Below are 72089 nucleotides of genomic sequence, written 5' to 3'. Positions count from 1 at the left end.
TAGCTAACTTATATTGTATAATACATATATTCTAATATATTATGTAATCTTGGGATACCATAGACACGTATACAAATGTTTTGATATATCATATCGACCCATGTATATATATTATTTGGAACAACCATAGACACTCTATATGCAGTAATGTTTGAGTTAGCTATACAGGGTTGACGTTGATTCTAAAAATATATATACTTTGAGTTGTGAATTAGCCTGAGACGTGTATACACTGGGTCGTGGATTGATTCAAGATAATATATATGTAAGACCCAAATATTTATTGTACATAATGTATTTATGGTGTACGATGCGTATACGAAGTGTACGAAGCAGGTACGTGTTGCTTGCTCGAACGTCGAAGAAAACTGGACGTTGTTTGAGGTACAAAGTGTGTACGTATCTTTTCAACCCCAAATAAAGTTTGAGTTGATGTTTCAAAGCCTTACCATTGGAAAGAATATCTTATTACGTTTCCAACGATATTTGGTTCATCGAAAACAGAGCTACGGTCAAAAAGTTATGGCCAAAACAAGTTTCTGAAATCTGACCTGCAGTGTGGAGCGGCGCGCGACCTTTTGGCGCGGCGCGCCGAATGGGTCTGATGCGTTTTTTTCAGCATTTTAAGTGTCTAAATGAAGGGTATTATGGTCCTTTCACTTGTGGACGGATTTGTGGCTTTTAGATCAGTTTTAGATCCACTTTTGGATCATTTTCAAGTCCACAAACACTCTCATCTTCAACCTCAAGTTCTAAAGTGAGAGTAGAGTGAATGTCGACATTGGGTATATTGGAATGTGTAATTTTATTGGCATTGTACGTATTCGTTTTTGGCATGTATTATTGTTGAGATCTCTATGCTAACGATGTTGACTTGTTGTACGTACGATTAATCGTTTATTTGTTATTGCGGTTTGCTAATGTTATTGTGTTGTTGTGTAGGTGTATGCAAGTAATTGGATTATGTATGTATGCGTATAAGTATTGCATTCACTAAGCATTAGCTTACCCTCTCGTTGTTTACATTTTTAGGTTCGAAGGCGGACGTGGCAAGGGTATGCTCGGGATTAGATGATTTTCCCATTTTGATGCTTACTTGGATTCGACCTAGGATTGGGTAGTTTATCCCCAACATCATGCTCGTAGTTTGTTGGAACTTAAACTCATTGGGTCGAAGTTGTATTTTGTATTAAAAGGGGTATTTTGGGAATATGTGGGCCCCGCGATGTAAAACTCGTTTTAATTAATTAATCATGTTAGTTTTACTTATATTAATGTGTTGTAAAAAGCGTTTCGTCTGAAAGTGTCGGGAACGAGTCTATCTTTTTCGCATTTAAAAAGCCCGGGGACAGGCCGTTTTGGCGCGGCGCGCCAGATAGGGGGCGCGGCGCGCGGGGTCACTGTACAGCAATTTTTTTTTTGTTTGTATTTTCACGGGGTTTGGTCGAGGGTTGGTTTGGGTTGTTACAATATATCGATTTATTTCTGTACATCTAACTGTGGACAACTAGTTGTAGGTTACTAACGAGGACAGCTGACTTAATAAACTCAAATCATCATAACGTAATAAAAAATGTTGTAAATATATTTTGAACATACTTTGATATATATTTACATATTTGTTATAGGTTCGTGAATCGACCAGTGGCCAAGTCTTACTTTCCGATGAAGTAAAAATCTGTGAAAGTGAGTTATAGTCCCACTTTTTAAATCTAACATTTTTGGGATGAGAATACATGCAGTTTTATAAATGTTTTACAAAATAGACACAAGTACGTGAAACTACATTCTTTGGTTAAATTATTAAACCGAATATGCCCCTTTATAGTATGGTAATCTAAGAATTAGGGAACAGACACCCTAATTGACGCGAATCCTAAAGATAGATCTATTGGGTTCAACAAACCCCATCCAAAGTAACGGATGCTTTAGTACTTTGAATTTATCATGTCCGAAGGGAGTCCCGGAATGATAGGGGATATGCTATATGCATCTTGTTAAGGTCGGTTACCAGGTGTTCACCATATGAATGATTTTTATCTCTATGTATGGGATGTATATTGAAATATGAAATCTTGTGGTCTATTATTACGATTTGATAAATATATAGGTTAAACCTATAACTCACCAACATTTTTTGTTGACGTTTAAAGCATGTTTATTCTTAGGTGATTATTAAGAGCTTCCGCTGTTGCATGCTAAAATATGGACAAGATTTGGTGTCAGCATGCTTGTATAATATTGTTTAAAACTGCATTCGAGATTTACTTTGTTGTAACATATTAATATTGTAAACCAATATGTATTGGTAGTGTGTAAGTGTGATATTTTTAGATTATCATTTCTGGATAATCTAAGTGGTGTCCTTTAAACCTTGTCGATAAAACAAAGGTTATGGTTTGTTTTAAAACGAAAGCGGTCTTTGAAAAACGTCTCATATAGAGGTCAAAACCTCGCAACGAAATCAATTAATATGGAACGTTTATAATCAATATGAACGGGACATTTCATTGATAACCTGGTGTATTCATTAAACAAAGTATTAAGACCTTGTTACAGTTCGAATCCCCAATTAGTTGGAATATTTGACTTCGGATATAAGGTTAATTTGACGAAGATCCGCGCACTTTATAATTATGACCGATGGACTATTATGGACAAAACTGTATGGACATATCGAATAATCCAGGACAAAGGACAATTAACCCATGGTAATAAATTAAAATTAACACGTCAAACATCATGATTACGGAAGTTTAAATAAGCATAATTCCTATATTTTATATCTCATCGTACTTTTAATTATCGCAATTTTATTTATCGTCATTTTATTTATCGCACTTTTAATTATCGCAATTTTATTATCGTCATTTACTTTACGCTTTAAATTAAGTTATATTTATTTTTAATATTTTACATTAGGTTTTAATTGTGACTTAAGACATAAAATCGACAAACCGGTCACTAAACGGTAAAAACCTCCCTTTTTATAATAATAATAATACTTATATATATATATATATATATATATATATATATATATATATATATATATATATATATATATATATATATATATATATATATATATATATATATATATATATATATATATATATATATTGTTTAAAAATATAGCGTTAAACTTGGCTAGCTCCCTGCGGAACGAACCGGACTTACTAAAAACTACACTACTCTACGATTAGGTACACTGCCTATAGTATTGTAGCAAGGTTTAGGTATATCCACTCTATAAATAAATAAATAACTTGTGTAAAATTGTATCGTATTTAATAGTATTTCGCAATAAAAATATAACTATTTCGTATACACCTCGCATAACATCAGTATCTATTTACAAATAGTTGTTCTTGAATCGTCGAGAACAGTCGAAAGGTAATTGCATATATGAAAATAGTTCAAAATTTTTGAGACTTAACCTTACAGACTTTGCTTATCGTGTCGATATCATATAAAGATTAAGTTTAGATTTGGTCAGAAATTTTCGGGTCGTCACAGCTTGTGTGTGTGAAACCTTAAATGGTCGATTCGGTGTGGGGTAGTAGACTCATATTTCTACTCTCACACATGAACATTTTTGTGATTGTAATAATTTGACATGGGCGTGTGTTAGCTATTCTTGTGGTTGTTTGTATGTTCTTGCTTGTTGTGATTTTTAGTGGCAGGATGCACTTTCTTTATGATTGATCTAATCCTGGCATTAAGTTCAGGCATCAAGCTCATCGACTTGCATTCATTTGGCGATTAAGTAATTCTAGAATGGTAACAACAAATATCGTTTGATCTTCGCCGGTTTTTATTTTCTTCCCTCTCATATTCTCTATTTCAAAATGTCCCTCATTTTCACTTATTCTATCGCTTTAATGCAATGAGGGCATTGCATACGCTAAATATAGGGGGAGAGTTAAAATTTTGGGCCATTTTTAAACTTTTTCGGGTAAGCTAGTCACATATACTCTCTAAAGATTAAAGCTTGCATTGTCGAACAATTTTTGGAACAAGTTTTTAACCATTACACTAAATCATATCATAAACATCTAAAAATGGTTGAAACTTGTAAAATTTTCAAACTTTTTGGGAAAAGTAAAGTCTTTTCCTTGATTTTCAAAACTTAAGAAAGTAAAGTCTTCCTTTTGTTTCATGCTTGTATTTCACCAAGTGAAAGTAAAGTCTTTCACTTTTCTTATGATTTTGCGCGAAAATGATAAAATTTTGAGAAAAATCAAATTTATGCTTAAAACTTAAAGTCTTTCATGCATGTGCACCAAAACCAAGTGTTTAAAGCTTTATGCTTTAACACTTCCGGATGAATCGAGTCCATCCATTGTAGGGAGTCAAGTCTCCCGAATTTTGTTCTACTTGGTGTGGGAGACTTCCTAATCCACACCATTTCATATTGACATTGGTTGTCTCATCATTTCACGATTTTTCAACCGATGTATCATACCGTGGGAAGAGGAGCCTTGAGCTTCACAAAGTGCTATCCTTTTTAGGAGCAATGGCTTCGTGCTAGAGTTGCTAGACAACACAACCCATAGCCAAAAGTTATGGCACCCTTGCGCTTGCAATTAACGGAAAGGTAGTAACTACTTCCTACCTTTTCTAAAAATAAGCATAAAAGCTTGTTATGTGGGAAGTAGATAAGCATCATCTTGTTTTGGAAGTAAAGTCTTCCAAACTTGGAAGTAAAGTCTTCCAAGTTATGTTTGTTCCAAGCTTGGAAGTAAAGTCTCCCAAGTCAAGCTCGATTGCTTGAAAGGAAGTTAAAGTCTTTCTAGTGTTTCAAAAAATTTGGAATTGGCAGACTCTCTTATTTAGCCACGTGGGGCCCTAATTCCACGAACCTCCGTCAATGATTTCGCCCTACTATGAGAGAAACCATAGAGTTGTGATAGAAAGCTTGATGAGTGCCGGTTACCCAGTGCCCGGGTAACCAAATAAAGGTGGGGTATCCAGTCCCTTACCTTTGGCACACCACCTTAACCCTATACTTGGAATTGACGATATATATATTTGGAATTGACGATCATTCTTGGAATTGACGATATATATATTTGGAATTGACGATCATTCTTGGAATTGACGAAAAATAGGTGTTTTGGGGGCATAGAGGTGGAAGAGGGATAGCCATTGCGGGTTGATGAGGTAATCATTCTTTTTGGAAGCATATTCTTTACACGATGCATTTCATGATTAGTGTTGATGTGTGCGATTTTCATGGCCCTTATTCATTTCGGAGTGCATTTTACATACTTTGGGTACACTTTGAGTTTGTTTGAGTAGGCTTGTATTTGATATGATAAATTTGTTTAATGAGTTTATGGCTATCCCGTGAATCCTACATATTTGGTCAAGGTCAAGGAGGCCAAGTTCGAGTTTGCAATGATTTTATACTATTATGATTGGTGTTTGATGACCTTCTCGTAGATGAAGCTGACTTTGACCGGGAGCATGATTGGTTCGGGTAGACTTAGGCTTGAATTATGTTTATGTTAGCATTTGAGGATTGAAGATTTGAAGAACTATTTGGAGCTTGAGTTAAGCTGTTGTTGGTAGAAAGAAGAGGATGATTGTGCTTGGTCATAGCAAGTGCAAGTTTTTGGAGAACGCTATTACCGCCTTGTGAATATTCATGAAAGGTATCATTTTGAGCTTAACCTTCTTGCGCTTTGGAAATGTTCACTTATTTGTTCTCTATCTCCAAAGCTTGTTTTGTCGATTGTTTGCTTGAGGACAAGAAAAGGTTCAAATGTAGGGGGTTTGATATCGCTCCGTTTATATATATTTTATTTCGCGATATCTACCTCACTTTGCTCGGTTTTTGACTATCTCGAAGCCTATTTAGTGTGTTATTGAGCTAATTGGTAAATTAAGGGCTAAGGAGTTGATTTGGTGTAAAATTGACCAAATCATGGGCAAAATTGGCTAAGAAAATGACAAGTGCAGGAAACAGCTCCAAAAGCGCCGCTCCTTTGTAGGAGCGCTGCTCCTGAAGGCCCAAAAGCGCCGTTCCATAATGAAAAGCGGCGCTATTATGCACGATTTGTCTCCATTTTTCTTCAGTGAGCAAAAGCGCCGTTCTAAATGTCAAAAGCGTCGCTCCTGATCAGCCAAAAGCGTCGCTCCTCAATAAAAGCGTCGCCCCTGTTCAGAGCTAAAAGCGGCGTTCTAAAGTCAAAAGCGCCGCTCCTCACCAAGCCAAAAGCGCCGCTCCTGAAGTAAAAGCGGCGCTCCTGATGCTGTTTCAGCCCAGATTTTCAGCATTATAAAAGGAACGAGATTAGGTCATTTTTCATATGCATCTTCTGGAGCAGCTGGTTAAGGTCCGAATTTCACACACTAAACCCTAATTTCATCATTCATTGGTGTTTAAGGGTGGATTCAAGGAAGCTAGCTCAATATTCATCATTGTTTAGCTTAGATCTTCATCTTATTTACATTTTGGGTTGTAATCTTCACTTTACTTTTCATATTTAGCATTGATTACTTGTAATAACTTGAAGATGATGATGATTTACATTTATGAGCTTATTATTAGTTTAATTTTAGCCATGATTGGCTAAATCTCTTGTGTTTTCTTATCTATGAATCTCTAATGCTAGTGTTTGCCCCAAATCAATTGATTATTGTTATTTGAATGAATTACATGATCATGTGTTGTTGAGTTGGCTAAAGATCTATTACTATGTGTTTGTTTTAGGCTTGACTTTGATTACATATGTTGTGTAGCTCTCTTAGTGATTTGAGAAGTGAATCAATATGTGCTTCAACACCATAGGTGATCTAGACAACTAGTTTAGGAATTACAAGTGATTGTGTTCTTGATCTACGTTGGTTTTCAATTGGACTCTAGTCAACATAGTAACGACGATTATCTTAAGTGATTTCGATAGTTGGATGTTTTAAGTGATTTTAACCTAAGCTCAATCTCAGTGACCAAATCATGCTTAACTCGATCTTAAGATATAAAGCTTATGTGAATTCATGAAGTATCATTTGATTTAAGGTTTAGTAGTGATGCTAAACATTTAATAGTTCAACAACTAATGAGATAGCAATATAAGCAAAATTGGGCAAGCCAAGCATAGAGAGGATTAGATAAGTGAACATGTCTTAGTTAATTTGTTTTAAGTCTTAATACTTCACTACTTGTTTCTTGTTACTAGTTTAAATGATAAATTTAGGTTTGTTTAATTTTGCAAGTTTTAGTTGTTAGTTGATATCAATCGAACCCAACCCCCCCCCCCCCCCCCACCAAATTAAACAAACCCTAGGACAATTGATAGTTTCAAATATCCGACTTACACCGTGTCTCTTGGGACAAACTTGATAAGAATACTTACATCAAAGTGCTATAATAACCGGGTTCTAAGTACTTGATAGTTGTGTGTGCTTGATTGTAGTGTTTAAATCAAATATAAATTTAGAGGGTAAAAGATGTATATGTCACGCACGCATCACTAGCTGTGACCAGATTCCGAGGACAGAATCTTCTTAAGGTGGTAGATTTGTAACAGCCTCGCTTTGGGCCTAGTAGTAATGACACATTTACCCTTGTGGGTTAGTATAGTGATTTTAATAATTATGTGTTTTATAATTATTGTGTATGAGATAATGTACGTTTTGTGATAAGGGTCACAGAATATATTTCCTTTTATTAATTGGACTTAAAATGAATAAGTTATTAGAGATTTTGGGTTTCAGATAACTGATATACCCGTGTATTGTGGGGTGTGGGGTTAAACCCTTTTAATATATCTGTGAATTATCTCATTTTGAGATATTTTTCCCAAAACACCAACTCGTTCTTTCTCCCTCAACTCTAACCCTAATTTCTTAAAGTTAACTTGAGCTCAAATCAATTATATAATCTTGTTCCTTTTGTTCTCCCAATCATTTAAAGGTAAACCATGACTGATTTCATGATCTAAATCTCTTGCAAATTGGGTTTTTGTGTGGTTTTGATAAATTGGGTTTTTGAATCAAATCTTGTATTTGAAGTGTTGTTTATATCAAATTGAAGTTAGTAAACGTTTGTATATGAGTTATGTATGTTTCTTACGTGATTTTTAGAGTCAAAACAGTGCAAAACGAGATTTGGAGCTCAAAATGACGAAAACGGAGACCTGGTGCTGATGAAAAACTCCCGTACAGTTGCAGGATGCATCCATACAGTTACGGGGTGTATTCGGGCCATTTTGGGTGCAACCTGGTGGTTGCAGGTGCTCCCGCGCGGTTGCAGTCTCTCAACTTTTTGGAAAACTTGTTTTGACCGTAACTTTCAAACTGTAACTCCATTTTTTGATGAATAAACTACCGTTGAAAACGTAATGAGGTCTACTTTCTAATGGTGAAGTTTTAAAACATTGAATCAAATTTTATTTTGGGTCAAAATGATAGAATAACGTTTATGCCTCGTTTTTTACGCGTGTAATAGTTGCAATTGAATGGGGAACCATGTAAACTTGTCATATATGAATATATAGAGTTATATCATGTTGTTTAGAGTATGTATTGATGATATTTTTCTATTAAATGTGAAGTGTGATTCAACACTTGAGCACTATACTAACTTTAGATATTTTGTGATGATTCTCATGTGACAAACGGAAATGTGAAGACTCAGTGATATAAGACAACTGAGTACTTGTGCTTTTAGGTGAGTGGAATTATCTTTATGGATGTGATTATACAGTGACAAGTATAGTGATCCGTGCCAGGCTTATAATTAGACTGTGTAATGAGTCTGTGACCAGTATTGTGACTATATGTGATTATGTGCTCACCAGTGACATCGATGGTGAATTCCGACGTAAGAGGTCAATGCTATTTACCTTGTGTATTTAGGGTGATAGTATTGGGTCCAAGTGTTACTGATTAGTGGTATAGTATGAATGACGAGTGTGTCACGTCTGGAAGACTATACCAGTGAGTCAGTAGTGTGGACTACCGGGATATTCTTGTTTGATCAGCTATGGGTTACCGGTCCTCTTGTGTATGGCTTTAAGTGATTAGTGACCAGTGCCTTTAAGCTATGCTTGATGCTTGTAGTGATGTCCACCTAGATATTGCCATTCACTTAGCGTTATGCTAATTCCCCACACTGTTTTGCCCTGCAGGTATAGATTAGCAGCTTTTGGTGGGTTTTGCAAGGCAAGTAAAGATGTTTGACACAGTGTATAACTCTGATGTTTTGTAATAAACAAATGGCTTGTATTAATAACGTAACACCTGTGATTTTGTATAATCATATGAGTATGTACTAATATATGATATGTAAATTAATAAGTTTTCCACTGTGAGTGTCTTTAAAAAAAATGTGTATGTAAAAAGTACGGTGTTACACAAATAATCATCATCAAGATCGGCGAAATCCGCATATGCTAGTTGTCGTATGGTGGATGTTAATTTTTGAACGATATTAAAACCTAATAATCCGGTAACATCACACTTTTGATGAAAATAACTAAAATACAGAGGAATCGGAGTTTGAGAAAAATTCAATATACCTTGATATATACCAAAAATAAAAACTTGCTCATATGATATCGCCTTCGGAAGTAATCCGGTGGAAACATACATGTGTCGAAAAAATAATCATTCCATAAATCCCTTGTGGTTCTTTCTCGATCTCTATATAGATATCTTCTAGGTGTTCTTGGTATGGATTCGACTTATTCAACATTGCTTAACTCATCCAAATTATCAAGTAAATCAAGTGCTTAATTATAATTTGAATTATTCGTGATTGTTAAGAGCACATTTACGTCGGATCCAAATTTAGCGTATTGCAATTCATAGTGTTGTTTTGAAAAAAAAAATATATATATATAAATTTGAGTGTTGTATTTGAAAGGGAAAAGTGGTAAAATGAGAGTGTATATGAATATGGAAAAATGGTAAAATGAGAGTGTAAATTTGAGTGTTGTGTTTTAAAAGAAATGAGGATACGGATATAGTGAAAATTAATTAAATAAGAAAAAAGGAAAAAGTAGCCGTTGCATTTTCAAAATTCATTTTTTTCAACGTTTACTTATTGACCAATCCATCCGTCCGGCATCGTGTGTGAGAAAGAAAAGAAAAAGGGCGACGACCGTTGAGATCTCTGGCAGGGCGGTTTGCTGCAATTGGTGCCCTGCTGGGCAAGTTCGAGGGTGGGTTCGAAGGAACGACCGTTGAGATCTCTCTGAGCGATCATTATAAATCGTATTAAAGTCTTTCATATATGAATAATAAATATGTACTTTTGTACTTTAGCAGAACTTTTCTTAAGAGCACTCACAACAGCACGCCGTTGGAGGCTGTCTTCGCAACCGTCTATATTGGGGTCGATATTAGCATCGTGACTTCACATCGCCCTTGTAGTTCCGTGCTGCATCTAGCCACTGTTCAGCAATATTGAAGACGGAGACATGTTTGAAAAGTAGCCGTTAACATGCAACTGACTTTTAAAATTTTTGTTTTTTGTTTTTGTTTTTAAACATACAATCTACCTATATATATATATATATATATATATATATATATATATATATATATATATATATATATATATATATATATATATATATATATATACACACACACCATACCTACTCCACATTCTTTACAACTCTCACACAAATTCTTTGCATCTTGCATATTTATATTTATTGTTTTAACGTAAAATGAATAATATCGATTACGATTTATAGGATATCGTACAAATAGCCAATGCATACGATCCGGAAAAACAACTCGAAAATCTTGATTTTTTATATGCTGATGATGAAGATAATCGAGTACCTATTTCGAGAGGTCCAGGAAGATTTTTTTATAGAGATCGGGCTGGAAGGCTTAAACTTTTGTGGGATGATTATTTTTCCGACACACCAACCTTTCCCAAAGATAAATTTCGAAGGCAATTTTAAATGAGCAAGCCATTGTATAACCGTATATACGCAAGTATACTCAATTATTCTCAACAACCTATTCCTTCATACTTTAGATTTTTTCATCAAAGACGGGATGCAACCGGTTTACTCGGATTTATTATTTATTAAAAAGTCACATCCGCTATACGACAATTAGCATACAGTGTTGGGTTTGGTAAAATTGTCCGGTCGCTTGAAAAGGTCAATACACATAGGGCAGTCATGGTCACCCAACAATAATGTTGGAACCGGTCACCTTGTATTATTTATGGATTTGGCACGCTTACTTTGGACCAGCTGGTTCAACCAATGATATCATTGTGTCAAACCATTTCGATTTATTTAAAGACTTACTTGAAAATATAGCTCCACCGTGTAACTTTATTGTCAATGGGAAACATTTTACAAAATGGTATTATTTAGCGGGTACAATTTATCCTGATTGGGTGACACTTGTGAAATCGTTCAAAAGTATGGTTGAACCAAAATCATCAAAATTTAAAAGGTACCGAGAATCAGCCAAAAAGGATATCGAATGAGCTTTTGGTATACTTCAAGGTCGTTTTGCAATCATTAAAATTTCTGCAAGGCAATTCTATATCGAGAAAATCCAAAGCATTATGTATACTTGCGCAATTTTACACAACATGATAATCGAAGATAACGGTCGAGCTTTTTGTGGGTATAGGAGGATTACCGCCCAGTTGGTACGAGAAAGGGTAAAAAAACATATTAGAATGGAGAAAGAACTACACAGTTCTACCGTACGATTCTACCATTCATCGTTTTCTCCGAGGCATGCTTATCAAAAACATTTGGAGTCTACCACCTAATGCACATATTATATATAACCCACAAGCAAGACCTTTGGCAATTCCCGAGCATGTCAATGACGATGACGAAGACGAAGCGGAAGACGGACACGAAGATTAAGATGAAGACGAAGATGAAGAGAAAGACGAAGACGAGTGCGAGGATTAGTTTAATTTGTTTTTATGTTTTTATGTAATGTCGCTCATAGATTAATTACTAGTTTTATTTAATGTAATGTTATTTTTAATTAAGGAAAAATGTATGTTTTAAATAATTGTTTGATTATAAAATGCGGGTGGGCCATGTCATGGGAATGAAGTGCGTCATGGATGTTAGTAGTTAATCTTGGGTTAGTGATGAAAAGGAAGTGCTGATGTAGCACTAGTGTGACAGTCAGTCTTGAAAAGAAGCTACGTCATGGTTATGAATGGTTTAATATCACATTTTTCTACAATTTTTACTTGTAACTTTTAAAAACTTTATCATCAAACGTCAGCCAATCACATATCATACATTTTCGTTAATTTTTCCATCAAATGATGATATATATATATATATATATATATATATATATATATATATATATAGAACGAACAAAATCATTACCGCACGTTGCTGCTGGAAATTTTTTAGAACAATACGCGATTTTTACATATATGTTAAACATTATATTAATTTATTATATTATATTATATTATATTATATTATATTATACTTATATACTAAACCTCTTCCCAAATTTGGTCGTTTCAGTTTTACCGCGTTCTCGTTTTGAATTTGCGTTCACACTACAAATGGTCCTCCAACTTTCGCACAACTTACACAACAACCCCTCAACTTTACACTTTTTCAGGGGTAAAAAACGTAAATTTATAATTTAATTAAAATAAAAAAACCTTACTCCACCCGAATTTATAACGGGTCCTATCTTCTCGCTCGGTGCGAGTTAAATTTTTCCGAGGCCACCGTTCAACTCGAAAAAATCTCACGAACCCAACGGGACTAACTATATGCAAAACGGACATCGTTAAAAAAACACTAAATAACGGGCCCTATATTCACGCTCGGTGCGAGTTAAATTTTTCCGAGACCACCGTTCAACTCGAAATAATTTTACGAACACAACGCGACTAACTCTACGCGAAACGGACATCGTTAAAAAAATAAATATTTCGGGTTATATTACATACATATATATACATATACAACACGACTAACTATACGCGAAACGGACATCGTATATCCAAATTGGACCGCGCGTCGAATACAACCGCAGCAACGCGCGGTCGGATTTTTTCTAGTTACTAATAGTTTACAATTACGATACGAATATCAACGGTTGTCACAAAATTTTGTTTTACTTTGCCCTTGAACTAGTCTTGAAAGTAATGAAAAAAACAGTATTCATTTTGAGCGTTAGTATATATAACCTAATAATTTATATTACATGCCAAGTAAAAAAGAATAATAAAATACTTTACAAAAGTTTAAGCTCGTCACGTAGGAAAATCATTTGCAATAATCGATGCTCACTGTATGAATTAAACATTGTTTGAGTAGTTTATAATTAAACGAGATCGGTGATTGAAACGAACCTTTTATTAGATGAAAAGCTTAAAAATGAATAAAGAAATTTACTTTACAAAAGGTTAATAAAATTACTTTATAAAAAGAGTTTCAATAAGGAAAAATATCCATTTTATAACCATGTGAAAAAAAAAGAAGTTAAAATCACAAAAAAACCCATGCGATTAAAGGTGCCTAGCGGTACTTGTTAACCCTTAAAATGACATCTAAGTGGGTGTCTTTGGTTGTTAAGAGAAATGATTTCACTTTACATCATACCTTATATTATTTTAGCAGTAGAAATGACACGCACATTGCAATAAGAAATTCTTTGCATCAATAAATGTTTCCGCGATATTAATTTAAATTTGGGTCGGTAGTTTATAATTACATCATGCATATCGAGAGTCTGGTATAATTTTTTTTATCAAATGAAAAAGTAAAAAAAATAATAAATTTAGTCTAAATAAGAAATGAAATAAAAAGTTTCATAGATCAATAGAAAAGTGTATCCATGAAATTATGATGTGATGCTCTCTCCCTACACATGTTTGATCAAACGGGTGAGCTAGTTAATAATAATCAAACAAACCGTACGTCACTGTTTAAGTAAATACCGTATCTTTTAATATGCTAAACGAAAACGATAATATGTCTCGTTTCTAATTTTTTTTTTTTTTTTGGAACAACTCAGTTTATTAAAAACAGAATCCTCCTTAGGAAAGGCCAAGCAATTACAATGGCTTAATGAGCCACTCGTTCCAGTTTACAGACTTTTTACCTCTACTACTATACCAAATAAAAGATGTAAAACAAATTGAATCAAAAAGTAAATTTTTCTTCATCAGGGGTTGGAATACCACGCTGTTTCTATACCTCCAAATGTGCCAAACCACCGCTGCAACAATTGTGTACATCTTGTCTTTCATGTAACATCCCGCCTTTTTCCGTTTACTTTCCGTTTAACTATTTAAAGTCCGTTATATGATTATAACATCTTCCGTTAATACGCGTTTTAAAATATCTCGTTTAGGTAATTCGCGCACCCGCTTTTAAACTTGAGGGACTAAACTTGCCAAAGTGCCAAAGAGGTGACTAGGTCAAAGAGTCAACACTCTTCATCATCCATTCATTATTCTCTTTTTCTTTTTCCTTTTTCTAAATACTTTCACTAAATTCTCTCAAACACAAATCCAAATATTCATCATCTAAATCAAATCGAGCAAGCAACAATCCAAACAAATTACATATTCGGAATCCTTGCAACTTCCTCTTCGATTCCATACCGATTCCATTACATTTGAGTAACTTTCTAAAATCACTAGATTTTGTGTTCTTGATGTTTTTAACTCATAAAGTTGTTAATTAGTGTCTATAGCTCAAGTCTAACATGAATATATGATTTATATGCTTGATCTTGTTGTTTAAATGTAACTAGCATGAAGTTGAAAAGTGTGTGTTTGATTTTGAGTTTTGGATGATTTAATGTTGTTGTTATGATAAAGTGCAAGTATTAAATGTGTTCCTAGCATCATTAGTTTCAATTTGATGTGTAGGTTGATTAAGAAAACTTCACTAATATGATTATTGATTTTGACGTTCTTGAGTTAGGGTTTGATTGAAGTAAAACGAACTTTTGATGCATTAAATGCTTGGAAATGTTATTAGTTAGTGATTAGTTGTATTGTATGTTTCATTACCTTCAAAACGGCATATCATATGTGTAAATTGGATTCCCGAGTCAAGAAATGCGGTTTGTGAACTTGAAACTTTGATTTTGAACGTTTAATGATCAGTTGATGAGGTTTTCATTGTTGTTAATGATGGATTTGATTCATGAAATGTGGCTAGATGTATTCCTTGTTAAATTACCTTTCCAACGATATAAGATACGTGTTTTGAATGTTTACGGTTCACAAGTTATGATTGTTTGAAGTTAGATTCGTGCTTGAGTGTGAAAACTGCCAGACTTGCTGAATAGTTAAATGGAGCGGCGCGCCATTTTGGACTGTCCCAAATTCTTTTGATTTTCACGTTTTCACCCCCGCTTACTCGTAACTCCGATTAACATGAAACTTGGCCGACATGCTTATATATACTTTCTCATCATGGAAAAATTGTCGGATACCCGACCCGACCCCGTTGACTTTGACTTTGACTTTGACCAAATTTGACTTTTAGTCCAACTTAACCAAACGTTTATGCGATCGTTCTAACATGCTTTAATAATTGTATCTTGCATGAAACTTGACAATTTGACTCACATGCTACATAATCGAGTCGTAACGAGCCATAGGACTAATTGAACATCTTTGGCCAATCGTGTTTACCGTTATTGATACAACCTACTTGTCTAGGTCAAGACTATCATTCGTCCTTGCACACGTTTACTTGTGAAGTACTTAATTTACTCGTGCAATCAAGGTGAGATCATAGTCCCACCTTTTCAACAACTTTTACGCTTTAAACTATGGGATGAGAAACATATACGTATCATACTATTATACTTTGAACACAAGTACGAAAACAAACATTCCACGTGCGAGTTTGAACAAAAAGCCTCAATTCAATTATCATTAGTTACACTTGCAGGGTGTAAACGAGAACTTATATTATGTGATCACATGGGCTTGACGAGCCTCATTCGGACGGTTCGCTACCGTTAGCGGATGAAATATATTTTCGAGTATAGTGTATGTTCTAACACTACGTAACAGGGTACAAAACAGTTAAGTTTGATAATTGGGTGCTCGCGATACAAACAACAACTTTGGAATGCAAACGATTTAGATAATCAACTTATATTAAATCTTGTGGTTCAAATACAACGTTTACTAAAACACCTATGATTTCACCAACGTTTTCGTTGACAGTTTTCTATATGTTTTCTCAGGTCCTTGAACGCTACGTGTTACATGCTTCCGCACGCTTTTTGATACTTGCTTGGATGTCGAGTATATATGCATATTTGGAGCGTCTTTTGGCTACTTTAAATTGTGTCGCATAGATTTCATTTGTACGTTAAACATTGTAATGTAATTAGTCGTTGAACTAGTTTTGTAAACTTGAAACATCCTTTTACATTTGAAATGAATGCGACATATTTTGGTCAAACGTCATTTTAAAGACTTATGACCACGTAACGGGACCTAAGTAGACGGCGCCATCAATGACGATTTTGTCGGGTCGCTACAGATGGTATCAGAGCGTTGGTTGTAGGGATTTAGAGTTCATTGGTGTCAACCCCGAGTCATAGGGTACATTAGTAAGTCTAGACTACAACCGGCATATAGACTTGAAGTAGGAATTACTTGACTACTTGTGCATTATACTCGAACTCTCTTATCATATCTAACTCTTATTTCATCTTAATCGCACGTTGTTAAATTTGATTGTCACGCCACCTTGACTTTATGAAATAATGTCGAATGCACATATGAATTAGGGTAATATAATTGCCGGGATTATATTACGGTGACTCATATGAACATTCCGACATTATGACATAAAGAATTTAAGGCGAGTCAAGGAAAATTCTCTCTATCCTTATTCCATATCACGGTTAGTATTATTAAGAATACTAATCAACGATATTCTTGTGTTTTGGAGGAACAATGCCTCCTCGCCGTGTGCCACGCAACAAAACACCCGCACAAGCTCTTCAACGGATGGTAGCCACCGCCGTAGAGGCGGCCATGGCCGGTCACTCTTCCAACAACAACAATAACAACAACTACAACAACAATCAAGGAGCCGGTAACTCAAGCGAAGGGTGCTCCTACAAATCCTTCATGGGGTGCAAACCTCACACTTTTGATGGAACCGGGGGACTGGTTGTGCTCACTCGATGGTTCGAACAAACGGAAGCCGTTTTTAGCATAAGCGGTTTCCGGGACCAAGATAAGGTCAAATACTCCACTCACACTTTCACCGGTGTCGCTCTCACATGGTGGAATACATATGTGCAATCGGTGGGTACCGATGAAGCTCACGCCCTCTCTTGGGCCGACTTAAGGGAAAAGATGATCGTCGAATATTTCCCTCGTGAAGAAATCTGAAAGCTCGAACAAGAGCTAAGAACTTTAAAGGCAGTCGGAAACGATCTCAAGGCCTATAATCAACGATTCACCGAACTATCCTTGATGTGTCCAAACCTCGTGAACCCCGAATCTCAAAGCGTTGAACTCTATATGGATGGTCTTCTAAAGAGCATCAAACAAGGAGTGATGTCATCCAAACCCACTAACCTACAACAAGCCTTAAATATGGCCCGCCAATTGATAGAAACGGTGGATGAAATCGTAGTTCCGGCACCTAAGGCCGAGGATAAATCGGGTGGCAACAAAAGAAAATGGGTAGCCCCCCAATCAAGAAACAACTACAACAATAACCCCGCCAAGAAGCCTTTCACCTCCGACGGCAAGAAAAGTTATGTTGGAAATAAACCTTTTTGCAACAAATGTCACAAACATCACTATGGTGAATGTGACAAATCATTTTTCCACCGATGCCAAAGGAGTGGTCATGTGGCCAACGATTGTAGAAGCGCTGCCCCCGTAGCTCAAAAGGGGCCCAATGCACCAAAACCAGGTGCTTGTTTTGAATGTGGCCAAACGGGTCATTTTAGAAATGCGTGCCCAAAGAAGAAAGCAAACCCCAACACACGCGGCCGAGCTTTCAACATCACCACCGAGGAAGCCCGGGACGACAATGAACTAGTCACGGGTACGTTTCTTCTCAACAACTCTTATGTTACTTGCTTGTTCGATTCGGGTGCCGATAAATGCTTTGTATCCAAGACTTTGGCTCATACACTTCGAACTCCACCACTACCCCTAGATACTACGTATGCCATTGAGGTGGCCAACGGGAACTTATTGAATGCCGACATATATTACCTGGGGTGTACGTTAAACATTTTGGGTAATGAGTTTGAAATTGACTTGATACCTATGGAACTAGGAAGTTTCGATGTAATAATCGGTATGAATTGGATGGTTAAAACGAAATCTCACATCCTTTGCAATCTTCACACAATCCGAATTCCTATCGAGAATGGTGAACCTTTGATCGTTTATGGCGATAAGAGTTGCGCCGGACTCAACCTCGTTTCGTGCCTTAAAGTTAGAAAACTACTCCGTAAGGGTTATTTTGCGATCCTTGCTCATGTTAAGAAAGTCGAGTCCGATGAGAGGCACATCGTTGATGTGCCAATTGTTAGTGACTTTTCCGATGTATTTCCCGACGAATTGCCGAGTCTTCCACTTCATCGACCGGTTAAATTCCAAATTGATCTTATTCCGGGAGCCACACCCATAGCACGTGCACCATATAGACTTGCTCCATCCGAAATGCAAGAATTGCAAAGTCAAATCCAAGAACTACTTGACCGTGGTTTCATCCAACCTAGCCATTCACCATGGGGCGCTCCGATTTTATTCGTTAAGAAGAAAGACGGATCCCTACGAATGTGCATTGATTATCGTGAACTAAACAAATTGACGGTTAAGAACCGATATCCTCTTCCGCGCATCGATGACCTCTTTGATCAATTACAAGGATCACGTGTATATTCAAAAATCGACCTCCGTTCGGGTTATCATCAACTAAGGGTTAAGGAAGAATATGTCTCCAAAACCGCTTTCCGGACTCGTTATGGTAGTTATGAATTCCTTGTCATGCCATTTGGTCTCACTAATGCACCGGCGATGTTCATGGATCTTATGAATCGCGTGTGCAAACCGTACCTCGATAAATTCGTTATCGTGTTCATCGATGATATTTTGGTCTATTCAAAAAGTAAAGAAGAACACGAGGAACATCTCAGACTTGTGCTTGAACTTTTAAGACAAGAACGACTCTATGCCAAATTCTCCAAGTGCGAATTTTGGTTGAAGGAAGTTCAATTTCTTGGTCACGTTGTAAGTGATCAAGGTATTAAAGTCGATCCATCAAAAATCGAAGCCATTAGTAAATGGGAGACTCCTACTAGTCCTACTCACATTCGTTAATTCTTGGGTCTAGCCGGATACTATCGTAGATTCATCAAAGATTTCTCTTTGGTCGCTCGTCCTCTAACCCCGTTAACTCATAAGGGAAGAAAATTCGTTTGGGCAACCGAACATGAATTCGCATTTCAAATCTTAAAAACAAAGCTAACCACTGCTCCTATCTTGTCACTCCCCGAAGGCAATGATGATTTTGTTGTGTATTGCGATGCCTCGAAATATGGTTTTGGGTGTGTATTAATGCAACGAAAGAAAGTCATTGCTTATGCCTCGCGACAACTAAAAGTTCACGAACGGAATTATACGACACACGATCTCGAACTCGGAGCCATTGTCTTTGCACTTAAAATGTGGAGACACTATCTTTATGGAACCAAGAGTACTATCTTCACCGATCACAAAAGCCTCCAACACATCTTCGACCAGAAGCAACTAAACATGAGACAACGAAGGTGGATTGAAACTTTGAACGATTACGATTGTGAGCTTCGTTACCATCCCGGAAAGGCAAACGTAGTAGCCGATGTCTTAAGTCGAAAAGAAAGAGCGGTGCCTCTTCGTGTCCGAGCTTTAAACATCACCATCCACACCAACCTTATTAGCCAAATTCATGTAGCCCAAGATGAGGCTCTCAAGGATGAAAACATTTCACACAAGCTCTTGAACATTCTAGTCTCTCGATTCGAAGTTAAGGAGACCGGACTCCGATATTTCACCGGGAGGTTTTGGGTGCCTAGTTATGGGGACCTACGAAGCCTTATTTTAGATGAAGCCCATAAGTCACGATACTCGATTCACCCTGGTGCCAATAAGATGTACCACGACCTTAAAGAACAATATTGGTGGCCGAACATTAAAAGGGACGTTGCTAACTATGTTGCAAGGTGTTTGACTTATTCTAAAGTCAAAGCCGAACACCAAAGGCCATCCGGATTACTTCAACAACCCGAAATCCCGCAATGGAAGTGGGAGAGAATAACGATGGACTTCATCACCAAACTACCAAAAATGACGAGCGGTTATGATACCATTTGAGTTATTGTTGACCGTCTCACCAAATCCGCCCACTTTCTAGCCATGAAGGAAACCGACAAAATGGAGAAACTTGCACAACTTTACATTAAGGAGATCGTAGCCTGACACGGTGTACCTTTATCGATTATCTCCGATCGAGATGGCCGTTTTGTTTCTAGATTTTGGCGTACCTTACAAGAAGCGTTGGGAACGCGATTGGACATGAGCACCGCATATCATCCACAAACCGATGGACAAATCGAACGTACAATTCAAACCTTGGAAGATATTTTACGAGCTTGCGTTGTCGATTTTGGAAAAGCTTGGGACAAGCATTTGCCATTAGCCGAGTTCTCTTACAACAATAGTTATCACACGAGTATTAAAGCCGCACCTTTTGAAGCGTTATATGGCTGCAAATGTCGTTCTCCAATTTATTGGGCCGAAGTAGGCGACACACAACTCACCGGACCCGAACTCATTCACGAAACCACCGAGAAGATCGTTCAAATCCGAGATAGGCTCCAGACGGCCCGTAGTCATCAAAAGAGCTATACCGATAAAAGACGCAACGACCTCGAATTTCAAGTCGGTGACCGCGTAATGTTAAAAGTCGCATCTTGGAAAGGTGTAATCCGTTTCGGGAAACGCGGGAAGCTAAATCCGCGGTATATTGGTCCTTTCGAAATCTTAGAACGTGTTGGAACCGTTACTTATCGTTTAGATCTTCCACCTCAATTGAGCTCCGTTCATCCTACATTCCATGTATCCAACTTGAAGAAATGTCTTGCCGAACCCGATGTCGTCATCCCTGTCGATGAGCTTACTATTGATGATAAACTTCATTTTATAGAGGAACAGGTTGAAATCGTGGACACATCCGTCAAGACGCTAAAACAAAGCCGAATCCCAATTGTCAAGGTCCGTTGGAACGCCAAAAGGGGACCCGAGTTTACTTGGGAAAGACAAGATCAAATGCAACGAAAATACCCTCACTTATTCCCGGATCCGGAAACACAAGATTCCGAGGAAGAAACAACGACTACTACGCCTACTTAAATTTCGGGACGAAATTTCTTTTAAGGAGTAGGTAATGTAACATCCCGCCTTTTTCTGTTTACTTTCCGTTTAACTATTTAAAGTCCGTTATATGATTATAACATCTTCCGTTAATACGCGTTTTAAAATATCTCGTTTAGGTAATTCACGCACCCGCTTTTAAACTTGAGGGACTAAACTTGGCAAAGTGCCAAAGAGGTGACTAGGTCAAAGAGTCAACACTCTTCCTCATCCATTCATTATTCTCTTTTTCTTTTTCCTTTTTCTAAATACTTTCACTAAATTCTCTCAAACATAAATCCAAAGATTCATCATCTAAATCAAATCGAGCAAGCAACAATCCAAACAAATTACATATTCGGAATCCTTGCAACTTCCTCTTCGATTCCATACCGATTTCATTACATTTGGGTAACTTTCTAAAATCACTAGATTTTGTGTTCTTGATGTTTTTAACTCATAAAGTTGTTAATTAGTGTCTATGGCTCAAGTCTAACATGAATATATGATTTATATGCTTGATCTTGTTGTTTAAATGTAACTAGCTTGAACTTGAAAAGTGTGTATTTGATTTTGAGTTTTGGATGATTTAATGTTGTTGTTATGATAAAGTGCAAGTATTAAATGTGTTCCTAGCATCATTAGTTTCAATTTGATGTGTAGGTTGATTAAGATAACTTCACTAATATGATTATTGATTTTGTGGTTCTTGAGTTAGGGTTTGATTGAAGTAAAACGAAATTTTGATGCATTAAATGCTTGGAAATGTTATTAGTTAGTGATTAGTTGTATTGTATGTTTCATTACCTTCAAAACGGCATATCATATGTGTAAATTGGATTCCCGAGTCAAGAAATGCGGTTTGTGAACTTGAAACTTTGATTTTGAACGTTTAATGATCATTTGATAAGGTTTTCATTATTGTTAATGATGGATTTGATTCATGAAATGTGGCTAGATGTATTCCTTGTTAAATTACCTTTCCAACGATATAAGATACGTGTTTTGAATGTTTACGGTTCACAAGTTATGATTGTTTGAAGTTAGATTCGTGCTTGAGTGTGAAAACTGCCAGACTTGCTGAATAGTTAAATGGAAAGGCGCGCCATAAATGGAGCGGCGCGCCATTTTGGACTGTCCCAAATTCTTTTGATTTTCACGTTTTCACCCCCGCTTACTCGTAACTCCGATTAACATAAAACTTGGCCGACATGCTTATATATACTTTCTCATCATGGAAAAATTGTCGGATACCCGACCTGTGATGACCCGGGAATTTCCGACCAAATTTAAACCTTAATCTTCATATATTTCTGACACAATAAGCAAAAATCTGTAACGTTGAATCTCGAAAGTTTTAGAATTATATTCATGTAATCAATTACCCTTTGACTATGCCCGATGATTCACGAACAATTGTGTGTAACTAAAAATGTAAATATATATGAGTTCTATACATAGGTTATTATTACTTCCATTAAAATACATATACATATTAATATAAATGTTATTATTATCACTAATAATATTAATGTTATCACTTCATTATTATTATTAATCCTATTATATTAGTTACTAAAAATTTATATAATTAATGTTATTATAATAAAATTTATCACTTCTCATAATTATTTTTACTATTATCTATTATCAATAAAATTATTAACATTATAATTCTTATTAAAATTACTCATAGAATTATATTGATAACTAATCTTATAGAAATTTAATAAATAAATATATACATAAATAGATATATATATATATATATATATATATATATATATATATATATATATATATATATATATATATACATATATATATATATACATACATATATGTATACAATTATATAAACTACAACTATATAAATAAATATCTAATCAGATTTAAAAGAAAATTTTTTTATATTTAGTAAAGATATTTTTTTTATGAAGATATATATAATTATATAATATAGATATATACAAGTGATATTCCTTGGATTCTGTTCTCTATTATTTTCTGTCTTTCTGTTTACCTTGTGAACTCTGGTCGAACTTCCTTCATCTATATCTTTCGATCACAAGTATAGTTGGTAAAACAAATTCCTTCCATTTTTATTATCTGTATTAATCGTAATTACCTTTTAATCTCTGTTTGAATTAAATTAAAATGTTATAAAACCTGTCTGTGTTATCTGTTCGAGTTCAGGAGAATCATTGTGTCAATTTTGATCATGTTTTAAAAATCTAAAAGTGCAGATAGATTAGATATCAGCTAATCAATCTTTCTGTAAAGTTTCGCGTTTCAATTCTTCGAACCATAGATAAATTTCGAAGTCAAACTTTTATTTTTAAAAAGTCAAACATTGTTCTTCAATTAAATTCACGATTTCTGTTATGTTTCAAATCAAATTGAGGATTCAGTTAGTTTCTAATGTTGATTTTCAACAAAATTCATGTTGTGATCTTAGCCTAAAACATTAGCAATTGCATAATCAATTATTTTTTTTTAAAACCCACGACACAGCAGTCGCTGTTGTATCTGTATTTATTTTTTTTTTCTTTGCGTTTGATTAATTTAAAATTACACTATGGTTGTTAGTCTAATTCGTTGTAAATCCTAAATCCAATTCAAAAACCATTTATGAAAACTCATTACAACCTGTCTCTGGTCGACCTAGTCTGGAAAGAAGATATATGGGATGATAGAATCAAGGGTTAAATATAAATCAAATAAGAAAAATACCAGATAAATTGAAATGGATGTGTAATGACCCGAAATTTTCCGACCAAATTATACTTATGAGATTAATATTTACATAAATTAAACCATACCAACATGATAAGCAATCCAAATTGTTGAGACTTTTGTTTTTGAAAGGAGTTTTACGCAACGTTTGACCGTCCAATATGACCGATGATATCATGAACTATATAACATACGATAATTATACGTTTGTGTATATATATGTATATATATATATATATATATATATATATATATATATATATATATATATTTAACATGATTTAAGGATGGTTTAACATCTCATTGTGTACTAATGACAATGAGTTATAAGTATATTTTGAAACTACTAACTTAAGTTTTCAAAACGATGACTATACGTAACATTCTTTGATATATATACTTATAATCTATAATGCTTATACATGTATCGTATATATAATGTATTTAATCACTTTTTAAGGACTTAAATACATAAAAAAATATAAGTATATTCACAAAAGATAGCTATATTTGAATTCTCGTTTCGTTTCCTCAAGATTTCTATACGTATATCTAGGGTATATGTACCCGTATCATATCCAGCTTCTATACGTATTTACTATTGGTATATACACATAAAATTAACATCCTAATCAACATTATTACTGCCCTAGATATGAGGTAACTAGGATTTGTCAAGTAGTATGAATTATTAGTAAGAAAACAAAATTAGGAATCGTTTTCTTTCTTTATAAACTAAAAACGTTTTTATAAATGAACACCATTTCTTCACTCCATTTTCTCATATCTACACCCTCATTTATCTCTCAAAATACTCCTAACTTCATACTTGATCATCTCCAAGCATTTTCCCCATCATTTAGCTTCAATTACAAGCCTTAAACACCATAAGAAAACTCTTTCAAGAACATATCAAAATAACCACCCATTTGAAGAAGTTTACTTCCAACCTTTTGATATAACTCCACCACTCTTTGATTCCAAGATTATTTCTTATCTTTTTCAGTAACTTTGTCCAAGTAACTTGAGGTAGTAACCTTGTTCATAATCTTATTCAATTCATATTCATATAGCTATCTTATTTTCTGGTATAAAATTTTAACAACAAGAACATAGTTTGAATGATTTCAAACTTGTTCGAAAACTAAATAGATCCTTCTAACTTGACTTTTAAAACACTTCAAGACCTGTAATATATCATAATGATATGCTAACCTAACAAGATATAACTTGGTTTTACAAAGAACATCTTAAAAACTGAATCTACGTCGTCAAAGTGCAACCGGGGGCTGTTTTGGGTTGGATAATTAAAAACCATCTTGAACTTTGAATTGGAAGTTTATGTTCTGGAAAAATGATATTTCTTATGAATATGTTAACACATAAAAATTTCATGGTTTAACTCAAAGTGTAAGTATTTTTAGAAAAATGATCATTAAATGTTGTTTTTATGATGGAAAATGATCACTTTCATAAGTTTCACCAAAGTTTGACCTATAACCTATGATTTTGAATACAAACTAAGGTATTTTCAATTCATATTCTTAAAATTTGACTCGATCCAAGGAAGTGGCAAGTTGAACCAACAAAAACGGAGTTGTAATGAAGAAACTACGACTAAAACAAGATTGGGTATCCGAAGCTAGTTTAGCTACGAAAATATTTGGAGAAAAAGTAAATTAATCATATCTTTTCTAATGAATATGATATTTTATATATAATTACTTATGATTTCATTTTATATATTTCAGGACCACCCATAAACAACACGAGAAGATTAATCATAAGACCTCATGATTGTACGCAACACGTCATTTGACAACACGGTACTTTATGTACGCAACACGTCATTTGACAACATGGTACCATGGGTCGAGATTAATTCTGATCAATACGAATACGATGGGGTCTTTATTTATTTTATTTAAGCAACTAATTATGGACCACTAACATCGGACTGCTAACTACGGACTAAGAAAATATTAAAAGTATTAAAAGTATATATATATATATAAATATATATATATATATATATATATATATACATATATATATATATATATATATATATATACATATATATATATATATATATATATATATATATATATATATATATATATATATATATATATATATATATATATATATATATATATATATATATATATGTAACGATTACTTAAAAAGAAAATATGTTGATATATTATATATATGGTTAGGTTCGTGATATCTATCGGAGACCAAGTCGAATTAAATACCTTCAAGGCAAAAGTGAGTTTCATTTGCTCCCTTTTTAATTGCTTTTGCAATATATATTTTTGGGCTGAGAATACATGCGCTGCTTTTATAAATGTTTACAAAATAGACACAAGTACTTAAAAATATATTCTACGTTGAGTTGTACCACTGGCATATTTCCCTGTAGCTTGGTAACTACTATTTACATGGGTATTGTAAACGCGAATCCTGTTGATAGATCTATCGAGCCTGACAACCCCAACCGTACTGGACGACCAGTATTCAACGGTTGCACAGTACTTTGTATTAGTGACTACACTTGGTACGGTGTAGTGAGATTTCATAATAAAGGGAATATGCGACGTTGATTAAATGTTAAGTATGGTTACCAAGTGCTCAACCACTTAAAATGCTTTACATACACTTGCGAGTGTATTATGTTTATGATTATGAAATCTTGTGGTCTATTAACATATTGAAATGATTGTTATGATAAACCTATGAACTCACCAACCTTTTGGTTGACACTTTAAAGCATGTTTATTCTCAGGTACGAATTAAGTCTTCCGTTGTGCATTTGCTCAATATAAGGACATTACTTGGAGCCGATCATCGCAATGGGACCAAATGTTGATGACTTCATCTAGGTGGATTCAGACGGGTCCTTTCAGTTGGTATCAGAGCGGTGGTCGTAGCGAACCAGGTCTTGCATTAGTGTGTCTAACTAGTAGTTGTTAGGATGCATTAATGAGTCTGGACTTCGACCGTGTCTACATGTCAAAAGTTTTGCTTATCATTTCTAGTCGGAAATCATCTGCTTATCATCCTTAGGAAATTACCTGCTTATCATTCATAAGTCTAGACACGTTTTACTGCATTTACTACATTAATAGTGTATAGACGAATTCTTATCTTAGCATATCTGTTATTGCAAACTTTGACTGATATCTTTTCAAAGATTCTCCGTAATTTAGGATTTTGGTATTATATATACATATGTAAATTATGTATTGAAGAGTACGAAATCTAACTCCTATAATCTATTCCATACCAAAAATTCATTTTCCCCATTATACAAGATGGATTCCGCAACTAGTTCGAATTCTTCAGATTCCGACAGTTATGCCGATATGAATTTCCATTCGGGTTCCGAAAGCAGCGTCATCGGAATGGATCAACCAATTTCCCATCATCTATTCTGGATGAATTGGGGATGGGTTCATAATATACTAAATCACTGGAGACAAGAAGAAGGTGATCCATTCCATCCACTAAATTGCCCTCTTGGCGATGAACCTGAAGCACTTACCGGCGAACCTATTCGAAACACCATTTTCTCTCTCATTTCTAGAGTATCTCGTCACGATTATATACTATCCCATATTACAAATCTTGTTCATTCGCTAACTCCAACCGCCAATCATCCCGGTGTACTAACAGAAGTTAACGAACTTCGCGCTCGCGTAACGGCTTTGGAGAACATGGTGCGAAGGTTGCAAACACCAGCAGCAGCACTAGCAGCATAATCAGCACCACCATCAATAACATCAACAATACCATCATCACCACTAACAAACAACATCCGCATCACACGTCTCGACATCATAATCTGTCCCACAAACATCAACATCATACGCACCATTGATACCAAGGAGTACCAACAATAATGAACGATGAAGTATTGATCCATAACTTCATTGATATTCTGCGAAGAATATGTGGTTTCAAAAAGTTTTAGAGATTTCTTATTCTAGCTCAAACCGAAAAGCAAATGAGATTAATATCATATTAACTCATTAAATTCATGATTTCATCTGAAGAAAATATATATGTATATATGTTTTCATAAAGATTGTAATTAAAAGTTCTTTTGTACAAAATATTAATGGTGAATTTTTTTTTTTAAACGGGTAGGTAATACCCGAGGAATAATTAGATTTCATCTTAATAAGTTACATTGTACATTCGTCGAAGCTGATTCAACAGTCATTTACTATCCTACTTACAACCACCGATATACGTATCCGTTCACTGCAGAATAACTATTTTCATTCAATTTCATATTTGGATTTTGACTTCCCAGAATCTAACAAGTGGCATATGAAGAAAACATATGACAAAATAAAATCTGTTAGAAACAAACAAATTAACTATGAAAAATTTTGTTAATAATCCACGCTAACTGTTCCAGCTAACTGTTCCTAGCTAACTGATTACATTTTATTTATCGCAGTTTATTTATCGTAATTTAATTATCGCACTTTTATTTATCGTCATTTAATTTCTGTAATTATTTTACGCACTTTAAATATCGGGACACGTATACAATGTTTTGACATATCATATCGACGCATCTATATATATTATTTGGAATCACCATAGACACTCTATATGCAGTAATGATCGAGTTCTCTATACAGGGTTGAGGTTGATTCTACAATAATATATATAGTTTGAGTTGTGATCGAGTCTGAGACGTATACGGGTCACGACACGTATTAATTAATTCGTATATTATATATTAAACTATATATGAATTATTGGACTGTTACTGTGGACTATCGACTGTGGACTAATGACATTGGACAATTAAAATGAATTAAAATATTGATTATAACATATGAAACTAAACATTTCTTCAAGATTGCCACTTGATTTCATCTTAAACTTCATTGTATCTCGACGATTACAATCAGCGTTCAAATCTATCATGATTCTTAAAAATAACTCAATCGAGAGGATAAACCAACCGCACTTCATCTACGGAAGAAAAGATTGATGCATATAGTTATGCACCTAAAAAAACCCTCGGAAACTGAGTAAACGTTTGACACGTATCTGTTCTAGTTCCTTTGACATTGTTATTACCGAAGATCGTTTTGCAATCCCTTTCCAAAGTAGCTAATTTTATCACAGCTCCAGTAAGTCAACTCCGACTTTTCATCCGAAACAACTTTATTACAACCGCGATATATATGCGTACTCTTTATTGTTACTGGGGAACCTTTTATATTCCACAATATTACCATCAGCGATGAATCATTCTAAAAACACAATTCTCCTGAAACTACCTCGGTTTGATAACCGATAACCCAGATCAGTTAACTTTGAAAATGCTGACGAAGCGGCATGTTGTAGATGATCTTAATGGCCAAAAGTTTGATGATAAAGAAAGGAGTGTTAGGAACGCTCGATAGAAAATTTAGTACCGAAAAGCGGATTATGCGAAACTATGAAGAAAGCTGTGGACAAATCATAAAGAATAAGTTTGCCTTCAAAGAATCCAAATGATTCCGTGCCTGCTGAAATCGTTAGCAAACATCTTATTTCTCATTCTAAACCTTCACAGACAAATCTTCTTCATCATCCATTGATATTAGAAATTCTAAGATATTCTCGTATGTTCTATTATAAATATCCTCCATATTGCTGGCGATATTTTCACAACTATTCTTATCTGAAATCATTTATCTCTCTGTAATATCTGCAACATAAAAGAAACTGTGTTAGTTTCTAAATTCTGAAACCTTCGAGTATAAAATATGAATATTTTGAAGTAGTGTTGGGAACTGAAGCATGGATTAGTATAATATAATGACACTTGATCAACGTCATTATATTACAGTAAGTCATGCTGAGTTTCTAATGAAGCACGATGATTCACAGGACCATCATCATGTGCCATTTACACGACTCTTACATTCTATCTAATCTCTAAACATATCAAGAGAATATTTTTCTGGATGACTCGGTCATCTCCAGGGTATTCTGGTAATTTAACAAATCAAAATCGTTCTATTACCATTTTCTTCTTAGAGCATTAGCTATGTTCATTCTGAATTTCATATCTACGAATTCCGGACCATTACTCGCTTGACTCGAAGTCGGGAAGAGAAAACGAAAGCATGAAGCTCTGAAAAATAATGAAGAATATATACTCCGATAATAACCCCGAAATTACAAACCGTGTATATCGATGCAGATAGCAATATAGAGACACGGGAGAATTAGAAACACTATAAACACAAGAGTATAGTAGAAGTAAATAGATTCTTCTGGTGGTAGATGAAAAAGAAGAATGACAGATATAAAAGTTAGGAGTATATCAAGAATCAGGACTGGATGGAGCATATTGATGAATGCTTTAAAGTAAGAATCAAGGGAGAAAGAATAGAAGGTGTGAGTCGTGGAAAATAAAGAAACGAATGGGTGAAGTTATAGTGAAATATCCGACAGAGCAATCGAAACAGATTATTGCATATAATCAAAGAAGATCCTGATTTCCTTAATCACCAAAGAACCAAATCTTATTACGTAAGATTCCCTTTAAATTCCTTAAATCCCGGAAATCAATCATAACTACGTCATCGGTTAAGACGAATATATTTTACTCATCTCACTCTTTTATGATAGTCTCATTTATATTCTTCGCATAATCGAATCGTTTTATCTACATTACTCAATGATGATAAAACTCCATTATCACCTTATATTTGTCATGAAAACCTTCTTATTGTTATCCATAACAACCTCTATCAAATTTCGGAGACGAAATTTCTTTAACGGGTAGGTACTGTAATGACCCGGAATTTTCCGACCAAATTATACTTATGAGATTAATATTTACATAAATTAAACCATACCAACATGATAAGCAATCCAAATTGTTGAGACTTTTGTTTTTGAAAGGAGTTTTACTCAACGTTTGACCGTCCAATATGACCGATGATATCATGAACTATATAACATACGATAATTATACGTTTGTGTATATATATGTATATATATATATATATATATATACATTTAACATGATTTAAGGATGGTTTAACATCTCATTGTGTACTAATGACAATGAGTTATAAGTATATTTTAAAACTACTAACTTAAGTTTTCAAAACGATAACTATACGTAACATTCTTTGATATATATACTTATAATCTATAATGCTTATACATGTATCGTATATATAATGTATTTAATCACTTTTTAAGGACTTAAATACATAAAAAAATATAAGTATATTCACAAAAGATAGCTATATTTGAATTCTCGTTTCGTTTCCTCAAGATTTCTATACGTATATCTAGGGTATATGTACCCGTATCATATCCAGCTTCTATACGTATTTACTATTGGTATATACACATCAAATTAACATCCTAATCAACATTATTACTGCCCTAGATATGAGGTAACTAGGATTTGTCAAGTAGTATGAATTATTAGTAAGAAAACAAAATTAGGAATCCTTTTCTTTCTTTATAAACTAAAAACGTTTTTGTAAATGAACACCATTTCTTCACTCCATTTTCTCATATCTACACCCTCATTTATCTCTCAAAATACTCCTAACTTCATACTTGATCATCTCCAAGCATTTTCCCCATCATTTAACTTCAATTACAAGCCTTAAACACCATAAGAAAACTCTTTCAAGAACATATCAAAATAACCACCCATTTGAAGAAGTTTACTTCCAACCTTTTGATATAACTCCACCACTCTTTGATTCCACGATTATTTCTTATCTTTTTCAGTAACTTTATCCAAGTAACTTGAGGTAGTAACCTTGTTCATAATCTTATTCAATTCATATTCATATAGCTATCTTATTTTGTGGTATAAAATTTTAACAACAAGAACATAGTTTGAATGATTTCAAACTTGTTCGCAAACTAAATAGATCCTTTTAACGTGACTTTTAAAACACTTCAAGACCTGTAATATATCATAATGATATGCTAACCTAACAAGAAATAACTTGGTTTTACAAAGAACATCTTAAAAACTGAATCTACGTCGTCAAAGTGCAACCGGGGGCTGTTTTGGGTTGGATAATTAAAAACCATCTTGAACTTTGAATTGGAAGTTTATGTTCTGGAAAAATGATATTTCTTATGAATATGTTAACACATAAAAATTTCATGGTTTAACTCAAAGTGTAAGTATTTTTAGAAAAATGATCATTAAATGTTATTTTTATGATGGAAAATGATCACTTTCATAAGTTTCACCAAAGTTTGACCTATAACCTATGATTTTGAATACAAACTAAGGTATTTTCAATTCATATTCTTAAAATTTGACTCGATCCAAGGAAGTGGCAAGTTGAACCAACAAAAACGGAGTTGTAATGAAGAAACTACGACTAAAACAAGATTGGGTATCCGAAGCTAGTTTAGCTACGAAAATATTTGGAGAAAAAGTAAATTAATCATATCTTTTCTAATGAATATGATATTTTATATATAATTACTTATGATTTGATTTTATATATTTCAGGACCACCCGTAAACAACACGAGAAGATTAATCATAAGACCTCATGATTGTACGCAACACGTCATTTGACAACACGGTACTTTATGTACGCAACACGTCATTTGACAACATGGTACCATGGGTCGAGATTAATTCTGATCAATACGAATACGATGGGGTCTTTATTTATTTTATTTAAGCAACTAATTATGGACCACTAACATCGGACTGCTAACTACGGACTAAGAAAATATTAAAAGTATTAAAAGTATATATATATATATATATATATATGTAACGATTACTTAAAAATAAAATATGTTGATATATTATATATATGGTTAGGTTCGTGATATCTATCGGAGACCAAGTCGAATTAAATACCTTCAAGGCAAAAGTGAGTTTCATTTGCTCCCTTTTTAATTGCTTTTGCAATATATATTTTTGGGCTGAGAATACATGCGCTGCTTTTATAAATGTTTACAAAATAGACACAAGTACTTAAAAATATATTCTACGTTGAGTTGTACCACTGGCATATTTCCCTGTAGCTTGGTAACTACTATTTACATGGGTATTGTAAACGCGAATCCTGTTGATAGATCTATCGGGCCTGACAACCGCAACCGGACTGGACGACCAGTATTCAACGGTTGCACAGTACTTTGTATTGGTGACTACACTTGGTACGGTGTAGTGAGATTTCATAATAAAGGGAATATGCGACGTTGATTAAATGTTAAGTATGGTTACCAAGTGCTCAACCACTTAAATTGCTTTACATACACTTGCGAGTGTATTATGTTTATGATTATGAAATCTTGTGGTCTATTAACATATTGAAATGATTGTTATGATAAACCTATGAACTCACCAACCTTTTGGTTGACACTTTAAAGCATGTTTATTCTCAGGTACGAATTAAGTCTTCCGCTGTGCATTTGCTCAATATAAGGACATTACTTAGAGCCGATCATCGCAATGGGACCAAATGTTGATGACTTCGTCTAGGTGGATTCAGACGGGTCCTTTCAGGATGGATGGTTTAATGGGTTATCGGTTTAGCGAGTGGTCTCGGGTTCGATTCCGGCCTGGGACAATTTTCTTTGTAGAGCTCTTTTTATAAGGTAGTCCTCTTTATAATTATTATTAACATTATTGATATTATTATTATTTCTATTATTATCATTTTCATTATTGTTATTATTATTATTAGTATTATTATTGTCATTACTATTAAGTATTAGTATTATTGTTATTATTAAATATTAGAAATATTATTGTTATTATTATTACTATGACAATTATTGTTACTCCTAAAATGTTAGAAGTATTATTATTATTAATTACATTAAGAATTATTATTACTGTAATTATTAATATAAGTATTATAGTTACAATTACAATTAGATTTTTTTTATTTATTATTTAATATTGTTATCACTAATATTTTTATCCTTACTAGTGTTATCATTAAGTAGTATTATATTAACATTAATAATAAAAAGATTTTTGTATTAAAACTATCCTTAACAGAAAAGATTAATATTTTATAGTACCATCACATCTTTTAATAAGATTATTAACATTATTATTTTTAGTAATATTAAGTATTATCATTTTACCATTTCAAATATCATTTTAGTATTATTATAATTACTAGTTTGTTAACAAACAAAATGATATATATATTTAATACAAATAACACAACAAAATTTATATTTTATTTATCTAATATATATAGAGAAGTATATAAGAGATTGATATAAAAATTATATCACTAATAATAATATATATGCTTGTTCGATTACGATTATATGTTTTAATATATATATACAAATGATATAGGTTAGTGAATCCGAGGCCAACCCTACATTTATTCAATGATGTTATATGTATTTTTGCTACAAAATACAGTACGGTGAGTTTCATTTGCTCCCTTTTACTCTTTACATTTTTGGGCTGAGAATACATGCGAATGCTTTATTAATTGTTTTACTATATTTATATGCGCGAGTTTCATTTGCTCCCTTTTTAAATGCTTTTGCAATATATATTTTTGGGACTGAGAATACATGCGCTGCTTTTATAAATGTTTTACGAAATAGACACAAGTAATCGAAACTACATTCTATGGTTGGATTATAGAATCGAATATCATCCTTTTATTAAGTCTGGTAATCTAAGAATTAGGGAACAGACACCCTAATTGGCGCGAATCCTAAAGATTGATCTATTGGGCCCAACAAGCCCCATCCAAAGTACCGGATGCTTTAGTACTTCGAAATTTATATCATGTCCGAAGGAGGATCCCGAAATGATGGGGATATTCTGATATGCATATTGTTAATGTCGGTTACCAGGTGTTCAATCCATATGAATGATATTTTTGTCTCTATGCATGGGACGTATGTTTATGAGAAATGGAAATATGAAATATTGTGGTCTATTAAAATTATGAAATGATTATTTATGTTAAACTAATGAACTCACTAACCTTTTGGTTGACACTTTAAAGCATGTTTATTCTCAGGTACGAAAGAAATCTTCCGCTGTGCATTTGCTCATCTTAGAGATATTACTTGGAGTCATTCATGACATATTTCAAAAGACGTTGCATTCGAGTCGTTGAGTTCATCAAGATTATTATTAAGTCAATTATAGTTGGATATATTATGAAATGGTATGCATGTCTGTCAACTTCAGATGTAATGAAAGATTGTCTTTTCAAAACGAATGCAATTTTTGTAAAATGTATCATATAGAGGTCAAGTACCTCGCGATGTAATCAACTGTTGGGAATCGTTTATAATCAATATGGACTTCGTCTGGATGGATTAGGACGGGTCCTTTCAGTTGGTATCAAAACGGTGGTCTTAGCGAACCAGGTCTTGCATTAGTATGTCTAACTGATAGTTGTTAGGATGCATGAGTGAGTCTGGACTTCGATCGTGTCTGCATGTCAAAATTTTTGCTTATCTTTTTTGTCGAAAATCATCTGCTTATCATCCTTAGGAAATCACTTACTCATTATTCTTAGTCTAGACACGTTTTACTGCATTGACTGCATGAATAGTGTATAGACAAAATTCATACCTTAGCGTATCGGACAATTCATATCTTAGCGTATCTGTTACTGTAGACCTTGCCTGATATCTCTCGTAAATTTCTCCTTAATTTAAGGGATCCTGGTGCTATATATATATCTATGCAAATTATGCATCGAGAATGCCATCCAACCATCAATTGCTGTCACTAAACTCTTCACGCCAAAAATCTTTCCTGAGATCGCGTAAGATGGCCTCTACGAATCGACCAAGTTCCTATGACTCCGAAGACAGCGTGACAGGAGCACACCAACCAATTAACTACCGTGATTACTGGAGAAAATGGGGGTGGGTTCGCGACATACTCACCCTATGGAAAAGGGAAGAAGGTACCCCATATCATGAACCGAATCTACCACCTAACCTTAGAGTACTCGACCCGCTTACCGGCGAACCTGTTCGCAACAATGTTTATACCCTTTTGCCAGAATTTTTCATCTTGAGACTACCATTAATGGAACTAGAGAAGATATCTGATCTCTACCTCACACTGATAACCAACCAGGGTTAGTAGAAGAAGTTAAAGAACTCCGAGCTCGAGTGTTAACTTTAGAGAGCACGGTACACAATTTGCAAGCACTAGCAGTATCACCAACACCAGTAACATCACCAACCTTAGCATCAACAACATTAGTACCACCAACAACAACATCTGCATCACCAGCTTCGACATCTCATTCTGTACCTCGAGTATAATCATCGTTCTACGTATCGTTCTATCTATTTTATTTTCGTTCGACATGGCGATTATGTAATCTCTAATGTTTTAGAGATTATATATTCTTGTTCTAATGGTAAATCAAATGAGATTAATATCACATTAACTCATTAAATTCATGATTATATCTGAAGAAAATATATATGTATATATATATTTTCATAAAGAATGTAATTAAAAATTCTTTCGTACAAACTGTTAATGATGAAAATATTTTTAACGGGTAGGTAATACCCGAGGAATACTTAGATTTCACATTAATAAGTTACATTGTACATTCTTCGAATCTGATTCAACAATCATTTACTACCCTACTTAAATTCACGGATACACGTATCCGTTCACCGCAGAATAACCATTTTTCATTCAATTTCATATTTGGATTTTGTCTTATCAGAATCCAACAAGTGGCATAATGAAAAAAAAAATGGACACAATAAAAATTGATTAGAAACAGACTAATTAACAATATGAAATTTTGTTAAGAATCCACGCTAACAAAATCCTAGCTAACTGTTTCTAGCTAACTGTTAATTACGTATTACATTTTAATTATCGCAATTTAATTATCGCAATTTATTTTATCGCAATTTAATTCTCGCAATTTTATTTATCGTTATTTAATTTCTGTTATTTACTTTACGCACTTTATTTATCGTTATTTAATTTCTGTTATTTATTTTACGCACTTTAAATATCGGGACACGTATACAAGGTTTTGACATATCATATCGACGCATCTATATATATTATTTGGAATCACCATAGACACTCTATATGCAGTAATGATCGATTTCTCTATACAGGGTTGAGGTTGATTCTACAATAATATATATAGTTTGAGTTGTGATCGAGTCTGAGACGTATATGGGTCACGACATGTATTAATTAATTCGAATATTATATATTGCTAACTGTGGACTATCAATTGAGGACCACCAGCATTGGACAATTAAAATGAATTAAAATATTGATTATAACATATGAAACTAAACAATTCTTCAAGTTTGCCACTTGATTTCATCTTAAACTTCATTTGTATCTTGACGATTACAATCAACGTTCAAACCTTTCATGATTCTTGAAAACATCTCAATCGAGAGTATGAACCAACCGCACTTCATCTACGGAAGAAAAGATTGATACATATAGTTATACACCTGAAAACACTCGGAACCTGAGTAAACGTTTAACACGTATCTGTGCTAGCTCTTTTGGCGTTGTAATTTGTGACAACCCGGAAATTTCCAATCAAATTTAAACTTTATCTTTATATTATTCCGACACGATAAGCAAAGTTTGTTAAGTTAAATCTCAAGAATTTTAAACTGTGTTCATACATTCATTATAACCTCGACCAAATTCCGACGATTCATGAACCGTTATATATAAATAGATATGTATATATATTTATATATATATATATATATATATTATAACTTGAGAATATTAATAAAGTATTAAACGTATATTACTTTACACGAACGCATTTGTTTCAATATGTTTATCGATGGAATTAGAAGATAATATCAAATGATTGATTTATCAGATACATTGTGATATGATTACGGGTCTATGTTATGAGGTCCACTGTGATTTAAGAAATCTATTCTTTTTGACAACATTCGGAAAATGGTAAAGTGATTTATAAGTAAGAACGTGGAGTGTAAATAACTTAGATGTTGGATATCGACAAGTTAAGTAACTCGACATTTTTCATACGTTTATTTAACCTTTGGACTTTATCTCATGCTTCACCAACAGACCGTAATTTAAAAACTTGAAACCTATTATGAATATATATGATTCTACTTTTCTAAAACGTTTTATGATATAACGATTTTCATTATTTTAACCTTTTAACAAAATGATTCTTAAATATATTTAGTTTTAGAAAACAAAATTATCATATTTATTTGATTTATTTTCAAACGTACAAAAACGTTTTTAGTTTAAAAAGAACTTTATTATTAAAACGTATATAACTTTTATAAATATCTAGAACCACTTTTGACAACTCATTACTTAACCAGTATGATAAAGATAACGATATTTATATTTTATTTTATCAAATATAAATAATGATTTAAATTAATTTTATATATATTTATACTCGTATTATACGTACATAGTTTTATACTTTTACTATACTTTAACTTTACCTTTACTTTACTTTTACTTTACTTTAACTTTAATAATTCACTTTAATAATTCATACTTTAATAATTCACTTTAATAATTCATACTTTAATAATTCACTTTAATAATTCATACTTTAATAATTCACTTTAATAATTCAAAAATCTATTATAAATAGAATTCAATAGGTTTCATTATTTCATAGAAACTTGAAAATATATTTCTCTAAACTCTCTCAATCGAATTACATATATATATATATTTACTTAGTACTATTTCAAGATATTATTAGTATACATAAAATACTACGACGGAGTTATATTCAGACGATTTCAAAATAAGTTTTCAAATGGGATATAGCTAAGGAAATTATGGGTTATAGCTATGAAGGTTATGGGTATTGATCGAGGGTATTGCTCGTGAGGTCAACCTAACGTTTATCATTTTCGTTGCGTCTACGTACTTTCCTGCAATATTGAATCACAATATTGATACGTGAGCATTCATATCTTATCTTTTATATATTAATAGTGTATCCCTGACTAGTGCTCGAGTATATATGATTATGCATGTTTGTATGCTTAGTTTCGTCGTTAAATAGTTTATGATAAATCACGAATTTGATACATATGCTACTGAGATAAGTTATATGATATGCATGTCGTTGAAAAGCTGAAGAAAAAAATTAATAACTTTTCATTTAGAAATCGTGTGGTTTCGATGAACGGATTAAAAGATATGGTCAACTGAATTATCATTAATTTTAATATTATTATTAAAACGATTATTATAACTGTTATCAGTTGATGTTATTACTAAAATTATCTTTATTACTAAAAATTAATATTTTTATTGAAACTATCATTTTATTATTTTTATCATTATTATTATTATCAATATTATTTTATCAAATAAATATGCGTACAAAGATATTTTTACCACACGTAATGTAATTACATTAATAATACATACCACTATATTTTTATGATATTAAGTGAATTTTATAAATTTTATTACTTGAGATATATAAAAGTATATTTTTATCATATATGAATTTTAATATAAATTTTTATTTATTAATAAATGACATGTATTATTTAGTATAATAAGATCTGATAAATATATTTAAATATATAAAACTACTATATATAAGTTATATAATAAACATGTATAGATTTTGAAAGTCATTTTGGGTCAAGTTGACTTTTGTTGACTTTTGCATGTCGGTCTCGAGCATTAGGATTGTGATACACTACGACTTGACCTAAATTGTTAGACAGATATTGACCAACATATAAATATATATACTTAATATAGGTTCGTGAATCCGAGACAAACCCTGCACTTGTTCAGTGCCGTCATATACATAATTGCTACAAAATACAGTATTGTGAGTTTCATTTGCTCCCTTTTTATATATATTTTTGGGCTGAGAATACATGCGCTGATTTATAAATGTTTTACGAAATAGGCACAAGTACTAAAACTAATTCTATGTGGGTTTAAACCAGAAATATACCCTTAGCTTGGTAACATTAAACTACTTGTCTATGTACGGTAGGCGCGAATCCTAAAGATAGATCTATTGGGTCTGACAAACCCCATCCTGACTATGGGATGCTTTAGTACTTCGAGGTTATTTTGAACACACCTGATCAGGTGTACTTCAGAGGGTAAAACATGAACGTTAAGGCTTGTTACCGGGTGCCTACAACTTATAGAATACTTTTATACACTTGCGAGTGTACGGATATTTATAGAAACTGAAATCTTGTGGTCTATTACTATTACGGAAATGATGGATTATGATAAACTAATGAACTCACCAACCTTTTGGTTGACACTTTAAAGCATGTTTATTCTCAGGTATAAAAGAAATCTTCCGCTGTGCATTTGCTTGTTTTAAAGATATTACTTGGAGTATTTCATGGCATATTTCGAAGAACGTTGCATTCGAGTCATTGAGTTCATCAAAGATTACTATTAAGTTAATTTATAATTGGATAGTGGATATTATGAAATGGTATGCATGCCTGTCAATTTTCGATGTAAAGAAAGTTTGTGTTTTAAAAACGAATGCAATGTTTGTAATATGTATCATATAGAGGTCAAATACCTCGTGATGTAATCAACTATTGTGAATCATTTATAATGTATATGAACGGGTCCTTTCATAATTACCGAAAATAACTTTGCAATATTAGTCAATTTTGTCACAACTCCAGCAAGTCAACTTCGATTTTCATTCGGATTAACCTTATTATAATCTTGATATATATGCGTGCTCTTTTGTTGTTACCGGGGAACCTTTTATATCCCACCATATTATCAGTAGACGTACCAACAACCTCGTTGCTCCTTGGCTTAAATCTCTCAGACAAATCACTATATTTATCTATTGAATCCTTATCATATACTCATCCGCATCTTGTAACGAGAACTGCCATACCAATTATCGGGAATCAGCAATCAGTACTTTGAAAACTCACAGCATATCTACATCAATAGTTATATGTATGACATTTATCTCTTAGAATTATGATCTCTCCTTCTGGAATTCTGAAAAGCACTCAGTCACAAATCAATACTCTGAATGTTGAAAAAGCTGAATGAAGCAGCAGAAATCATAGACAACCGTAAACTACCATAGTCATCGAAAGTTTGATGATAAAGAATAGTATGTTGGAAAAGCTCAAAAAAGTTAGAACTAGAAAACGGATTGAGCTAACCACGAAGGAGACCAAGGAAAAATACAAGGACCATACCATATATTCAAAGAACCCAGGTAATTCTGGATCCGATGAAACCTTCAATGAATATCTTGCTCTGTACTCATGTTAAAATCTTGCGAAAAATCTTCCTCATCAACCATCGAACTTAGAAATTCCAAAATATCATCATCAATATCTTCGATATTTCTGAGGATATTTTCATAAATATTTTCGTCCGAAATTATATACCTCTTCGTGCTTCCTGTGTATCATTATGTTGGAAACATCCAATGGAAAATTTAGTACCGAAAAGCGGATTATGCGAAACTATGAAGGAAGCCATGAACAAATCACAAAGAATAAGTTTGACTTCAAAGAATCCAAATGATTCCATTTCTGATGAAACCTTTAGCGAATACCTTGCTTTCGAATCTAAACCCTTACGGATAAATCTTCTTCATCATCCATCGATATTAGAAATTCCAAGATATCATCGTATCTTTCATTATAAATATCCTCTATATTTCTGAAGATATTTTCATAACTATTCTTATCTGAAATCAATAATCTATTCGTGCTATCAATGTTACATCATATAGAAACTGTTAGTTTCTATATTCTGTAAACTTTCGAGCTTAAAATATGAATGTTTTTGAAGTAGTGTTGGGAACTGATGCATTAGTTAGTATAATATAATGACACTTGATCAACGTGATTATATTACAGTAAGTCATGCTGAGTTTCTAATGAAACCTGATGATGGTTCAGAGTAGATTATACCATCATCATGTGTCATGTTACATAACTCTTTCATTCTACATAACCTCCGAACATATCAAGAAGAATATATTCTTGATAGTTCTATCGTCTGTATTTTTGATAAATTTGAAAAATCAAATTGTGCTATCACGTTCCACCCTGCTTAGAACATTATAATCATTTAGAACTCTATATCTACAAATTCTGGACCATTATTCGCTGGACTTGGAGTCGGGAAGAAAAAACAAGAGCATGGAGCTCCGAAAAATAAAAAAAATAAAAATATAAAGCCGATCACAAACATAGGAATTACAAACCGTGTATATCAATGTTTATCGCCACATAAAGACACGGGAGAATCAAAAACACTATAACCCCAAGGGCGAAGTAAAAGAAAACAGATTCCTCCGGTGAAAGTTGGAAAAGGAGAATGATTGTGGCAATAGTCATGATAAGGACAAGGATCAGAACTGGATTAAGCATTTTCACAATCTTTTGGATGTATAAATAAGAAAGAAAGTATAGGAATGGTGAGAATAATGGAACGGAAGAGCTTAATTTATAGTGGAAATATTATACAGAGTAATCGAGACAGATCACCGTATTTAATTATAGAGATCTTAATTTCCTTACTCGCCGAAGAATCAAATCTTTTAGATTTCGAAGATTTTCTTTAAATCCCTTAAATTCCGGAATTCAACCCTCTACGTCAAAAGCTATTACGCACCATATATTCTAAATTCAACCATGACTAGTCAGAAGTTATGATGAAACTTATCTTTCTCATTTCACTATTTTATGATAACTTCATTCGTACGCTTTACATAATCAAATCGTTTTATTCATATTAATCAATAATGATAAAACTCTATTTATCAGCTCATATTCGTCAGGAAAACATATTTATTGTTAGCCATGACGACCTCGCTCAAATTTCGAGACGAAATTTCTTTAACGGGTAGGTACTGTGATGACCCGGGAATTTCCGACCAAATGTAAACCTTAATCTTCATATATTTCCGACACGATAAGCAAAAATCTGTAACGTTGAATCTCGAAAGTTTTGGAATTATATTCATGTAATCAATTACCCTTTGACTATGCCCGATGATTCACGAACAATTGTGTGTAACTAAAAATGTAAATATATATGAGTTCTATACATAGGTTATTATTACTTCCATTAAAATACATATACATATTAATATAAATGTTATTATTATCACTAATAATATTAATGTTATCACTTCATTATTATTATTAATCCTATTATATTAGTTACTAAAAATTTATATAATTAATGTTATTATAATAAAATTTATCACTTCTTATAATTATTTTTACTATTATCTATTATCAATAAAATTATTAACATTATAATTCTTATTAAAATTACTCATAGAATTATATTGATAACTAATCTTATAGAAATTTAATAAATAAATATATACATAAATAGATATATATATATATATATATATATATATATATATATATATATATACATATATGTATACAATTATATAAACTACAACTATATAAATAAATATCTAATCAGATTTAAAAGAAAATTTTTTTATATTTAGTAAAGATATTTTTTTATGCAGATATATTTAATTATATAATATAGATATATACAAGTGATATTCCTTGGAATCTGTTCTCTATTATTTTCTGTCTTTCTGTTTACCTTGTGAACTCTGGTCGAACTTCCTTCATCTATATCTTTCGATCACAAGTATAGTTGGTAAAACAAATTCCTTCCATTTTCATTATCTGTATTAATCGTAATTACCTTTTAATCTCTGTTTGAATTAAATTAAAATGTTATAAAACCTGTCTGTGTTATCTGTTCGAGTTCAGGAGAATCATTGTGTCAATTTTGATCGTGTTTTAAAAATCTAAAAGTGCAGATAGATTAGATATCAGCTAATCAATCTTTCTGTAAAGTCTCGCGTTTTAATTCTTCGAACCATAGATAAATTTCGAAGTCAAACTTTTATTTTTAAAAAGTCAAACATTGTTCTTCAATTAAATTCACGATTTCTGTTATGTTTCAAATCAAATTGAGGATTCAGTTAGTTTCTAATGTTGATTTTCAACAAAATTCATGTTGTGATCTTAGCCTAAAACATTAGCAATTGCATAATCAATTATTTTTTTTTAAAAACCCACGACACAGCAGTCGCTGTTGTATCTGTATTTATTTTTTTTCTTCGCGTTTGATTAATTTAAAAATACACTATGGTTGTTAGTCTAATTCGTTGTAAATCCTAAATCCAATTCAAAAACCGTTTATGAAAACTCATTACAACCTGTCTCTGGTCGACCTAGTCTGGAAAGAAGAAGATATATGGGATGACAGAATCAAGGGTTAAATATAAATCAAATAAGAAAAATACCAGATAAATTGAAATGGATGGATGGTTTAATGGGTTATCGGTTTAGCGAGTGGTCTCGGGTTCGATTCCGGCCTGGGAAAATTTTCTTTGTAGAGCTCTTTTTATAAGGTAGTCCTCTTTATAATTATTATTAACATTATTGATATTATTATTATTTCTATTATTATCATTTTCATTATTGTTATTATTATTATTAGTATTATTATTGTCATTACTATTAAGTATTAGTATTATTGTTATTATTAAATATTAGAAATATTATTGTTATTATTATTACTATGACAATTATTGTTACTCCTAAAATGTTAGAAGTATTATTATTATTAATTACATTAAGAATTATTATTACTGTAATTATTAATATAAGTATTATAGTTACAATTACAATTAGATTGTTTTTATTTATTATTTAATATTGTTATCACTAATATTTTTATCCTTACTAGTGTTATCATTAAGTAGTATTATATTAACATTAATAATAAAAAGATTTTTGTATTAAAACTATCCTTAACAGAAAAGATTAATATTTTATAGTACCATCACATCTTTTAATAAGATTATTAACATTATTATTTTTAGTAATATTAAGTATTATCATTTTACCATTTCAAATATCATTTTAGTATTATTATAATTACTAGTTTGTTAACAAACAAAATGATATATATATTTAATACAAATAACACAACAAAATTTATATTTTATTTATCTAATATATATAGAGAAGTATATAAGAGATTGATATAAAAATTATATCACTAATAATAATATATATGCTTGTTCGATTACGATTATATGTTTTAATATATATATACAAATGATATAGGTTAGTGAATCCGAGGCCAACCCTACATTTATTCAATGATGTTATATGTATTTTTACTACAAAATACAGTACGGTGAGTTTCATTTGCTCCCTTTTACTCTTTACATTTTTGGGCTGAGAATACATGCGAATGCTTTATTAATTGTTTTACTATATTTATATGCGCGAGTTTCATTTGCTCCCTTTTTAAATGCTTTTGCAATATATATTTTTGGGACTGAGAATACATGCGCTGCTTTTATAAATGTTTTACGAAATAGACACAAGTAATCGAAACTACATTCTATGGTTGGATTATAGAATCGAATATCATCCTTTTATTAAGTCTGGTAATCTAAGAATTAGGGAACAGACACCCTAATTGACGCGAATCCTAAAGATAGATCTATTGGGCCCAACAAGCCCCATCCAAAGTACTGGATGCTTTAGTACTTCGAAATTTATATCATGTCCGAAGGAGGATCCCGGAATGATGGGGATATTCTGATATGCATATTGTTAATGTCGGTTACCAGGTGTTCAATCCATATGAATGATATTTTTGTCTCTATGCATGGGACGTATGTTTATGAGAAATGGAAATATGAAATCTTGTAGTCTATTAAAATTATAAAATGATTATTTATGTTAAACTAATGAACTCACCAACCTTTTGGTTGACACTTTAAAGCATGTTTATTCTCAGGTACGAAAGAAATCTTCCGCTGTGCATTTGCTCATCTTAGAGATATTACTTGGAGTCATTCATGACATATTTCAAAAGACGTTGCATTCGAGTCGTTGAGTTCATCAAGATTATTATTAAGTCAATTATAGTTGGATATATTATGAAATTGTATGCATGTCTGTCAACTTCAGATGTAATGAAAGATTGTCTTTTCAAAACGAATGCAATGTTTGTAAAATGTATCATATAGAGGTCAAGTACCTCGCGATGTAATCAACTGTTGGGAATCATTTATAATCAATATGGACTTCGTCTGGATGGATTAGGACGGGTCCTTTCACGACCCAACCCCGTTGACTTTGACTTTGACCAAGTTTGACTTTTAGTCAAACTTAACCAAACGTTTATGCGATCGTTCTAACATGCTTTAATAATTGTATCTTGCATGAAACTTGACAATTTGACTCACATGCTACATAATCGAGTCGTAACGAGCCATAGGACTAATTGAACATCTTTGGCCAATCGTGTTTACCGTTATTGATACAACCTACTTGTCTAGGTCAAGACTAGCATTCGTCCTTGCACACGTTTACTTGTGAAGTACTTAATTTACTCGTGCAATCAAGGTGAGATCATAGTCCCACCTTTTCAACAACTTTTACGCTTTAAACTATGGGATGAGAAACATATACGTATCATACTATTATACTTTGAACACAAGTACGAAAACAAACATTCCATGTGCGAGTTTGAACAAAAAGCCTCAATTCAATTATCATTAGTTACCATTGCAGGGTGTAAATGAGAACTTATATTATGTGATCACATGGGCTTGATGAGCCTCATTCGGACAGTTCGCTACCGTTAGCGGATGAAATATATTTTTGAGTATAGTGTATGTTCTAACACTACTTAACAGGGTACAAAACAGTTAAGTTTGATAATTGGGTGCTCGCGATACAAACAACAACTTTGGAATGCAAACGATTTAGACAATCAACTTATATTAAATCTTGTGGTTCAAATACAACGTTTACTAAAACACCTATGATTTCACCAACATTTTCGTTGACAGTTTTCTATATGTTTTTTTCAAGTCCTTGAACGCTACGTGTTACATGCTTCCGCACTCTTTTTGATACTTGCTTGGATGTCGAGTATATATGCATAGTTGGAGCGTCTTTTGGCTACTTTAAATTGTGTCGCATAGGTTTCATTTGTACGTTAAACATTGTAATGTAATTAGTCGTTGAACTACTTTTGTAAACTTGAAACATCCTTTTACATTTGAAATGAATAAGACATATTTTGGTCAAACGTCATTTTAAAGACTTATGACCACCTAACGGGACCTAAGTAGACGGCGCCGTCAATGACGATTTTGTCGGGTCGCAACATTTCTCATCCTCTCTTTCCCGCCAATTATCAAACCAAGTTAACCAATCCTCCCACTGAGTAAAAACGGGAACAACCACATCTATCCAAATGTGTATCCTACTCTAAAGAGCGTTAGCTATGGTTCATTCGAACATCACGTGGTTAATGGTTTCAACAAAACAATTACAAGAGACACAACTGATATCTTGGATATCAACACAACGATGAGATAGATTAATACGAGTCAGTAACCTGTCCATTGCTAAACGCCAAAGGAGAATGTTTACTTTTCGCGGAATGCATTTGAACCACCGAGTATAAGAGTCAGCCGAAGGTAATTGAACGTCATCTATGTGATTTCGCGTACAAACAACAGAGAATTCGTTAGTAACTCCAATCGTCCAGCACCATGAGTCTTTGGATTGAGAAAAATTAATATCTCCTAACTTGATCAGTCATTGAGTAAAATTTTGTTTCTATCACCGATATTCATCATGGTCCAGGACCAAGTCCACGAATCGTTTACCATACGATCAGCGATTTTACAATCCTTCTCCGTCTTGAGGTGATATAAGCGACGGTATTTGTCTTTCAGTATACCGTCCCCCTGCCAATTATCTAACCAAAAACATAAATTTTTTCCATCGCCGATCTTAGCACGAATAACATTTGCTGGAACCAGACCTTTTTGTTTTGCCTTATAAAAGGAAGCTATTATGTTTGACCAAATTCCTTTATAAGTTAAAGTTGACCAGTCAATTCCTGCTAGCTCGCCATGGATTGCTTTCACTACATTAGCCCATATAGAATTCGAAAACATCAAATAACGCCACAACCATTTAAACAGAAGAGCCAAGTTAAACGCTCGAAGGCTCCCGATATCAAGACCTCCCTTTTCATGAGATGCCAAAACTTGATCTCATTCCATCCAATGTATTTTTCGATTACTATCTGAACCACCCAAAAAAAATCGAGCACGAAGCATTTCTATTTTATGAATCACCAACTCTGGGCATCTAAAAAGAGATAGGTAATAAATACCCATACTCCCCAATACCGACTTAGTTAATGTTAACCGCCCCCCGAATGATAGGAGGTTAGCTTTCCAACCCGATAATTTTTTAACAAACCGATTCTCGAAATCCTTCCAACTCGAAACCAAACTCATATTAACGCCGATTGGTAGCCCCAAGTAGGAAAAAGGAAACTTTCCTTATGAGCAACCAAACTCGTTAACACAAGTGTCTAACATCTCATCAGGAACACCAATACCATACAATTGGGACTTAGCGACATTTATTTTCAACCCCGAAAGTCGATAAAAATCATTAAGAGCAAGTAATGTATTCGATAAACTTTCCTTGTTCCATTCTGATAAGATAATCGCATCGTCCGCGTAGAACAAATGAGATATATTAACGAATGGTTCCCCAATCTTCACGCCACTAATGTCACATGACTCAACTTTGTTTTGAATACACAAATGTAAACCTTCCATTATAATTAAAAATAAAAAGGGACTGAGTGGAACACCTTGTTGCAGCCCACGATGAAGACGAAACTCCTCCGTTGGACTCCCGTTAAGAAGAACAGATGTACGAGCATTTACAAGACACATCCGGATCCACGCCCTCCAACAATCTCCAAAACCAAGAATCGAGAGCATGTATTCAAGAAACTCCCAACTAACTGTATCATAAGCTTTTTCAAAGTCCACCTTGAACAACATTAATTTTTTCTTCTTTTTCTTACACCAGCCCATTAGTTCGCTTAGTATCATCGGCCCATCAAGAATTTGCCTACCTTTTATGTACGCGGATTGCACATTACTAATAATCTTGTCAATAACCGATGCCATTCTATTGGACAAAATTTTAGTAATTATTTTATATTGAACACCGATCAACGATATTGGGCGGTAATCCTTTATAGTCGATGGATTTGATACTTTCGAAAAAAGAGTAATAAAGGCAGAAGCAGCCACCTTCGGTAAACTACAGTTTTGGAATGCATACACGATCGATTTTAGTAAGTCATCCTTTAGAATATCCCAATACTTTTTCACGAATCCAAAAGTGAACTCATCCGGTCCCGGAGATTTATCATTACTGCACTCCCATACCGTACAACGAATTTCTTCTTCCGTTACCTCTCTTTGAATGGATTCATTATCAACATCAGACAATATAACATGTGGAGTAAAGTTAGCTGTTTGATTGCAATTGTTATCTCTAGAGAACTTCAATGAATAAAACTCTTTGAAAGCATTTTTTTACTAAACGTAGGTCCGTTACCCAAACTCCATTCAACGATTATGCCTTTAATTGTTTGCTTATTTCTTCGATGTTTTATCAACCCATGGAAAAACTTCGCGTTCTCTTCCCCCTCCAGCGGCGGAACTTGAACTGGGATACAGGTGGGGCGGGTGTAAAAAATTCTTAAATCTTTCATAATCAGCAGGGACGAACATTAAAAAAAACCTTAATTTTTAGTAATTTTTTTTTTTAGTGTAAAAATTTTTGTTCCGTAAAATTCAGGGTGGGCGGACACCACCTTTGGGATACACAAAGAACCGCCACTGTCCCCCTCGATATTCCACATTTCCACTTTACTTAGCCTTTTGTAACATGTCTTGTTCATCCATGTTTTGAATTCCATGAAGTTCATTAATCAGCACCTTACGTTCCTCTAACTCATCAACCGTGGCACTAGAATTTTCTGTTTTGACCTCGATATCATTCACCTTTTCTGATATAATCGTTTCTCTCAATTTGTTTATCTCCCGCTGATTACTAACCCATGGTTTAATTTTAGATTTCAGTACTTTAAACTTGTCGTTAAAGTCCACATTATCAACATACTCTTGCCCTTCCACAGCTTCTTTAACTAACTTATCAAAACCCGACATCGAAAACCAAGAATGGAAACATTTAAAAGGGATCGGCCCGTAATCCAACTTGCTATTATGTAACAAAATTGGAACGTGATCCGAATACCCTCTTGGGAGCGCCTCCAGTCTCAGATCCGGGAATATATCCATCACATTTCGAGTTACCAACACTCTATTTAACCGGCTCATTTTAGTTGCAGCTTTATTTATCCATGTGTACTTACGACCGCCCAATGGAATATCTACCAATCCTGCATTATTAATAAACGGATTGAAATACCCCCCTCGTCCCTGTTAAATGTCTCGCTTCTAATTTTATACGCACAAACATAAATAGAATTTTTTAGCCATACTCCGTATTATTTAAAAAGAATTTTAATTTAACTAGAAAAGTTTGTCATGATGAACTTGGTCTTTGTAAAATAGTGGCCCACCAACAATGATATCGGAATCATAACTTAAAAGTAAAAATCTATAACAATACCAATTCTGGTAGGAAGATTTTCGAATTGAAATTTTAAATACGTACCATCACATGTCACACTCATCATATCATAATTCAGTTCGTTCATATTTCATATTCATGCTTATTTCATAAAAACAAAACCTAGTCCCTACAATTATAAGAATAGAACAAATGTACTGGACCTAAATGATAAAACATGAGAAGGTGGTGGGTTATAATGTAAATAGTGTCGCTCCAAGTATCCAACACTACACTCTTAATTTACATTACACCCTCAAGTTATACATTTTTTAACCATTCATACCCCTCATACCCACATTCTTATATATACACCCTTCACATCCACATTACTATCACTTCTACCAAATATAACTATAACTATATATTTATTATTAGTACTCCTAATAATTTTAATCTCCCAATCAATACAAATATGACGAATGATGTGGCGGAGCAAGGGTCGTTGGCGGAGAAGGACTACCACGACCCTCCACCGAAGGCGTTCTTCGGCGGCAAAGAGTTGACCAAGTGGTCATTTTACCGAGCTGTCATTGCTGAGTTTATTGCTACACTTTTATTTTTGTATGTAACTGTTTTAACAGTTATTGGTTACAAGAGCCAGGTTGACCTGGGTTCTGATTCTTGTGATGGTGTTGGTGTTTTGGGTATTGCTTGGGCTTTTGGTGGCATGATATTTGTTCTTGTTTATTGCACTGCTGGTATCTCAGGTGAGTTTACTATTTGACATATTTTTCTTACTTTTCTGATACTTATAACATGTGCTCCTGTTGTTGTACATATGATAGGAAGTAGTAGATACTCGTATTAAAGATTTTTGTCTTTTTTTCTATCTAGGTTCACATTTTGTAATACCTACATGAATTATTTGTGTAACTTATGAAATGCTAATTGTTTACAAGATACTACTATTTCAATCATTATTATTGTTATCATCATATATATTTATTTATGATTTATGATATGATGAAGAAAATATTTCCCAGGAGGTAAATAGTCCGTTGAGTGCAGCTAGTTAATTATGGAGGTTTGAGGATTAGGGATTGAACTTTATGTCTGGATATTGTGAATAACTCCTCTTAAGCCTAATTAGGGATTTACAGTGAAATGTGTTTTACCTGACATCGGGGTGACGCATGGGTTCCCAATGTACGAGGTTTACCTTGTTATGGGGAGCCAATGTTCGTTCATAGGATAAAAGGGTTCCTCGTTACCAGAAAAAAAAGATATCGTGAATAACTCGGATTGAGATGATGATCTCAATGGGGTGCTTAAATGTTGTGCCCATGGTCGAATGTCAAAATCATGTGATGATCCCGGGAAAATATCCAACCCAAAGGTAAAATATCGATCGTGTAGACGATCGTAGAGGGCAGATCGTATAGACTATAACATAGGGAAATTCGTACGAGACGCATGTGGTGACTTTGATAGCCTATATTTATATTTATAGGATATAAATTAGGGTTTTGGATTGCTCGGAGATCATGGGCAATGTGCAAAACCTAATAAATCCATAAATAATCAATTCAATAATCTTTATATGTCTGTATTCAATTCAAATTTTAAACATTAATATTAGCACAATTTATTTAATGTAGATGGAAATTGAAATGCAATGTGGTTTTGTGGTCCAATTGTATTGGGGTCGACCTATTAAATAACAAGAACAATAATTAATTGATTTGTGTGAATGTGTAGGTGGACACATTAACCCAGCCGTAACATTTGGTTTATTTTTGGCTCGTAAGGTGTCACTACCACGAGCCATCATGTACATGGTGGCTCAATGCTTAGGGGCCATTTGTGGTGTGGGTTTAGTCAAGGCTTTAAATAAGACTTACTATAATACTTATGGAGGTGGTGCTAACGAGCTCGCCCATGGCTACAGTAAAGGCATTGGGTTGGGTGCAGAGATCATTGGCACTTTCGTTCTTGTCTACACCGTTTTCTCAGCCACCGATCCCAAGAGGGGCGCTCGAGACTCTCATGTTCCCGTACGAAAAAAATCCTTTTTTCTACATATATAACTGCAAACAAATGTATAACTATATATGTTAGTTCTAATGATAATTTGACCAACGGGTTTATTTTTCACATAGGTGTTGGCACCACTGCCCATCGGGTTCGTTGTGTTCTTTGTTCACCTAGCCACGATCCCCATCACTGGAACCGGTATCAACCCGGCTAGGAGCTTTGGGGCCGCTGTAATTTACAACAAGGAAAAAGCTTGGGATGATCAAGTAAGTTATAACAATGTTTACTGGTTGTTACATGTTTTTTTAACCGGTTTAATTACTTTATAATCTTTTCGAATCGGTTTTGCAGTGGATATTTTGGGTCGGACCCTTTGTTGGTGCAGCCATTGCAGCCTTCTACCATGAGTTCATCTTGAGAGCAGGTGCTGTCAATGCCTATGAATCATTCATAAGCAGTACTCATACTTAATTTAAGGTTTCAATGAGAAGTTGTATTTCATTCACCAAAAAAATGAAAAACAAATAAGATGTATTTGATGTGAATGAATGTTATGTGTTTTTTTTGGATGTTAGGGTCTCACTTTTTGTTCAATTTTCAATTGGGGATCATGAAAATGCTATGTATGTAAATGCATTATAATTTATAGGGGTGTCCCTCATTAAAAACTTTGTATCAATGCAACTCTTCCTATATGTTTTCTAATGTACGTTACAATAACGTTTCTATACTCGCGGAAAGGTAGTCTTTTTACTCTGATAAATATGTATGGTCTAACTGTCATATATGATTTCGGTCCTCGATTCCATAGACGAACTTGATGATGATTCTGATGTTTTGGCTCCTGCTTCTGCGTCGAAAGTAGCGTATGTGAATGAAGATGTTAATCGGTATTGTTAGGGATTTTGTTGGTGACACAGATTCTGGGCCTGAGTTAGCGGGCTGCCGGGCTCTTCTTCTGCTGGGCAGAGTCAAGCCAAAATGAACGGATCAATGGTTGATTTGGTTAAGGGTCCAAGTAGTGGACAATATGGAAGGCGTTCAAATGGGTTGTTGTTAACTCTAGCGATCCACCTCCCGAATCGGTGATTGTTAAAAAATCGAGAGTCGAAAGAAAAAAGAAATTTACTCATGTTGACGAGTTGGAGGTGTTCGGTGAATTTATTAAAGAGTCTTAGGTGTTGTGATTAGGTTTACTGTATCGGATGCCGAGGGCTTCTTTTTTGTTGTTTGACGAATATGAATCTTAATATACCGGTTTCCGGTTAGATTGGTACTCATTTTCTTCGTTTTAGTGGTATGTCGTAGGCCTTTAGATTTCTTTGTTAGTTTAGCGAGCTTTGTATAGGTTTGTTTAGTTTATGCTCGGGTTTCTCAGTTATAAGTTTGACGGGGGTTTCATTAATGATGAACCTTCTTTCGTGTTATAAAAGTTCATCCGTTTTTATCGCCAAAAAAAAAAAAAAAAAAAAAAAAAGAAGAAGAAGAGAACAGCCTTATCTTCTGATTGTTTCCGACCTTTTTTCTTAGCCACCCCAATATATGTTGCTAATGATGATTGAACCTATACTTCTTGTGAGAATATCAGTAACCTAACCAGCCACAAGGTTATATTTGAATATTTTCCAATGTTGTATTTTAATTTGATTATATTCCCGTATGCACAAAAAAATATTGTTATACGATGTAACACCCCGTTTTTCTAAACATGACGCTTGGGGCGTCATGCGGAGTCCAAGGATAGGTGTTTGAGTCGTTAGGACGCGTTTACTTAATCACATCTGACTTTGGATATTTTTAAAAGTGAAATTTGGTTTGATCAGGTCATCTATCGCGTTTCAAGGGGGTATGTCGCGTCCCATCACGTCGCGTATGGCAACAAAGTTAACCAGAACGCGACAAGCTGAAAAAACCCCATTCCTGTACGATCTGTGGCGTCTGAGTGATCCTGTCGCGTTTGTGGAGGTCGCGTATCGCGATGCCTTGTCGCGGAACGCGATACGTTGACAGTTCTGGTATCAAACTCGAATTTAAAAGGAATATTCGAGGGTGTTTCGGTCTTTTAGCATTTTGGACAGTTTGAGGGCCACATATCTGGCCAAAATCTTATCCCCATCTCATTCTCCTCATTTTCTTTCCATTCCACTCACACGCTAAAACCTTGAGAGAGAGTAAAAGGTTTAGAGAGAGAAAGCTCGAATCGGGGAAGAAGAAGAGTGTTTCGGGTGAAAGCTCGAGTGTTAAAGTTGTTCATCTCGTTCTTGACTACGTTTTGGTAATATTGGTAAGCTCTAACTCTGAATTTCTTTGTTTGATTCTTGTTCAAACCCCACTAGTTGCAAGATTTGGGGGTTTTGGGAGTTGTTAGGGTGTATGGACCTAATTAATGTGGGTTTAAGGTTAGATGACGAAATTGGAAGTATTTGTCATGGTTTGGGTGTTTAATCGCTAGAATATAAGTGTGTTGATGATTTGGGAAGTTCATAAGGACTTGTTTACTAGTCAAAATGAGTATTGACTTTAATTGTTGTCAAATTATGTTTTGGGTCAAGATTTGATGAATCGAGTGTTTAAATGTTTGAATCAAATGTTAATTGGTGTTTTGGAAAGTTGATCACTAGCCGTTAGTGATTAAAGACATTTTTGGGACTTATGTCAAAATGGGTTGATTTTGAATTGGGTCAAAATTGGTAATGACACTAATCTTGGATTAAATGGATGTTAAACACTTTTATTAAGTGTTAAATGACGTTTTTGAATGAAGGTAATCATGAGAAGCGATTTTGGGTTAAATTGGTATTTTAACATAAGTCAAACGTGGTCAACCGCAATATGGGTCAATATTGCACGTGTTGTGGTTTTGGTATAAATGACGTTCGAAATGATTACTACCTAAATAGTAATTTAGTGTTAAGGCCTAGGTTGGTCTAATTGGTGTCAAGTATAATTTGGGTTAAGTTATGCTTGTTTGAATGGGTCAGAATTACCACCCGTAGTGGTAATTGGTGAAGTCCACTTTAGGTGTCTAAATGGGCGGATTGTGGAGGTAGGTATAAACCCTTGGTTAAGAGCGTTTGTGTCAAATTCTCTTGAAGGGAATGTATGTTGATTATGTGTATACCTATATGTATATTATAGGTAAAAGGTTTGCTCTGTTGCGTTTGGAGGCGATTTACATACATGACTTGTGCATGCATTTCGAGGTGAGTGGAATATTTATGTATGTATGTATATGATTTATTTGCCCATATTAATTGTGCACAAATCCGTTTTGTGCGCATGGTTGTGAGTAATAGTCGTTATTAAGTGATGCCATAGCCGTTTTGGAACACTTTGGGGGAATACCATAGCCGTTTTGGGATACCTCGGGGTTAGCATACCATAGCATTTTGGGCGCTAACCGAATAGCCGGTTCTTACTCACACATGATCAAGTGATGCCATAGCCATTTTGGAACACTTGGGGGTGATGCCATAGCCGTTTTTGGAACACCTCGGGGGTTAGCATACCATAGCCGTTTTTGGGCGCTAACGGTTGTTATGAACACCGATGACTTGTTCGCGAGGTCATTCCCTTGCGATTATTGGTTAACCATGGTTTATACTTGTTGTTGTTTAGCATTTCATTATTATTATGATTATTATGCTAACAATGTTGCTAGTTGTACGATTTGACGATACTAGCTTTTGTTATGAGATAATATGCGATTATATGCATTATATGATGTCGTGGATGCGAGTAGGTAAATTGTATATGCACGTATATATTTATTGCATTCACTAAGCTTTAGCTTACCCCTCTCGTTGTTTACCTTTTTACAGGTATTAGTGATGATGAAGCTTGCTAGATGTTAGACTAGAGGCTTAGGAGTGCTTGGGCTCGACGGGGTAGCTATTGGATATTAGACGTGGATTGGGGATTTGGTAGATCCTCGGGATTATGCTCTTGGTATCGGGTTGGGCTATTGTGTCTTAACCGTGGTGTTGAGTAAATGTTTCGAGGTCGTATCGTTTGGTTGTGTCGAGTCAAACTTTGTATGTGTAATACATTCTCGTAAGGATGTATGGTGTCAATTGTAAACCAAGAGTCGAGATAAAACGTTAAACGTGTTATTATGATAAATTGTATACGGAAAACTATATTGAAATGGTTTGTGTACTTGGATGTTATTGGGACCTAACTTATAATAATAATAAAAAAATTGTACTCCGTTTTTGGTTAAACGGATTTTGGGGTCGTTACATACGAGAGAATTTTTGGAGCATATATATTTTCTTTAATATGTAGATATATTAAAAATAAAAATGATACATGAGAAAAATGTATCATACCACAAGAAAACAGATCAATTGGCTGTCGTTGGGTGTTCACCATAAAACGAGAACGAGACGAAACCATCGTACGGTATAAAGCTAGACTCATGGCAAAAGGATACACCAAAACCTATGGGATTTCTCAACGGTAGTCAAGATTGACACCATCAGAGTCCTCTTCTCAATTGCAACAAATAAAGACTGGCCACTTCACCAACTCGATGGAAACTTTAAAGAAAGGAAACATAAAAAAAGGAAGTTTTTCGACTTAAAAAAAACTTTATATGGGCTTAAACAGTCACCTCGGACGTGGTTTGGGAGATTTACATTAGCTATGAAACAATATGGTTTCAAACAAAGTAACTCCGACCACAGTCTAACGCTCAAACAAGGAAATAATCTCATAACCTGTTTAATTATATATGTTGACGACATGATAATCACAGAAAATGATAAAGAAGAGAATTCAAATTAAAAAAAAAAACAAATATATCCAAAGAATTTAAAATGAAAGTTTTAGGTAGACTTTAAAATTTTCATGGGGATTGTAGTTTTACGATCTGAACTGGGAATCTTTATACGTCAAAAGAAATATATACTTGATCTACTTGCTGAAACAGGAATGATCGAATGCAAACCAGTCGAGTCCCCTGTGATCCCAAACTAGAAGCTAAATTTAATATGGAAGAAGGTGCTAAATTTAGCAGATCCGGGAATATATCAAAAGATCGTTGGAATGTTGATATATCTTGCTCATACTCGTCCAGATATAGCATATGCAGTAGGAGTTGTCAGCTAATTCATGCATCAACCTCAAGTGCATCACATGGAAGCTGTTCAGAGAATTATCACATACCTCAAAGGAACAGTTGGACATGGAGTTTTGTTCAAAAAGTTCAAATACAATGGTCACCTAAGAAATCAAATCTATACAGACGCATGTTGGGGAGGAGAAATAGGAGATAGGAAATCTACATCAGGCTATTTCACTTTAGTCAGTGGGAATCTAGTTACATGGAAAAATAAAAAACAACAAGTTGTGGCTCTTTCAATTGCTGAAGCCGAGTTCCGAGGGATGACACGAGATGTACAAGAAGCGTTATGGATCTGAAAGCGTCTAATTGGATTTCCACCCGAAGAACCCAGTAGGATAATGTGGGCCAATGAAGCTTCAATCAAAATTTTAGAAAATCCAGTTCAACATGATCGAACAAAACATGTTTAAATAGATAGACATTTCATCAAAGAAAAACTTGAAGCAAAAATCATCTCTGTACCAGTTGTGAGATCAGAAGACCAACTTGCAGATATCTCACCAAATCAGTCAACGGGATACTCTTCAATGAAGTATTAGCCAAGTTGAATATCGATTACCCTACTATTCAACTTTAGGGGAGTGTTGGAATGAAAAAGGAAAATACAAACCTACAATGATCAGTAAATTGATCTACATCATTTCCCATTGAAGACATAAGAAGGAAATAAATAAACAGATCCTTTCAAAAGGCTACTTACCATTTACATCAAATCAAATTACTTCCAAGATCAGCTCAAGGCTCCTTGAACATATGACTGTTGTATTTTACTAAAGAAAACAATTTTTGTGATATTACTATTCATAAGATATTACAATCATTTATATGAGGCTTGACTATCAAACTAGAGTTAAAGCCAAAAATAGGCTACAAACTTACACAAATGTACCGATGTCGCCCACAAACTCATTTTCGTCCTACTGTCGCCTACAAACTTTCAAAAAGTGTACCGATGTAACAAAAACTTTCAAAAAGTGTACCAATGTAAACAAAAATGACTTGCTACCGGCTAAACTGGTTAAAAATCAACACGTGTCGTTCGTGGATTGGATCTTAATTCTAAAAAAAAAATTATCAGGTCAAATTAGTATGTAACAGGTCAAAACTATAAAATGTTGATATTAGAACATTTTTTGAAAGTTTGTAGGCGACTGTAGGACAGAAATGAGTTTGTGGGCGACATCGGTACATTTGTGTAAGTTTGTAGGCTATTTTTGGCTTTAACCCATCAAACTAACTACCTTGTTTAGATGTTTATCATATTTATTGGACTTAATTATGCCCTTGGTTCCTAAAGCTTTTTCTTTTTTTCCATCATTGCCCCTAAAGTATTTTTGTTGCATCCTAACCCTTAAAGTCATGATATAGTTTCATTTAGGTCACAATTAACGGATTGAGTTAACGACAGTTAACTACGGGGACCTTAATGAAACCATATCATTACTTTAAGGGTTAGGATTAAATAAAAATATTTTCGAAACAAGGATTATACAAAATACTTTAGGGACAAGGATGAAACAAATATACTTTAGGAAAAATGATGAAAAAAAGGTAAAACTTTAAAGACCAACGACATAATTAAGTCAAGCGGGACCGACATTTTATGGAAATAAATAACAATTACTCCATACTTACTTATATACGGGATATCAACCTAAAGGTGCATTAGTGGTGTTTGATCTGTTATAGCTGATTGGCTCTTTGCTTGCGCAACATCTCCCACCTGACATGCTTTTTTAGTTCTTTTTGTCAATGTCTTTCGACTCTATTATTTGAGGCAACAACAAACGTCTATTTATTGGCGACTTTACTGCCGCTTGGAACTGTGATTGAATCTCAGGCATGCTTAAAAATCCATGAAAATTTGATTCTACCATTTTCTATGGCGTCTTTTTTTTATTTTTATTTTTATTTTATCTTATTTTATTTATTTATTTATATTTATTTTATTTTATTATTATTTGGCCGGAGGTCCTCACGGGAGTAATCTCTCTACTTCAGGGTAGAGAGATTGCTTCCGTGACGACCTCCGAAAAAAAATAATAAAATAAAACAAAATAAATAAATAAATAAATAAATAAGATAAAAAAACAAGACGCCATGAAAATGGTATAATCAAATTTTCATAGGTTTTTAAGTCTGTATAGGATTTAATCTAGGCTCTAAGCGGCAGTCAAATCGCCAATAAGTCGACAATTGTTGTTGCCTCAAATAATAGAGCCGAAAGACATTGAAAAAAAACAACTCAAAAGGCAGACCAAGTGGGAGTTTTTGTGCAAACAAAGAACCAACCATCCGTAACAGACCAAATACCAATCTTGCACCTTTATGGTTGACATCCCCGTATATAAGTAAGTACGGAGTAATTATTATTTATTTCCCTAAAATGTCGTTCCCGCTTGACTTAATTACGCTCTTGGTCCCTAAAGTATTTTTGTTTCATCCTTGTCCCTAAAGTATTTTTGTTTCATCCTAACCCTTAAAGTAATGATATGGTTTCATTTAGGTCCTGATGTGCGTAGAGGTGTATACAAAATAGTTATATTTTTACTACGAAAAACTATTAAATACGATACAATTTTACACAAGTTATTTATTTATTTATAGAGTGGATATACCTAAACCTTGCTACAACACTTATAGGCACTGTACCTAATCGTACAGTAGTGTAGTTTTTAGTAAGTCCGGTTCGTTCCACAGGGAGACTTATAAACTAGTTCAACGCTATATTAGTTTTAACTTATAGTTGTAAAAATACAAATATATATATATATATATAAGTAGTGTTATTTATTATAAAAGGGGGTTTTTACCGTTTAATGACCGGTTTGGCGATTTTAAAACTTTAGTCGCAGTTAAAACCTAATGTAAAAAAAATATAACTTAATTTAAAGCGTAAAGTAAAAGATAATAATGAAATTGCGATAAATAAAAGTGCGTAAAGTAAATGACAATATATAAAGTTGCGATAATTAAAAAGTACGATAATTAAAATAACAATAAATTAAAGTGCGATAATTAAAAGTGCAATTAAATATGAAATATATAAATTATGCTTATTTAAACTTCCGTAATCATGATGTTTGACGTGTTGATTTTAGTTTTATTACCATGGGTTAATTGTCCTTTGTCCTGGATTATTCGATATGTCCATACGAATTTTTCCATAATAGTCCATCAGTCATAATCATAAAGTGCGAAAGTCTTCGTCAAATTATTCTTATTCCCGAAGTCAAATATTCCAACTAATTGGGGATTCGAATTGTAACAAGGTCTTAATACTTTGTTTAATAAATACACCAGGTTATAAACTGCGTGTAGTCCAAAGTTTTACTACTTTGTTAACAATTACACCAATTACCCTTGAATGTAATCCACCCCTGTTTCAACAAGTATATTAACTATTAATCCAGTTCCGTGTCCGGTAAAATGAACAATTATTGGTATTTATAGATATCCCGCCCACCGTACCCAGTCAAGCGTATGTGGTTATATATAAATACGTCAAATTATAAGTCTATATATTAAACTAATGAGGTATCGTTTAGTTAATATAAAACCCATTAATAGCCCATAGTCTAATTTCTACAAGTGTCGTTCTTTTATCCAAACCCCAATTATGTATGGTACAAAGCCCAATTACCCAATTTTAATATTTAGCCTAACATCACGATTACTTCGGCATTAAATAAGCATAATAATAACTTAGCTACGAGACATTAATTTAAAAAGGTTGAACATAACTTACAATGATTAAAAATAGCGTAGCGTTACACGGACAGAATTTCGACTTACACCCTTACAACATTCCCTAACATACCCTTATTTTTAAAATTAAAATATATATATATATATATATATATATATATATATATATATATATATATATATATATATATATATATATATATATATATATATATATATATTATACGAGATAGAGAGAATGAATTGAAAAAGGTATGTAAAAATTCGTCCAAAACTCGCGAACTTTGTAGGACCTGACCTGTCACTGTTGTAGTGACCCGAACTTTTCTATGTTTATATATATTAATTGAGATTGATATTTACATGATTAAATGTTTCCAACAGGTTAAGCAATCAAACTTGTTAAGACTTGATTAATTGAAATATGTTTCATATAGACAATTGACCACCCAAGTTGACCGGTGATTCACGAACGTTAAAACTTGTAAAAACTATACGATGACATATATATGGTTATATATATAGTTAACATGTTTTTATTATAAGTATGTATCTCATTAGGTATTTTAACAATGAGTTATATACATAAAAATGAGACTATTAATTTAAGAAACTCGAAAACGATATATATAACGATTATCGTTATAACAACGTCTTACTAGGTACATATGAATCATATTAAGATATTGATACACTTGGTTAATTATGTTAAATGATAAGTAAATATATTATTAAGTGTATTAACAATGAAATACATATGTAAAAATAAGACTACTAACTTAATGATTTCGAAACGAGACATATATGTAACGATTATCGTTGTAACGACATTTAACTGTATATACATCATACTAAGATATATTATATATCATAATATCATGATAATATAATAATTTAACATCTCATTTGTTATAATAAACAATGGGTTAACAACATTCAACAAGATCGGTAACCTAAAGGTTTCAAAACAACATTTACATGTAACGACTAACGATGACTTAACGACTCAGTTAAAATGTATATACATGTATTGTTTTAATATGTATTCATAAACTTTTGAAAGACTTCAAGACACTTATCAAAATACTTCTACTTAACAAAAATGCTTACAATTACATCCTCGTTCAGTTTCATCAACAATTCTACTAGTATGCACCCGTATTCGTACTCGTACAATACACAGCTTTTAGATGTATGTACTATTGGTATATACACTCCAATGATCAGCTCTTAGCAGCCCATGTGAGTCACCTAACACATGTGGGAACCATCATTTGGCAACTAGCATGAAATATCTCATAAAATTACAAAAATATGAGTAATCATTCATGACTTATTTACATGAAAACAAAATTACATATCCTTTATATCTAATCCATACACCAACGACCAAAAACACCTACAAACACTTTCATTCTTCAATTTTCTTCATCTAATTGATCTCTCTCAAGTTTCTATCTTCAAGTTCTAAGTGTTCTTCATATATTTTACAAGTTCTAGTTACATAAAATCAAGAATACTTTCAAGTTTGCTAGCTCACTTCCAATCTTGTAAGGTGATCATCCAACCTCAAGAAATCTTTGTTTCTTACAGTAGGTTATCATTCTAATACAAGGTAATAATCATATTCAAACTTTGGTTCAATTTCTATAACTATAACAATCTTATTTCAAGTGATGATCTTACTTGAACTTGTTTTCGTGTCATGATTCTGCTTCAAGAACTTCGAGCCATCCAAGGATCCGTTGAAGCTAGATCCATTTTTCTCTTTTCCAGTAGGTTTATCCAAGGAACTTAAGGTAGTAATGAAGTTCATAACATCATTCGATTCATACATATAAAGCTATCTTATTCGAAGGTTTAAACTTGTAATCACTAGAACATAGTTTAGTTAATTCTAAACTTGTTCGCAAACAAAAGTTAATCCTTCTAACTTGACTTTTAAAATCAACTAAACACATTTTCTATATCTATATGATATGCTAACTTAATGATTTAAAACCTGGAAACACGAAAAATACCGTAAAATCGGATTTACGCCGTCGTAGTAACACCGCGGGCTGTTTTGGGTTAGTTAATTAAAAACTATGATAAACTTTGATTTAAAAGTTGTTATTCTGAGAAAATGATTTTTATTATGAACATGAAACTATATCCAAAAATTATGGTTAAACTCAAAGTGGAAGTATGTTTTCTAAAATGGTCATCTAGACGTCGTTCTTTCGACTGAAATGACTACCTTTACAAAAACGACTTGTAACTTATTTTTCTGACTATAAACCTATACTTTTTCTGTTTAGATTCATAAAATAGAGTTCAATATGAAACCATAGCAATTTGATTCACTCAAAACGGATTTAAAATGAAGAAGTTATGGGTAAAACAAGATTGGATAATTTTTCTCATTTTAGCTACGTGAAAATTGGTAACAAATCTATTCCAACCATAACTTAATCAACTTGTATTGTATATTATGTAATCTTGAGATACCATAGACACGTATACAATGTTTCGACCTATCATGTCGACACATCTATATATATTTCGGAACAACCATAGACACTCTATATGTGAATGTTGGAGTTAGCTATACAGGGTTGAGGTTGATTCAAAAATATATATAGTTTGAGTTGTGATCAATACTGAGATACGTATACACTGGGTCGTGGATTGATTCAAGATAATATTTATTAATTTATTTCTGTACATCTAACTGTGGACAACTAGTTGTAGGTTACTAACGAGGACAGCTGACTTAATAAACTTAAAACATCAAAATATATTAAAAGTGTTGTAAATATATTTTGAACATACTTTGATATATATGTATATATTGTTATAGGTTCGTGAATCAACCAGTGGCCAAGTCTTACTTCCCGATGAAGTAAAAAATCTGTGAAAGTGAGTTATAGTCCCACTTTTAAAATCTAATATTTTTGGGATGAGAATACATGCAGGTTTTATAAATAATTTACAAAATAGACACAAGTACGTGAAACTACATTCTATGGTTGAATTATCGAAATTGAATATGCCCCTTTTTATTAAGTCTGGTAATCTAAGAATTAGGAAACAGACACCCTAATTGACGCGAATCCTAAAGATAGATCTATTGGGCCTAACAAACCCCATCCAAAGTACCGGATGCTTTAGTACTTCGAAATTTATATCATATCCGAAGGGTGTCCCGGAATGATGGGGATATTCTTATATATGCATCTTGTTAATGTCGGTTACCAGGTGTTCACCATATGAATGATTTTTATCTCTATGTATGGGATGTGTATTGAAATATGAAATCTTGTGGTCTATTATTATGATTTGATATATATAGGTTAAACCTATAACTCACCAACATTTTTGTTGACGTTTTAAGCATGTTTATTCTCAGGTGATTATTAAGAGCTTCCGCTGTCGCATACTTAAATAAGGACGAGATTTGGAGTCCATGCTTGTATGATATTGTGTAAAAACTGCATTCAAGAAACTTATTTTGTTGTAACATATTTGTATTGTAAACCATTATGTAATGGTCGTGTGTAAACAGGATATTTTAGATTATCATTATTTGATAATCTACGTGAAGCTTTTTAAACCTTTATTTATGAAATAAAGGTTATGGTTTGTTTTAAAAATGAATGCAGTGTTTGAAAAACGTCTCATATAGAGGTCAAAACCTCGCAACGAAATCAATTAATATGGAACGTTTTTAATCAATAAGAACGGGACATTTCAGTTGGTATCAGAGCGTTGGTCTTAGAGAACCAGAATTTTGCATTAGTGTGTCTTATCGAGTTTGTTAGGATGCATTAGTGAGTCTGGACTTCGACCGTGTTTACTTGAAAAATGATTGCTTAACAAATTTTGTTGGAAACTATATATTTTTAACATGTGAATATTATGTGATATATTAATCTCTTAACGCGTTTGATATTATGTGATAGATGTCTACCTCTAGAACAAGTCCCATTGACTCACCTAATAATAATGAAGAGTCAAATGTAAATTGGAATGATTCGTGGACTGATTCACAAGTTCCCGAAGAGGAACCGGAAGAAGAGTCGGAACCGGAAGAAGAATCAGAACCGGAAGAGGAGGAACCGGATGAAGAAATAGAACCGGTGGGGGAAATAATAAAACGGTTAAGTAAAAGAAAATCCTCAACCAACCGACCAAGGTTAATTATGGTCAATGGTGTTTCCGCCAAGGAAGCAAAATATTGGGAGGATTACCAATTCTCCGATGAATCAGATTCCGACGAGAATTCCGATGATGTTATAGAAATTACCCCAACTGAATTTAAAAAGGCAAAAGAAAATAATAAGGGAAAGGGCATAAAAATAGAGAAATCTAATTCCAACCCCGATGAACTTTATATGTATCGTCAACACCCGAAGTCCTTAAGTTGTAACAATGACCCGGGAACCTCTAAACCACCAGGTTTTTCTAAACCAATGTGGAAAATTACGGCTCGTATTAGGGGAACATCATATATCCCTAGAAACTTGGCAAAACGAACCAAAACCGAAGAAGAAGAAATAAGCGAGTCGGAATAAGATAGTTGTATTCGTGTGGTGTAATATATGTAATATAGTGTGCTTATGCTTTATGATATATGTAAGAATTGCTTGTATTAATAAGTATTTTTTTTTATGAATCTAACTCTTGTCTATTTTACAGTATAAAAACACAAAATGGATAGACAACCCAATATTTTAAGAGACCTACCCGGAGACATGATTGATGAAATCTTGTCTAGAGTCGGTCAAAATTCTTCGGCACAACTATTTAAGGCGAGATCAGTTTGTAAGACATTCGAAGAACGTTCCAAGAATGCCTTGGTTTATAAAAGGCTTTCGTTCGAAAGATGGGGGATATCACATTGGGAAATCCATAAGTTACGATGTGTTTACTTTGACGCATATATTGCGGGGAACACAAATGCTATTTTACGCAATGGGTTAAGAAATTATTTTGACTCAATATATCCGAATATTGGACTTCGTGATTTAGAAAAAGCGGCTAACATGCAACATAAAGAAGCATGTTATGCTTACGGATTAGTAATGTTCGCTTCTCACCAAAGTGAGAACAAGAACATCGGGCTACAACTATTAAACAAAACGTTCCCACAAGTGACGGAGTCGGTAATTGGGGTAAGAAATGAGGTTTTTAGATTGTTACGGGATTGTTGGACATTACGTAACCCTCGTCCCTTTGACGACGTTACAACACGCTGTCTTATCAACGGCCATAACGGTTATGTTCCACAAGACCAAGGATGGGAAGTAATCCTAGTAAAACCAGAATGCATGACTTGTTTCTGGACGTATGAATTACGTGTCTTTATTGCCTTTGCTGAACGACTTGTGTACTAGCTAGAATTATCTTCACAACCATCTTGTATCAAATTTATTGTGTGCTATATTTCATGCTATATGTAAAATAAGCGGTATTGTAAGTTTGTAAAATATTGTGTAAAAGTTTGAACGCGAAATATTATTATAATCAGTTTTTCATATAGAATTGTAGTAGTTGAATTGTATATTAGCTACTAAGTATGAACTTAACGGGTAGGTACTACCCGAATTTAAACTTATAAAACGCTAATATGAAGAAAAAGCTTTTATAAATGAGTTCATATTATGCTACGAAATACTATTAACTACTCTTAATATTCTGTATGATTAACTTGTTCCATTTGACTATTTTGAAGGAAATGGCACCGACTACTCGACACACCGTGAATATGAATGAAGAGGAATTCCGTACTTTTCTAGCTTCAAACATAGCCGCAGTACAGGCTGCGCTACATACCAACAATAACCTTGGATCTAGCAGTACAGGAAATCGTGTAGGATGCACCTACAAAGAATTCACTGCCTGCAAACCTTTGGAATTTGATGGAACCGAAGGACCGATCGGATTGAAACGGTGGACCGAGAAGGTCGAATCGGTGTTTGCCATAAGTAAGTGTACTGAAGAGGACAAAGTGAAGTACGCTACGCATACCTTCACAGGCTCTGCGTTAACATGGTGGAATACCTATCTAGAGCAAGTGGGACAAGACGATGCGTACGCACTACCGTGGTCAGCATTCAAGCACTTGATGAACGAGAAGTACCGTCCCAGAACTGAGGTCAATAAGCTCAAGACAGAACTTAGAGGGTTACGAACCCAAGGATTTGATATTACCACGTACGAAAGACGATTCACAGAATTGTGCCTATTGTGTCCGGGAGCATTCGAAGATGAGGAAGAGAAGATCGACGCGTTTGTGAAAGGATTACCGGAAAGAATCCAAGATGATATAAGTTCACACGAGCCCGCCTCCATACAACAGGCATGTAGAATGGCTCACAAACTAATGAACCAGATTGAAGAAAGAATTAAAGAACAGACTGCTGAAGAGACCAATGTGAAGCAAGTCAAAAGAAAGTGGGAGGAAAACGGTGATAAGAATCACCAATACAACAACAACAGCAATTACAACAATAATCGCAACAATTATCCCAACAATCACAACATCAATTGCAACTACAACAAACGGCCCAACAACAACAACAACAACAACAACAACAACAACAACAACAGCAACTACAACAATCATCCCAACAACAATAATAACCGCAACAATAACAACAACAATCAGAAGCAGCTATGCCAAAGGTGTGAAAAGTATCACTCGGGGTTCTGCACCAAATTTTGCAACAAGTGTAAAAGAAATGGTCATAGCGCGGCGAAGTGTGAGGTCTACGGACCAGGGGTTAATAGAACCAAAGGAACAAATGGTGTCGGAACGAGTAATGGCGGAGCAAGTAGTGTCGGAGCAAGTTATGCCAATGTAGTTTGTTATAAATGTGGAAAACCGGGCCACATTATTAGAAATTGCCCGAACCAGGAGAACACGAATGGACAAGGCCGCGGAAGAGTTTTCAATATTAATGCGACAGAGGCACAGGAAGACCCGGAGCTTGTTACGGATACATTTCTTATTGACAATAAATCTTCTTACGTTTTATTTGATTCGGGTGCGGATAGAAGCTATATGAGTAGAGATTTTTGTGCTAAATTAAGTTGTCCATTGACGCCTTTGGATAGTAAATTTTTACTCGAATTAGCAAATGGTAAATTAATTTCAGCAGATAATATATGTCGGAATCGAGAAATTAAACTGGTTAGCGAAACATTTAAGATTGATTTGATACCAGTAGAGTTAGGGAGTTTTGATGTGATAATCGGTATGGACTGGTTGAAAGAAGTGAAAGCAAAGATCGTCTGTTACAAAAACGCAATTCGTATTATACGAGAAAAAGGAAAACCCTTAATGGTGTACGGAGAAAAGGGCAACACGAAGCTACATCTTATTAGTAATTTGAAGGCACAAAAACTAATAAGAAAAGGTTGCTATGCTGTTCTAGCACACGTTGAGAAAGTACAAACTGAAGAAAAGAGCATCAATGATGTTCCCATTGCAAAAGAATTTCCCGATGTATTTTCGAAAGAATTACCGGGATTACCCCCACATCGATCCGTTGAATTTCAAATAGATCTTGTACCAGGAGCTGCACCAATAGCTCGTGCTCCTTACAGACTCGCACCCAGCGAGATGAAAGAACTGCAAAGCCAATTACAAGAAATTTTAGAGCGTGGTTTCATTCGACCAAGCACATCACCGTGGGGAGCTCCTGTTTTGTTTGTCAAGAAGAAAGATGGTACATTCAGGTTGTGTATCGACTACCGAGAGTTGAACAAACTTACCATCAAGAACCGCTACCCACTACCGAGAATCGACGACTTATTTGATCAACTACAAGGCTCGTCTGTTTATTCAAAGATTGACTTACGTTCCGGGTATCATCAAATGCGGGTGAAAGAAGATGATATTCCAAAGACTGCTTTCAGAACACGTTACGGTCATTACGAGTTTATGGTCATGCCGTTTGGTTTAACTAATGCACCAGCTGTGTTCATGGACCTTATGAACCGAGTGTGTGGACCATACCTTGACAAGTTTGTCATTGTTTTCATTGATGACATACTTATTTACTCAAAGAATGACCAAGAACACGGTGAACATTTGAGAAAGGTGTTAGAAGTATTGAGGAAGGAAGAATTGTACGCTAAGTTTTCAAAGTGTGCATTTTGGTTGGAAGAAGTTCAATTCCTCGGTCACATAGTGAACAAAGAAGGTATTAAGGTGGATCCGGCAAAGATCGAAACCGTTGAAAAGTGGGAAACCCTAAAAACTCCGAAGCATATACGTCAATTTTTAGGATTGGCTGGTTACTACAGAAGATTCATCCAAGATTTCTCCAAAATAGCAAAACCCTTGACTGCATTAACGCATAAAGGGAAGAAATTTGAATGGAAGGATGAACAAGAGAAGGCGTTTCAATTATTGAAGAAAAAGCTAACTACGGCACCTATATTGTCATTGCCTGAAGGGAATGATGATTTTGTGATTTATTGTGACGCATCAAAGCAAGGTATCGGTTGTGTATTAATGCAACGAACGAGGGTGATTGCTTATGCGTCTAGACAATTGAAGATTCACGAACAAAATTATACGACGCATGATTTAGAATTAGGCGCGGTTGTTTTTGCATTAAAGACTTGGAGGCACTACTTATATGGGGTTAAAAGTATTATATATACTGACCACAAAAGTCTTCAACACATATTTAATCAGAAACAACTGAATATGAGGCAGCGTAGGTGGATTGAATTGTTGAATGATTACAACTTTGAGATTCGTTACCACCCGGGGAAGGCAAATGTGGTAGCCGATGCCTTGAGCAGGAAGGACAGAGAACCGATTCGTGTAAAATCTATGAATATAATGATTCATAATAACCTTACTGCTCAAATAAAGGAGGCGCAACAAGGAGTTTTAAAAAAGGGAAATTTAAAGGATGAAATACCCAAAGGATCGGAGAAGCATCTTAATATTCGGGAAGACGGAACCCGGTATAGGGCTGAAAGGATTTGGGTACCAAAATTTGGAGATATGAGAGAAATGGTACTTAGAGAAGCTCATAAAACCAGATACTCAATACATCCTGGAACGGGGAAGATGTACAAGGATCTCAAGAAACATTTTTGGTGGCCGGGTATGAAAGCCGATGTTGCTAAATACGTAGGAGAATGTTTGACGTGTTCTAAGGTCAAAGCTGAGCATCAAAAACCATCAGGTCTACTTCAACAACCCGAAATCCCGGAATGGAAATGGGAAAACATTACCATGGATTTCATCACTAAATTGCCAAGGACTGCAAGTGGTTTTGATACTATTTGGGTAATAGTTGATCGTCTCACCAAATCAGCACACTTCCTGCCAATAAGAGAAGATGACAAGATGGAGAAGTTAGCACGACTGTATTTGAAGGAAGTCATCTCCAGACATGGAATACCAATCTCTATTATCTCTGATAGGGATGGCAGATTTATTTCAAGATTCTGGCAGACATTACAGCAAGTATTAGGAACTCGTCTAGACATGAGTACTGCCTATCATCCACAAACTGATGGACATAGCGAAAGGACGATACAAACGCTTGAAGACATGCTACGAGCATGTGTTATTGATTTCGGAAACAGTTGGGATCGACATCTACCGTTAGCAGAATTTTCCTACAACAACAGCTACCATTCAAGCATTGAGATGGCGCCGTTTGAAGCACTTTATGGTAGAAAGTGCAGGTCTCTGATTTGTTGGAGTGAAGTGGGAGATAGACAGATTACGGGTCCGGAGATTATACAAGAAACTACCGAGAAGATCATCCAAATTCAACAACGGTTGAAAACCGCCCAAAGTCGACAAAAGAGCTACGCTGACATTAAAAGAAAAGATATAGAATTTGAAATTGGAGAGATGGTAATGCTTAAAGTTGCACCTTGGAAAGGCGTTGTTCGATTTGGTAAACGAGGGAAATTAAATCCAAGGTATATTGGACCATTCAAGATTATTGATCGTGTCGGACCAGTAGCTTACCGACTTGAGTTACCTCAACAACTCGTGGCTGTACATAACACTTTCCACGTCTCGAATTTGAAGAAATGTTTTGCTAAAGAAGATCTCACTATTCCGTTAGATGAAATCCAAATCAACGAAAAACTTCAATTCATCGAAGAACCCGTCGAAATAATGGATCGTGAGGTTAAAAGACTTAAGCAAAACAAGATACCAATTGTTAAGGTTCGATGGAATGCTCGTAGAGGACCCGAGTTCACCTGGGAGCGTGAAGATCAGATGAAGAAGAAATACCCGCATCTATTTCAAGAAGATTCGTCAACACCTTCAACAGCTTAAAATTTCGGGACGAAATTTATTTAACGGGTAGGTACTGTAGTGACCCGAACTTTTCCATGTTTATATATATTAATTGAGATTGATATTTACACGATTAAATGTTTCCAACATGTTAAGCAATCAAACTTGTTAAGACTTGATTAATTGAAATATGTTTCATATAGACAATTGACCACCCAAGTTGACCGGTGATTCACGAACGTTAAAACTTGTAAAAACTATACGATGACATATATATGGTTA

At 33.9% G+C, this 72089-nt stretch overlaps 1 protein-coding gene across 1 annotated transcript; it reads left to right on the top strand.

Moving 5' to 3' along the window:
* The first annotated feature begins 51080 nt into the window (after positions 1–51080).
* LOC139893639 (probable aquaporin PIP2-6) lies at positions 51081–53346 on the top strand. Its single transcript, XM_071876817.1, has 4 exons — positions 51081–51431; positions 52423–52718; positions 52824–52964; positions 53050–53346. The coding sequence occupies exons 1-4, from the start codon at positions 51137–51139 to the stop codon at positions 53167–53169; spliced, it is 852 nt and encodes a 283-aa protein (XP_071732918.1). The 5' UTR covers positions 51081–51136; the 3' UTR covers positions 53170–53346.
* The last annotated feature ends 18743 nt before the right edge of the window (positions 53347–72089 follow it).

This window comes from Rutidosis leptorrhynchoides, chromosome 2, assembly GCF_046630445.1.
Source record: "Rutidosis leptorrhynchoides isolate AG116_Rl617_1_P2 chromosome 2, CSIRO_AGI_Rlap_v1, whole genome shotgun sequence".
NCBI classification, from domain to species: Eukaryota; Viridiplantae; Streptophyta; class Magnoliopsida; order Asterales; family Asteraceae; genus Rutidosis; species Rutidosis leptorrhynchoides.
This window is presented reverse-complemented; position numbering and strand designations above follow the sequence as displayed.

What these genes read in the sequence shown, in the direction of transcription:
- LOC139893639 (XM_071876817.1), top strand. Translation starts at nt 51,137, where the DNA reads ATGACGAATGATGTGGCGGAGCAAGGGTCGTTGGCGGAGAAGGACTAC. An exon ending in TTGCACTGCTGGTATCTCAG is followed by an intron (nt 51,432 to 52,422) that starts GTGAGTTTACTA and finishes GTGAATGTGTAG; the next exon opens with GTGGACACATTAACCCAGCC. An exon ending in CTCGAGACTCTCATGTTCCC is followed by an intron (nt 52,719 to 52,823) that starts GTACGAAAAAAA and finishes TTTTTCACATAG; the next exon opens with GTGTTGGCACCACTGCCCAT.